The following is a 59,281-nucleotide window of genomic DNA, read 5'->3' on the forward strand; positions in this document are numbered from 1 at the left end:
CTTTTTTTTACCTTTTATACAAGGCTAGTAATGCATCAGAGGGAGTGGGGGGGGGGGGGGGTTTGTGTGTCTGTGTGAATGAGTGAGATACAAGGAAAAAGGAAGTGCTGAAGAATTAGAGAAACAGGAATAAAGAGAGACAAGCATAGCGAGAGATGAAAACAGAGGGAGAGAGACATTGCCAGAGTGTGAACATGCCTGTGAACCATGAGAGAGGGATATGTGGAGAGAGAGAGAGAGAGAGAGAGAGAGAGGAGGGGATTGTTGCAAACAGGGATTTGCAGCAGAGGGGAAAGAAAGAAAGGGGGCAGTGGCACTCAGTGACAGAGTGCTATACACACTCACATGCGCACACACACACACTCTCTGTTTCCTCTGTGTCTCTCTCCAAACGTGTCAGTCAACCAGTCAGTTGATTATTTTTGTGTGTGTGTGTGTGTGGTGGGGGGATGTTGAAAAGAGCTCCATACCATCCTTCATCTCTATGACCGACGGTAAGATCATTTCATTCACTTCGACTGTCACGTCTCTCATGTCGGGGGACGTGTGTTTCCCTGCTCTCGTTCGACTTTTTTCCCTCATGCTTGTGTGTGTGAGAGAGAGAGTGTGTGTGTGTGTGTGTGTGTGTGTGTGTGTTGCTCTTTTTTTGGGCTGGCTTTTTGCCGTGACTCTGGTCCACAGCCAGATTGAGGCCTCCATGGAGCCCTGTCACCGCTTGCTTTCTTTTACAATCCATTTCGACCCACGGGGGGTAAAACTAATGAGCTGTGCAGCAGAGGCACTCGTCAAAGGTGGTTTTTAATTAGATGTTCATTTTAACAGTAATAACTGTTACAAGTAAAGGCCTGTGATTACACTAGCTTTGCTCTTCTACAGCTTTCTTTGATGTACTTACAACTAAATATTGAACTTTTCATTGATAGCCTGAGGATGTACTTGGTCTTTTCATTTTGGTCACTTCTGTGAATGTTTGGAATAGTGAGATGAACTTATTTATCAGCTTGAAAACATAATTACCTGTAAGTTATTATACAGTATTTCCATGTGAAGTTTAAGTATATTTCCATATAAAACAAATGTTTTTGATGTTGAATCTTGAGCAGACTCTACAGAAAAAGAGTTCTTTCATTTTGAATGATAGTAATCAAAGGCAACATCAGCTTCAGTTGAAAATGAGACTTAAAAACTCTTTTTCACCCCTCTGGCTGTGTAAAAATGTATTTCGAATCATTTTAGAAAGTCTTGGGCTCTGGATTAAAGTCTGAACCTGTTCATAATTGGATTTGGTCTCTGAGACTTGTGGATCTTTCTGTCAAAAATGATTAAGCCCTCTGAATTCTTGCGCTTCAGTTGGTTATGTATTCAGTAGGCAGATCTTTCTAGAAATATTACATGTTATATGTATTGTGTGTGTGTGTGTGTGTGTGTGTGTGTGTGATTACAATAGCGCAATAACCTGCAATCATTTCTACATGGGGATGAATACAACACTTGGCAGACAGAAGATGGGGCATTTCTGAGATAAACAGACCCTTTTTCCAATGCATTAGCGTCACATACAGAATGCTCCCTTTCACAGATGAGATTTGGCTCAGCTGGCTAGAAAGAGGCAACGCGAGGATCATTGTTTGTCACTTTTTGTAAAACTAAAACGACAGAAATTGTTCAGCATGTTGTAAAAGTTTAGAGACGATCTGAGAAGAGATGTTGCGGTTTGTCTGTACACGTCACTAACTTTTGCGGGAACAAGTGAACATGCACGTGTATGTGACCGTGCATGCGTTCATATTTGTAAACGTGTGTATAAGAGGGGGGGATGTGCTGCAGATTAGAGTCTTAATATAACACACAAACAGGCCTGACACACAGGCTCACACAGTCTAACTTCACATTGAACAAGCAGGTTTTTGATTTAAAAGAAGATTTTCATACAGTGACATGAGCGTAAGATGGTATTAAACAGACATTCAGAGTGTAATGTAATTAATGGCTTTATTAATGGTTAATAAATCACTTACTTATGCTTTATAGATCAGTCATGGGCCAGTAATGAGAACTTTAGGATTGCCAGGTTGTCAAACTTTGTCATTTTAGTTAGCTTTAAAATTAAGGACAAAGTACCTTTAAATTGACTTGATATGTTAACTGTTTTTAATTAATGCTAATGGGAAGTTAATAAAAAGCTTTTGGTGGTCAAACAGCTCAGTTAAGTGGCTTTCAGATGAATTTAAGAGTTAGCTAAAAGGACAAAGCAATTATCAAACTGGAGGAGGATTTTTCCACAACCTGGCAACCGGAAAGTTGCTCTATTAATTGCTTATAGCCAATCTATAAAGCATTAGTGAGTTATTATAGAGGAGCTCCACTAATTGTACACATGAGTCTGTTTACAGGTGTGTAAGAGCACTACTGCATATGTAAAAAAATAAAATAAAATAAAATAGTGTCTCCAGAGGGACCTCTTCATGGTCCCGTTAATTACCTCAAGTCACTTGAGTCAGCGTCAGTTGAAGACTAAAAGTTAGAAAATGACAAAGATCAGGCACTGTGGAGTTAGAAAGACGTGAGTTTACCAGACCTCTGTAGCCCACTCCTCATCTCTGCTTGAGGCTAGCAACTCCAGGCTACATTAGCCGCTACTAGCGTAACACACACGAATCTCACACTGAACTGTAGGCAGTTGAGGGGGCAATTGTGGGTAATGTAGGTGCAGGCTTTCACAAGGAAGAAGAATGGGTGGATTTTTAAAAGAAAAAACATTTCTCATTCTGCTGCGTTGATTCTGATACTTTTTAAAATGTGCATTTAAGCTAAATTGGTGGAATACGGTGCATAGAGAGATTTATACCTGAAAAACTTGTGACACTTGTCCCTGTATCCCAAACCCTTTCATTCCATTACATCTTCCCTTCAGGACAAGAGAAACAGAGACAAGGACACGGGGACGTACAGTTTCTCTCAGAGGAAACTCACCAACCAGTTGACTTCCTGACATCACTGCTGCTGCTGTCTATGAGCTGCACCAAGGCAGAAGAGTGGACTTTCCAACAATCCTGACACACGGAAAAACCCCATTGAAACTCCATCAGCAGCAGCAGCAGCAGCAGCAGCAGCAGCAGACACCATGTCCTCTCCTTCCCTCCCCATGCCCTCTCTCCCTCCCAGCCCTCTGGCCATGGAGTACCTAAATGACTTTGACCTCCTCAAGTTTGAGGTGAAACCCGACACTCCTCCGCTCCCTCCTCCATGTTCATATCCCAAATCTGGCCTTCCCCACGACCCCTCCAGCTCTCCATACACCAGCCACCCTCCGCAGGACTCCAGTTTGAGCTCCAGCCCGTACAACTCCCTGCCACCCTCACCGACGCTCAGCGACGCCCACCCCCCACCTTCGGGATCATCCTCCCTCTCTTCGTCATCCTCCTCCATCTCCTTCCCCCTCTCCATCTCCAACAGCTTCACCTCCGGCATCAGCTCCGGCTCTCAGGGGAACGTGGAAGGCAGCCCGGCCCACGGCGGGCCTCAGGGTCCCACCCCAGCCTCCCTGGAGGACCTGATCTGGCTGGCGGCACTGCAGCAGCAGTTTGGAGGTGAGGTGACGGGGCCCGCCACTTTGCTGGGAGCTTTGGGAGGGGTGCCGGAGCGAGGGGACAGAGAGAGGGGGCCGGTCAACGGCTTTCTGGGCTGTGAGGATGCTGTGGAGGCTTTACTGAACTCAGCTGCTGCAGCTGTCAGCTCACAGGTAGAAATCTCTCATTTTTACATCATGATTCTTACAAGAGCTTTTATCTTCTCCTCCCCACTGCCTCTTCATCATCTTCTTCTTCATCATCAGTTTCCAGGTCTTTCTCAGAGCTCGAGCAGTAACCTGGGAGACTCCAGCAGCGACAGCGGAGGTGACATCTCCTGCGCCAAAGGGACAGACATGTGCCATCGCCCGCTCGTCTTCCTCTCATCAGCACCTCCCTCACTCCCCAACGCCGCCCCTGCTTCAGCTCCATACCCTCAGCCCCTCAGCCCCCAGGGCCGCCTTCATCATCAGCATCATCATCACCAGCACCACCCGCACCACCCCATGCATGGCAGCCATCACCATCATCACCACCCTCAGATGAATCAGGTACACGGGGCATCACTCACACAATCAAGATTGTCTAACATACATTCATAATCAGAGTGATACTTAACAAAGAAGTGTTCCTCCACAAAACATGGGAGAGTTTTGGAGGTGGGAGATTGATGTGAGTGACACTTGTAGCATTAGAGGGCTGAGTGCAAAGAGAGAGGGATCGTACTGTGAAGGATTAGGATTAGGACATTAGAACATGGTAATTAATGTGTGTGTGTATCTCAGGTGTCACTTTAAGGATCGCTCTCTACATGGCAACAACAGGTGAAGCTCAAGCTTCGTCTTTGAGGCTGCAAAGTCTTGATTTCCCATGAGAAAACAGGTTTTACCGCAACACTTTAGCCACATTTAGCTTTTATGAGCAGTACAAACATTTAATACATGGTTTATAACACACTATTTACACCAATGTGCATTTATCATAAAAATGCATGTGCATTTTTCAGTAATTCTAACTTATCCTATGAAGACACATCACAGCTGTGTTTTGCTGTACTGTCATTATCTGTTAATACCAGTTCCAGGCTCCACTTATGAATGCCAGTGAGTTGTTGACAAATACACTAATAAACACCTATATCTGCTTACAATTATGTTATAGGGTGTTATAAACCATGTCTTGCATGTTCATGCACTTAAATGCTATTTGTGTCAGTTTAAATGGCCAAATGTGCTTGGAGGAGAAATCCCTTGTGGCTTAATAGCACTCAGTCTTGGTTGCTGTTTTCTGAATGTGATTTTAATTGGTAAATAAACTGTGGTTATCTGTGTTCTGGTCAATCAAGATGTCTGGGTGGATCTCTATATGGAGCACAGTGTGAGCTTATGATAATATCTGCTATTATTGCTGTGCGTAATCCTGATAACTGTCACCCACACTTAGTCAGATTACATGACAGATTACAGACATGTGGTGCCGAAATGTGCCCCCTGACAAACAGACACCCAGTTTAACACATCACATGTCCTCCGCTCATATCACAGTTAGGCCTGTATATTAAAAGTGTGAATCTTGGATAAACCCACTTCACACCCATCTGACTGTAAACACATTTCCAGCATGTGTCCCGCTGCCAATTAACATTGAGCAACAGCATGTTCTCTCTGCGTGTTTTCTCCGTCTGCTCAGCAGTGCGGGGTGAATGAGCGCTTCTCTGATGAGCAGCTGGTGAGCCTGTCGGTGCGGGAGCTGAACAGACACCTGCGAGGAGTGAGTAAGGATGAGGTGGTGCGCCTAAAGCAGAAACGCCGCACGCTAAAGAACCGCGGCTATGCGCAATCCTGCCGCTACAAGCGCTTACAGCACCGCCACGCTCTGGAGTCAGAGAAACATGTGCTCACACAACAGGTACATACACACACACACACACACACACACACACACACACACAGACTTTGGAGACTTACCATAACCATAACCATAACCACCACTTGCCTAATCCTAACCCTTATCGTAACCTTAACCTAAACCAAACCTTATCCTAACCTTAACCCATGTCTCCACCCTAAAATTTTATGAGTTAAATTATGGGGACTTGCATTTTGTCCCCATAAGGAAGGCGAGTCCCCGGAATGTAGAAACAGATATATGTCCCCACAGGATGAGTAATACATACCCACATACACACACACATATACACAAACACAAACTATCGTTGTGAGGACCCTAATTGAAATCATGTATTCCCTTGCCCCTTACCTTAACCTTCCAACTAAATGCCTAACCTTAACCCTTACCCTAACCCTAATTTGAATTAATTCTGACCTAACCTTTAAAACCAAGCCCTAACCCTCAAACAGCTCTTTGAAGTTGTGAGGATGTCCTCAAAATATCCTTGCTTTCCAAAAATGTCCTCGCTCTGTTGGTTAGAGCTCTATGTAGCAAGCACACATGCACACATTTGTTTCCATCACTTGTGGAGACATTACATTGATTTCCTGTGTACTTAACCTTAACCTAAACACCTTAATCAAAGCCTTCACCCTAAAATCTAATGATTTACATTAGGGGGTCCAGCATTGTGGTCCTCACGAAGTTGTCGGCCCTCGCACTGAGTGGGCTTCTGGTGTTTGGACCCCACAAATATAGAAAAACAAACACACACACACACACAGACTTGCATTTCTGTCTGTCACTGTTAAGCTTGATATTTCCGTTCTCATTATATGAGCATCCAAGCTTTATCTGACCCCAAACTTCTATACTAAGTCTTATATGAGATTTAATGTGGAAATTCTGACCTTTTGACATTCCTGACAGTTTGTGGTTCGGATGATAACAAGTGATCTCTGCACTGTTGCTCATCAAAGGCACAAACAAATGTTAACTGTTTTCCTTCCCTCCTCAGTTGGAACAGCTACAGTGTGAGCTGACTCGAGTGCTGAGGGAGAGAGACGCCTACAAGGCTCGCTACGAGAAGCTCCTCAGCACGAACCACGGCATCGGCAGTGGCGATGCCCCACCGACCCGCACCAGCAACCCACCTTCCCCACCCCCTGACTACTTCCTCTGAGTTGAACCCACAGGGAGATGAGGAAGAGGAAGAAAATACAGGAATGAGTAACAAGACCAGCCAACATGGAGCAGTCAGTGATGAGTAATCAGACTTTGGGAAGAAAACAAGGATGTGTATGTGTGTGTGTGTGTGTGCATGTGTTTGCGCGCGTGTGTCCGTGTGTGAGAGAGAAAGTGAAAGAGAGACATTGACAGGCAGTATTGGGGGCTATACAACTGTGAAATCCACCTTTGAATGATTAAAGGGGAATTGACTGTTAATTCATTGTGTTAGACTCAGCTCTAGGCTGCTTCATGGACTTCATTTTAACTTCACTGTGAATGATAGCTGCACAAAAACCAGCCGAGAGCTCTCTGAGGTCTTTTGCTCGTAATATCAGTGCAACAGTGGACAAACAAGACTATGAAAACGGATGAAAAAAAGCTTTATCTTGCATTAAACCTTATCAATAGTCCCTTACACTGCTTAGCATATTATCTATGCAATATTATAGGTGCAATGTACTCTCCAAATGAGTGGTTGAGGCTCAAACTGTAGTTGTGTTTTTTTTATAATAAGCTGCTAAAGCTGCAGAGGTCTGAGTAGTGCAGTGGTGCTGGATGTGGAGTGGTATGGGCTTGGATAAAGTATCCACGGCATGCAGTTGTATTTGCCAGCTAATTTTTCACAGTTGCCTACCAAAGTGTTTAAGCTCACCAAGACTTGTTATTCTTTGTAAGATGAATAATCATAGATTAAAGAATGTACAAGGATACCTTTCATGGGAATCTTCCAGTGATTGTGCTAAATGAATAGTGGGGATATTGCTCTTGTGTTTTAGCAAAGAAATCTACCTTTTGCTAGTCGGAAATGGCGAATTTCAGCCATTACCAGCGACAGGAAAGACTTGCTGCTTGCTCTCAGAAATGGGTTTTTACATCCAGAGAAGTGGAGCTGGTGGTGTGCTTAACAAAAGCGACTGCATACGGTGAAAGAGAGAAAGCAACCCATCGCAGCAGGCGAAAAAGAGTGTGGCATGATTTGTGTGGTTGTTTCCAGTTCTCCAGACTAGAGAAGCTATTTTTGGGCAGATTGAACACCTCTGTAATGGGGACGATCACCAAATTTATGCAACATGCGGCACCACAGAGCTGGTCACTGTGGGCTCAGGCACTGTGGGCTACAGATGCAACAGAAAATTAACGGTGCAGGGATTTAAAAAAAAAAAATGCAAAAAATCTCTTCGTGGTGACACCTTCTTAACTGTCCCATGAAATCATTGCCAGGGTTCATGCATTAGAGCTATTTATTTTGTTTGGGTGTAGGTTAAATAAATTGTTCTTTTATTTATTCACTTATTTATTCAGTATTTATTGTTTATTTATGTACTGATTCTAATTATTTTACCTTACTGGTTTTATTCCATTAGCGTGTATTTTTACTTTCCTACAGTTAATTATTTTATCCAATTGTGATTAGAATTAACATTATTACAAAAATTAGGGCCATGATCATGGTTCCCTGCTCCTGTTGTAGTGTGGTTTCATATGCATATGAAATAAACAAAGTACTTTACCATCCCTGTCATGCTGTGGTTGTTTTTTTGTGCACCTTGCAGGTTTTAAACTCGTCTCTTTTCCATTCACCAATCTGAGCATCTCCCACGTTCAGTCTTCCACAGGCCTTTCCTCTGCAGCTCGCCCTGCAGCCCCCATGCCCTGCTCCATCCCTCGCTTTATCTCTGTCCCTCTATAGTGAGGCAGTGACCCTGGGTGTGCACTGTTTGGGATGACCTCATCTTCAGCTCTACCTCCCCCTCTGTGTCTCTCGCTCTCTCTCTGGCCTGTATAATAGGAGCAGGATTAGGGCTATAATAGCGCCCTGGCTGCTCACTGCCGGAGTCTATTGTGGCTTTGTGTGGGAGGGACGCACCACCGCTCATAGCCACACTCACATTTTGACAGAAAACATGTCCAAATACACTCCTTGGATCAGAGACTACAAATGACTTGATTTAATAAAATGCAAATGAGTCACACGTGTCTTCAACAAACACACAAGGGAAAGAGGAGAGACACTGGTAGACCTGTAAGCAGGCTGTCACGCCTCTTTCTACTATAGGAACACCCAAATGACACATTTGAAACATACAGTATATGCCCCAAGGACACACACACACACACACACACCAGCACTGACACAAACAAAGCCAATTAGTGTGGGGAAGACTTGTTTTATGCTGCCCCCTAGCGGCCTCTCTCCACATCGCCTGCATCTTCCAGAGGTCAACGGGAGCTTCGTGACACAGAACATCCCTCCACCGTCCCGACTTCCTGCATCACCGCTCCACTTTCATTGCTGCTCCGCATGCACCTGCAGCGAACACCTCCAGCGCGTGAGTCCCCCGGGGTGCCCACCTTCATCCCTCTCAGAAGGTCCGGATCTTTACGTGTCAAGTCAGTGAGCCACAGTCAGCTTTTGGGATCGGTGATGAATGACGGTGCTGACTGCAGAGCTGGACCTGGGCCCTAACCTGAGGAGACGGAGTGACAGGAGCGAGAGGAAGAGAGAGAAGGGGGAGGCATAAACTGAGAGAGAGAGAGAGAGAGAGAGAGAGAGAGAGAGACCGTGCTTACTTTGTAGTTGCCGTGAGCCGCGTGACAGGTGAGATACCGTGCTGCTGGGGCATGCAGTTCATAAAGTGGGTGGGGGCGAGGAGCGGGAAGGAGGGTGTTCTCTGTCTTGTGGAGTCCTTATTCCCGATCGCTTGATTTCAGTTTGCAGATGCCGACAGATGTGCCCGAAGACAGACTCAACAACGAGGAGAAAGCGACCAAGGTAGGATGCACGGGGCCGCGCGAGCTCGAGGGGCAAACACCTCCAGTATCCTGGTATTTAATTAGCCAATCAGGTTTGGGGCAAAGTAGTGGGACGCGATGATGTTCTGGAGGGGCTTTGCTGAGCCGCCTGTGTGTTTGTGTGTGTGTTTTAGGTGGGTGGTGGTGCAGCGAGGGGGTGTCCTGCATCGCAATCACTTTCTCATTTTAATCAGTGAATTGTTAGATCCAACTTTTGTGTAATATGGGGTTGTTTTTGCATCTTGAGCATCATTAAAACGGAGTTAGTCAGTGTTGTTGTAATAGCAACTGATCAAATGAGGAAGTGTAAGGTGTCCTCATATTCCACAGAGAATCCCCCTCCTGACTCTGCAGTTCCCTTCAGCTCAGTGTGGCTTCATTGCTCTTCTTCTTGTAGCTGTTCTTGTTTTTAGATCCTGCAACTGAGCTGCTTTGGTTCACTCTGCTCTCACTGCTTCGGTTTGTGCTGCAGCAGGCTGATGTTTTCAGCAAACAGCTCTAAAAATCCACTGTATGCTCGCTACTCAGCACTAAACAGCAGACAAAGTTGGTGTTTGGCACTAGCTGGTGCATCATTTAGCATTTAAAGAGCCACATATTTCCCTCAGGGGTTGATGGAGACCAAAACAAAGCTAAACGGACAGTGAGTGTGGGACTTTGCTCATTTGGAGGATACAAACACAACTACAAATGAATGCTAGTGTTGTTACATATCTGTGTAAATAGCACACTGTTCGCTAAGAAGTTCTTCAGCGAGCTCAAAGGGAAAAAAATATGTCAGTGTTATGTTTACAGCGTGTTTCCGCCGCCCCCAAGCAGCCAAAATATCAGTTTTAGTAGGTTTAAAGGGGCACTCCAGTGATAGTACACATAAATGTCAGTTTACTCATCGTGAGGAATACTACTCAGCCAGTGGGAAAGAAAGTTGTGTAATATCTTCTGTGTCTGTGGAGGAGTTCATTTAATTTGAAAATGACCCTGGTGATGTCATCAAGAGTTATTTTGGACTTGGCTTGAGACTTCAAAAATTTGACAGAAAATCTGTGTTTCAACCGAAACTGTTGGTGTGGAGTTTGAAGGATGGAGACATTTGAGAGGCAGGGAAAGGCTAATGAAAGAAGCTATTGTATTATAGGATGCAGTGTTTTTGAGGCTTCAGTCATACAAGGGACTGAAAGGCAGGATATTTTCTGCCTATTCGGTCTCTTGCAAGTCCCCTGACTTTCTGGAGGTGCAATAGCAATACTAAATATGGAGAATCGCGCCATCATGCAAATCAGGCTTTGGTTATGTAAGAAACGCCGTATGTGAATACAGACTAGCTTTAAATGTTATAAAATGAAGAGGGTGTCCCTCCATGTTCCTCTCTCCTGCAGTGTGACAGTATGACTCTGTCCAGCACCCCGACTGTTCGCAGAGGAAGCACTCCTCTGCCAATTAAGCACCAGCTCAGACGTGAAGAAGCTGTCCACGATGACGCTGACTGGACATCAGGTGCAGCCGGACCTTCTGCATCACCGATCAGCTTCAGCCCAGCCTTGGACGACACTCTGACCGTGTCCGTGGAGGGCAGGCCTGACGGGCCTTTAAGAATCGCCCTGCTGGGGCAGAATGGCGTGGGGAAGTCTTCTCTGGCCATCGCTCTGGCTGGGGACATGGACAGGACCGCGTCTGTGGACTCTGAAGGTACAAAGCGGCGTGTTTGACAGGGCTAATGCAGAGCAGGATAATGAAGTGGAGTGGCTGCCTGTAGTGATGTTGCTTTCGCAGTGAACAGCAGGTAAATACATCACAGCACCCATCTCCCATCTGAGACCTAACTGCTGCTCTCCCTGTCCTTAGGGGAGGGTTATGTGCGCACAGTCACCGTGGATGATGAGGAGAGCACCATCATTATCTATGACAACTGGAGACAGGTGAGCCGAACAACACTTCCCCGTTCCCTCACTCCCTGCTCCCTGCTCCCTCATTAGGCCACCCAGTCCTCTCTGCAGCTGTATACAGTGTGCTCTTTGGTATCTATATACATCCGGTCTTGTCAGAAGGTCTGAGAGCTGCTGAATTCTTGTAATGTTTTCAGCCTAATTCTGTTTTCTACTTTTTGTGCTGCATGTGATGTTAGTGTGCTTTACCAGGGGATAAACTAAATACTTTCTGGTAGCATCCATGCATCCATCAATGAATTGTACATACATACATTAATTGGAATTTGAGTGTATCCCAGCATGCACAGGGCAGAAAGGTGGGGTACAGGTTAGGAGTAGAACTAGCATATAGCATAAGAAATGAGATAAAAGGGAAAATGCCTTGTCTAATGAGCGCATTTATACATCAAAAAGGTGAACGAAAATAGAAAATGAAAAGAGCTACACAACACAAAGAGATGCTTGCTGCGTATGTAGCATATTTCAGACGTCTTCATATCGCATATCTGGAACGTGTTGCGTCGTTTATTGTACTTGACAGCACTGTAGCAAAAATTGCTGCCAAGCTCAGAAAAACACTGCGGCCAAAAGAGGACAATAAATCTGCAGCATCTGTTTGAGTGAGGAAAGCTCATTATCAGGTTGTTTTGCACACTTTTTCCTCTTTTCCCTCGAGTGCAGTTGGGAGGCATCTGTGAATGTGAGTGTGTGTGTGTGTGTGTGTGTTAGATAGAGAGAGAGCTGCCCACAGAGCAGATGTTCCGAATGACTACATTAAGGTATTTGATTTAGGTGGATGCGTTAAAAAAACAAAAAAACAAAACCGAACACAAAATCTTTTTTGATGTGGGGCTTTCTTATGTGTTACTCTTTGAATAATGAGCATTTGTTGTGAGAAAGACTGCAGTGGTCACCTTATATGGCATTTTCTTATATAATTATAGCATTACGCCTACATTTATCGTTTGAGTGCAAAAGCTGCCTTTGGCCTGTGCTCAATTCTAGACTTAATCAAAATTAAATGAAAAGTCAATGGACCCTGGCAGCTCCAACTAAAGACAGGCTGGGGTTTAGGCAGTTCTCTACAGTGTGAAGGATTCACTCAGGGATATTTTATTTTTAGGGATTTTAGTCTCTCTCTTGCTTCGAGAGGATGAGTGTGTGTCAGCAAGAATTTAAGGTGCACTGCATTTGGCGTTTTCTGCAGTAGTAATTTCACACTTAACCACCACAGGGGATTTTAGATAGAGCGCTCAATTGTGTTCTGCAGGCAGCACTGTTATTCTGCACATAAGGCTTTGACAACAATATTTATGAGAGTAATGGAAAGTCAAACATTGGTTCTCAGTCTCTGTCCTAACATTATGCTCACAGTATATTTGAATGCAGTATTGCAACATGCTGTCTGCCTCTGTTTGTCCCTCAGGACCTGTCGGCTCTGCTGTGTGAGGTGTGCGTCCTGGTTTTTTCAGTGACTGACAGGCGTAGTTTCCACCGCACCGCTCAACTCCGGCTTCTCCTGAGGGAGACTCAGCCCCAGACTCCCATCATCCTCGTCGGTAATAAGAGCGACCTCGTTCGCACGCGCGAGGTCACCTCTCAGGGTGAGCCGGACCTTCATTTTCCATCTTCACCATATTGGCTCGTCCTGTTTCCTTCTGTTGTGGCTCTTATCTTCACGGTTGGTGTTGACATTTTCAGCGCTTTATCTCTGTCGGTAAACACTAACGTAGGGTGAAATCTGTGAAAATGTAAATGTCAGCGTCTCAGCTTCATCGCAGTGTGGGAGTATGAAGAGAGTCACAGATACAGTTAAAGCAGGAGAGCATTCACTGTGAGTGCAGCCATGTACTACTGCACAGCCCGTATATGGTGCACTTTCCCACGTAAAGCCCCTGAGAACTGAGAAGTGTTTCTCTACAATATTAAATATTCACGACCAAATAAACAACAGTAGAATTTAAAGTGTTTATTAAAAGCATACAGTTGTGAAGAAGTTATTGTGGTTCTTTGATAAAAAGACAAAGGCACATTCCTGTATACATAAAAACTTTTTGAGGACAGGTTAAATACATCTACCAAGGTGGATTTCAGCAAGAAGCATGCAGACATCAGTTAAAATGATGTTACATGTGTTGTGGGAAAATAAGATTATGGTGTTAAGATACAAGAAAATGCATCTCAAATCAATTATTTTTTTATTTATGGATCTGTTTTGGATGAATTCAGCAACTGAGTGCCACATTTTTGATCACAAATTCATCGATGAAGCATTATGAATTTGCTACAGCTCTACCTGGGTTCTTGTCAAAAGAAACACTTTAAATGGGAGAACAACCACATCTGTCCTGATGTTGCTAAACTCTGATTTATGCATGGAAGTTTGTGCCATCACATTTTTCCATCTGAGCCCCGCCCACTTCAGTCCAGTGAAGAAGAGCAGTAGTTCACAGTTTGCTGCCTTTGCCTTATTAAAGTGAGCCTGCAGTAGAATATCTGCAGTTTGTGTTTCGGGAGATACGACTGATGGAGCATCGTCTCGACTAACTTTCCAGGATGCTCCTTTCATACCCAATCATGATACTATCACCTGTTGCCAATCAACCTGTTTACCTGTGGAATGATCCAAACAGGAGTTTTTGGAGCGTTCCACAACTTTCCCAGTCTTTAGTTGCTCCTGTCCCAACTCGTTTGAAACGTGTTGCTGCATTAAATTCAGAATGAGCAGATATTTACAAAAATCAATGAAGCCGATGAGCTCAAACATTAAATATATTGTCTTTGTGCAGTTTTCAATGGAGTATATGTCAAAACCGATTAGCAAGCTATCACATTCTGTTTTATTTATATTTTAACAGCCTCACATTCTTTTTTGGGAATCAGGGTTGTACGTTTGTGGTGTTGTTTTAGCTTCAGAATTAGATCCTGTGTCATGGTGGTGTCATGCATGCAAACTAACTGCACTGCTACGGTTAACCACAGTCGCCCAAAATGTAAACGTAAAGGGAGAATGAGTAGGATTTTCAGGTGTAAAGGATAAACAGAAACCCCTCTCAAGCATCACTTATGACCAACTGGAAGTGTGTGTGCGTGTGTGTGCAGAGGCCCTGCCTTCTGCCTGTTTTTTCTTATTTTACTGTGTTCCAGTCCATTCTGGGCGTCAGCCTCCAGACAGTAACAGTGTGCAGGGTGTGAGGTCAGGACTTTATGAAAACATGCCGACCAGGTGCCAGAGAGTAAGCAGCATCCAAGAGGAGCTGTTAAGCCGGGGCCAACTTTGAATGCTTTGTCTACAAACCACAACAAATCCTACTCATTCGGCCTTTTAAAGGCCATGACAGCGGCTTTTATTCATCTTGTGCCCTCTCCTCCCTCAGAGGCCATGTCCAGCGCCGCCCTCTACAACTGTCTGTATCTGGAGATCTCTGCCTCTCTGGACCACCGTACTCCAGAGCTGCTGGAGTGCGCCGTGCGGCTAGCCAGGGGCCAGTCCCCCTGGCCCCCGGGGACCAGCGCGGAGGACATGAGCGGCGGTCAACGGGAGAGCATCACCTCCCGTGCCAAGCGTTTCCTGTCCAGCCTGGTGCCCCGGTACCCGCGAGAGCGAGAGGTGGGCAAGTTCATGAGGCAGAAGTCCCGCTCGTGCCACGACCTGGGGGCGCTGTGATGGGACACTGTAAAGGGTGTAATGGTCAGATTGTTAACAGAGGCAGCTGGAAGTGATGTAGTATACCAACAGAGGGAGGAAGAGGGAGGGATGCAGCGAAAAGATGTGAGTAGCAGAGATGTGAAGGTGCCAGAGTGATGGCAGGACAATGTGAGTGGTCATCATGTGCATCCAGCAGAGGAAGACAACAATGTTAGTGATGTTTATCCATAGGACGATATAGATATTTTATACATAAGACTATAAGCGCAGAAGACGAGAAAATATGTTGTAGAACACCTGTAAATAAATCATACCGTATCGTAGTGATACATGACTGCCGCCCTCATGGCTTTGAGAGTTAAATAAAGTTTCTTTTTTGAGGTCTTGAGAAAATCACTGCACGTTTGCTTTGTTAACGAAGAGGAAAACAGCAATCACACTGAACGACTGTTCAAGCCCAGGAAGAAGCCATGACCACACATATTCAGAGCTCATTAGTGGGTCAGACTTTGCTGATGATTCATGTTGTGTTCCTTTACTCTCAGCTATTGTGGTAACCATGGGGATGGTAAGCAGTGAAAATAATAAAATGCCAGCAAGGAGAGAAGGGAATTAAAGAGATAAAATCTGGATTTAGAGAGCTCAGCATGGCAATAAGAGCAGGAGCAGAGAAGGAAAGCCAGATTATTGTATATAGAGTGATTGTTGCCATGTTACAGTTGTCAAGGAGACCTGAAATCACTGAGACATACACATTATGTCCATTTCAGCTCTGTGATTACACCTCTACTCTTTATGCTGCATCAAGAAGCAGAGAGGGGAAAACTGATTTCCATGCAGCAAATTGTATTTTTAAACAAAAAAAAATCAACTCTAAATTAAAATGCAGAGGATTTTGTCAGATATCAGCCTCTCTGCACTCATCTGTATCACTCGCTAGCCTCAGCACTTCCATCCTCCCACTCCCACCCACTCTGTGAACAAAGATTTAGCACATCATAGGTCGTTATACCCATCATTTGTTATCAAAGGGAGAGCTGTGCTATAATAGAATTAAAAAATAAAATGGTGGCATGATATTCTGACTCATTCCCTTGGCTGCAAACTGCTGGAACGGATTGAAAGGTTAAGATTTTGGATTGCCAACACGGGACACAGGCTCCCTCTTGTGGCTCAGTCGAGGTGCAACAACTGGGCAGAGGACACAAGAGTATGGCTTAAAAGGTAAGTGTAAGGTAAATATTTCTGCAGCTGTCCATCCTGGTCTATGCTGCTGTCACTTCTGCAGCGCACCCAGTTCACTCAGAGGAAGTGCACCTGTCTCACATTTGAAAAGGCAAAGATGTGACAAATTCATGCTGAAGTCCTTTGGGCTGACATAACAGAAATAGGAGCAGACAGATTTTGCGTGCAAACAAGCTGCAGCCAGAGGATGCTGGAGGGGCTTTAACACTGAAAGGAGCTCTGAATGTCATCTGAATTTCTTAGACAGTGCAGATGTGGGTAAAGTGTGCAATGAGAGGATGCATGCTTGAAATGCAAATGAAACAGGACACTATGAATGACATTCCAGCGATAAAAATGGGTGCACCAACCCAGAGACACCTGAGCCACGAGCTGTCTCTTCTGCTGATTTAGCAGACTTTCAACTTGATCTCATTTTTTGGGGGTAACTGTGACTGTGAAATTAACTTTATGTTCTCTGCTAAACCTGTCAATAGACTCTCTGAACTCAAATTAAGCTCACAATTGTAAAATCGCAGGCTGGTCAGCAGCACAAAAAACTCCCTTTGGCCCAAATTAATGCAAGGTAGGCAAGGTTACATCAAGACTGAGGTCCAATTCTCCACATTAATCCACCTCACACCAACTTTTTAACTTGCTAAAAACATGACATTTTCATTTATACAACAGCTCCCTTGTATTGCTCTGTAAGTTTTTCAGTATTTCAGTGACTTAAATGCCATTTAAAAGCCTTCCCCTCATTAAAAACAATATAATTCTGGTGGAGAAATACTAAAAATCATTTCTTTGGATCAAATAACATCTGAAGCCTTTTAAAAGTAATTTGTGCTCAATTTTAGATTGTAACCTGTGTCCTCATACGGTAGCTAAGGCTCAAATATCTGATTATTCTGTTGAGCAGATAATAGGAGTTAAATGAGTGCTCTGAATAAGTGAATATCCCAAAATACTGACATTTTGACTCATTATTGCAGGGAAAGCATGTGAAACAAATTCTGTTAATGTTGGCTCAGTTCCAAGTGTCCCACTAAGCACTAAGGACCGTGCAACTAGCTCACCTAAATGGAATGCAGCCGTTTTTAATGTCACATCTGTGCTTTACCTGCTTTGACGTGCCAAAATGTCTCCTGTGATGAAGGCCTGATGAAGGTGATTAAACAACCACAAGAGTTTTTAATTAAGAAGCTTTTAATGGTTCTTTTTTAATGGAATGATTTGTGTGTGAGAAAGAACACTGTTAGTAGAGGGTTTTCATGGTAAACAGACATTGATGTACAGTGGAGCCCTAAAACAGCACACACTGGGCTCATAAAGGGGGTCACTTCAGAGGCTGCAGGCCTGCAACTTCTTGTCAGCCAGCTTCAGGGACACCCAGGTGTTGAGCATGGAGGCCCTCAGTTTGCACCACACCAGGTGATTGGTCAACCCGAAGATCTGCGCCGCAAACTGAGCGGCGGCCTCGGGGGAGAGGATGGTGGAGCAGCCAAGACCTGCAGGGAGGGAAACAAAGGGCAGGCTCGGTTACTGCGATGAATAAACTCACATGTGGCTAACAATTTAAGACGCAAAACAGGAAGCGCGACGCTCACCGCTTGGCATACGGAGGGATGACCACACATCTTGTGCACCCCAGTCTGGAGTGAGAGGTGGGCAGTTGAGGACGGGATACGCCGTGTTTCCAGACATCACCGGGCCGAGGCCGTTACTCCTGCCGGCTACTGCCACAAACACAGTGGGCACGCCGTCACCTGAGAAGAAGCGTTTACATATATTATGACATGACCTCACTTCTTTAAAAAGGATAAAAATCCTTCAGCTTACGTTAAAAAAAGACTACACACCTTCATATTCGGCTTTGATGCGGAGTGTCTCATCTGGGCCTTTGTGTGCTGAGGTGACTCTCAGGAAGCAGGGAATCCCGTAGGAGGTGCAAGCCTTCTTGATTTTTTCACAGTGAGCCATGTCTGAGGTGGAGCCCATCAAAACCACCACCCTGCCGCTGGCCTGGGGCTCCAGCAGCAGCTGGATACACAACACGGCACTCGTTAGCTCAACCGCAAACTCAATTCAGATTTCTTCAAATCTGCAATTTCATTAAATCAAACACATCCTCCTATTCTTGACTCTGCTCTCCTTCAAAGCCTCAGATAAAGCAGCGATATCCTTTGAATAGGATTATTTATCTGGTTGCCAGAACACGTCCCCAGTTATTCTGCAAACTGCCAGGGAGAATGATTTGGATTGGACAGAACAGAACAGAAGAATGTACATACAGCATCAATCTGCATTCGACGAATACATACCAATGTACATTGTCTTCATCATCCCAAAGTAAAACTCTGGAAAAAATATCCTAATGTAGACTCTCTGACTGAAGCACAAATAGTAGAAAGCTCCCTGCTGCTCTGGCTCGGTCCTAAATGATCTATAGTATCCACACTAACTATCTTCCAAACCATCAGATATTTTTGAGCAAATGGTGGAATCTGATCCTTCGATCGCCATATTCAGCTGCCCCAGAGAGGAGCCAATTACACCAATGCATCATTTACGAGATGAGCATGCAGGCTGATTCTCCCACAACCTCCCAGTTACATCTTATGGTTAAAGGAAGTTATACAGCACCAACTAGGGAAACCCAGGTTTGTCCTTCATGGTTCTGCTGAGGATTTTGAGAAAATGTGCAGTCCCTTCCTGAACTACGCCGAATCTAAGCTTTAAATCTCCTCACATGTAGCTTGCAGACCTGCAGTCGGTGGCATTGTTGTTGAACACACCACATTAAGAGGACCCTCACTCCTTTGTGTGTGGGTTTTTGTTATTATTTATTCATTCATGTCTTTGTCCTTTTCATGCGTTTGAATGTAAAACACACTTTGCATTCTGTAACACTGAAAACACAATTAAAAAAACAAAAAAAAAAAAAACAAAGAAAAGACTGAAGCCCATTCTGATAAACAGTAGATGGGAAAAAGGTTCAGGGTACCTTCACCCTTTCGGAGACCCACTCAAAGTTCCTCTTCACCATCTGCATTGCCTCAGGGGTGACTTCTTTAAGGTCTCGGTACACCTGAGAAAGAAGGGAACACAAGTTATTTCAGCTTGTAGCTTAAATCTTAAAAAGCGGCAAACTGAAATGAAGTCCTGACCTGCTTATCTTTCTGCTGGCTTCGATCTCCGGCGGGCCACAGCCTCCATGAATCGTTGTCGATCACGTCAGCGAGGACGATCTCTTGAGTCTTCACATTTACACCAAACTCAATCTAGAAGCAAGGAGGATAAACTGAAGCAGCTTCAAGAGTCAGTGGTCACGCTAGGACACTGGCTCTGAGCCTGGTGGCCCAGACATCCACTAGGGGTCGCCAAAGTTGTCTTACACTTCCTGCAGTTATTGCCTTCACTGTTTGGGTTAATTGTACAGTTTGTCAGTTGAGCTGCATTGTTATGCATAAAATAAAATATGAAATATGTACTACAATTATACTATGTCGCTTATTTAGGGTCGTCAGTTTACTAAATGATAGAAAAGAGATCGCATAAGAAAAATGGTTGGGAGCCAGTGCACCAGGGTACCAGTTTAACCAGCAGAGGGCAGTGCTGCACTGCATACCTTCATATCCACCAGCGTGCAGTTCTGAGTGGCCCAGGCCTTCTCCAAAATCTCAAAGATGGCCACAGTGCTGCGGTTCATGATGTCCACCTCACACTGACCGATGCTGAGCCCAGCCGGAGAGAATTTGGCCTCCAGCAGCTGCTCCTCCGACCACTGGGGATCATTGTTGGCATCATCCTACATCAGAGAGCAACTGATTACAAAATGATTGATGGCCACTTTGAGTCAAGTACAGCACTTCAAAGAAAAAGCAAGACATTGGAGGAAGTTGAGGTGAGGCTTCAGACTCACTTTAAAGAACATCTCCATCTTCAGGGGGGTGAAGCGGTAGCCTTCCTTGACTCCTGGATTCCTCTTGAGGAACGATCCAGTCGCCACTCTCCGACATACCCACTCAATGGGAATCATCTCACAGTGGGCTGCGATGAACGCGGTGTCTGAGTGCTGCTTCACAAAGGCAGTTTTAATCCCTGGAAGAAGGGAGATGTTAAATCAGCCACCATCGGGGGTCCAAAACAAAAACATCTTTATTGTGTCAAGAGCTGTGAACAATGCAGAGCAACATCTGCAACACAGCAGAACTTCAGAAGATTCAGAAGAGACAGAAGATTTTCATACCCCTTAAATGAAAATTAAGTGAGGGGGATGTGGTCGGTCACGTTCTGTTTAATTATACGCTTCAAGTTTCAAGTCACAAGACTCACTCATGAGTGGCGTGTGGGTCACAGTTACCCAATCACTTTAAATTAAAGTAAGATGGAGAGTCATTTTGGAATTTTAGAAGCTTTTTCTGGACCTAATGAGAGACGTGCATGCACTGTTCCCCGACACATGTCCCCATTACTGCAGGGCTCCTTCAGGTCAGCACACACTGAAAAAACTGAAGCCGATTATGGCTACTCAAATTTTTAAATTGCTATTGAATTTTGTCCTGGAGCAGGAACAAGATCATGTGTTCTTGGTCTCGCTGTAAAGATTAGTTGATGGAAAACTGATTAGCAACCATTTCAATAATCAATCAAAGCCATTTCAAAATTGATCTGCTCGAACCCCACATTAAAAAAAAAAATATTTAAAAAAATACAGCTTCAAAACTGTGAGTAACTCCCGGCCATTTTTACCTTTGTGGAATTAAAAGAAATCAGGTTTTTGACATGGCTGAATTGTTAACTTTTACAAATGGCATTTTTAACTATCAATAATGCAAATAACTGAAACAATGGCTGCAGCTAATGTGTTTTAAAAATGCTGAAACTGATGGAGTTTCCCGACAGCTAACAGGAAAGGTAAATGGGGCAAAGGTTTTCTGTCTTTCTGAGCAGTCACCTCACTGACCTCTTATCTCACTCACTGAGGTCAAACTGGGGAAATCTAGTGGGATCCATTTAATCTGTGTGTGAGGGGTAGTCATAAAAACAAATACCTCAACTCCACAGAAATTATGTCCCTCTGGCTTTAAACCGCTCACAAGTCATGAATGTTTCGCAACATGTGGGAAAAGCCTCATGGTGAGTGTGACAGCTTCTACTCAGTGGATCAAACGACTATAATAACTTGATCGAGTCCTCACCAGATTCCTGGAGGAGCTTGAACACGCAGCTGGTCGTCTTGTTGGCGATGGCAGCCTTGCCCTCCATTTGGTCTTTCCTCACGGCATTCCCAGCGGTGATCTGGTCTTTGGACTGGACCAGGACCAGTCCCGGCTGGTCCACGAGCTCAAAAATCTGCTTCGTCTTTCCCTCATTTAGCTTCTGGCCGATCTTCAGCTCTAAAACACACGCACACACAAACATTAAAAAACTCCCAAATAAACGCTGCACATTACATATTTGCTGCCAAAGCACGCATGCATTGTTCATTCATTGTACTGTACCTGGTGTGGAGGCCATGGTGGTGTTCTTTAACGACCTGCAGTCCTGGAAGACAACACACAAAATGGACCAAACTTTTACTCAACTTCGAAAAGAGGATGAGGCAGCAGGAGGTGTGCGGGAAGCAGAAGAGGGAAGTGGAGTCTGTCTTACGCGCTCTGATAACCCAATCGCGTTCTTTAGCTCATGCAGACAGCCAATCACAGCAGCGCATTCGTCGTCACGTGAGGGGAAGATGCGCGAACGCCAAATAATTGCAAGACGAAGAACTTTTTGAGGTTTTCCATTAAACTACAGCCATTTTCTCTCTGACAAGACGATTGATTTATCGAAACTTCATCAGGAAGAGAGAAGTAGCCGTTTGACCGAGTCGATTGTTTTGATTCAGATGAGTTGTTGTCCTTCTCATCGCAAAATACCACGCGTGTTTCGTCAATTCAAGCTGTTCGATTTTCGATTCCTGATTGATATATGATAACTGTGATGCTGGCCCGTTTCTTCTGCAAAAGCTGAACTTTTTTTCGTTATATCACGGCCACTTCAACAATGTCAGCTGAGTTTATTTTGCTTTAACGAGCCACGTTGTGCCACACGGTCAACTGAAGCCACACGTGTTCGCTCGCGTTGAGGCACGCACGCGCTGATTGCTCGGGGCAACCAGGCACGAGACGGTCCACTTGGCTGAAGGAGGACAGGGACAGGCAAGCGGAGAGATGGAGTTTGAGGAGTCAGGTATCGGGGAGGAGTGCGGGGTTTTCGGGTGTGTGGCTGCCGGAGAGTGGCCCACACAGCTGGAGGTGGCTCAGGTCTTAACCCTGGGACTCGTGGCGTTACAGCACAGGTAAGTAACACAAAGGGGTGGGTAACGGATAAAGATAACAAGTTAGCTTAAAGTCGTTTTTTAGCTGTTTTAGTTCTTAAGACCAAAAAAGTGGGGCAAAAATAGCTTATCTTAACTACTGAGTCAAGTTTTTTTTTGCTTTACTTTACAAGTCACGCTTGGGTACAAGAGAAAACAAGTAAAAAGTATTGAATTTGTGAAAACAACAATGCCCATATTAATAGTATTATGTTTGCGTGACTGTGTGTTATTAACATGTGACTCAAGGCAACGTTGGCAATAAAAGAAACTATTAGCGATAATCAGTCAAACTATAAAGTTCCCCGAGATTCAGTACGATTAATGTCGCCATAAATGCAATAATGAGTAACAGATTCACTACAAGATGCCGAATTGATCAAATAATCGCATTGACTATACAATGTCAGAAAATAAAAAGTGCCTTTATAATTTGCCACAGCCCAAGAAGTTATATTCTGATTGTTTGTTTAATTTGATCGTTAAAAAACCCCAAAGATATTTAGTTTATTATCATATAAATAAGAAAAGCATACAATTCTCGCATTTGGGATAATTGGCATTTTTGCTTAAAAGCTGAGTAAAACAAAAAGTTACGAACATAATTGTCGATAATTGATTAATCTAACAGTCGCTGCAGCTCTAAAAGATGCCCACAGACTCTCCTAAGAGGCCTAAATAAACTGTATCGCAGCATCGTCTTTTCTGGACTCCTGCAACCTGTTGTAATTTCTTCAGTTAACCTTGGTTGTGTGACGCTTTGTAGTATTTGTCACATGGTAGATATTACCTCTCTTTGTGGAGATGGATGAGGGGATGCCATTGAACGGACTGAATTGATCTTTATTATTGGGATGTGATCCTGCTCTTCTTTACACCGGGCCTCCACCTTATCAGCAGGGACAGAGCCCAGTTTTTTCACTGGTGTCTGAAGTGTGGGGTCTGAAATGGGGAACAAAAGCAGTTTAAGATTCAGAATATTATTTCTACGTAACCTGACTGCTTTAAAAAGAGTAATGCTAATACATTTCAGATCTTCTCTTGGTCTGACAGCAGACTTCATCATGAGATGTGCCTTTTTGTTAGCAGTCACAATTGTACCCTTATCCATAACTTAATCATCAGGCTCCATGGCAAATCATGGGACTGAGTCAGAAATTTAAAAGGCTTCGGTCAGTTCATGTGACATGCCAAGTGATTACAGAGGAAGGCACATTTCGAACCTTGATCTGCAGCTTTCCTCTTCATTCCTCTGTTTGCTGAATAGGTGTCCTGTTTTTCTCCCCTAGTTTCAGACGAACCTGCAAACATAAAAGTTAACATAACAGGCCATTCTTAGTTGTAAGTAAAAAGGAAAAATATATTTAAAAAAATCATATTTAAATGAAGTTGGACAGACTTCTTTAAAGGAAACACACCTTTTTTAGAGCTTTAGAGTAATAATTTACAGACCCAGAGGCTGTGATATTATCCAGTTTTATTTTGGGATATGAATTGATTTTGTCTTTTTTATTATTTTATTAAACACTGAGAAATTTCATTTTACCTGTTTTTACACCATTACACTGAATGGAAATACATGTAAACTAATTACTTTCTAGCTTTTGGAAAAGGTTGTTTATTTCCCATTTGTTTGAATGATTTCTTCAATTATAAAAAATGTAAGGATTTAAAGTAAAAAGCTATGAATGAATATTATGAATTCTTTTACCAAAACACCCGCCCACTAGACATGAATAATGATATTAATCTCACTCATTAATCTGTGGTGTTGATCCAAGTGGAGTTCCTGGACGGCATGCAGCCTCGCTTCTTCGTTTGGTGTAACATCAAGGCTTATAGACGAGGCAGAACCAGAACTAGAAGATCTTTCCTCCGTCGCTCCCACCATTGTGGTCATTGTGTTCATCTTTGTCAAATAAGCATCTACACCATCGTTCTCCTCACCGGTGTCCTCCGACATCCCAAGTCTGCCTGAATCTGCTTGGTTGTCTGCAGCCTCAGTGTCATGTGGCGAGCCATTGGTTGTGCGGTTCATAATGGCGTCCACCTCATCATAGAACCTCATAAGGCGTCTTGGGTCAGCTTCGTCACTCCTTCCTCTCTGGAGGGAGCGGTAAAGGTACTTGAGGTTTTTGTACTTGGTGTGGCACTGCTTCCAGTCGCGTTCAATGCCTTGCTGCATTAACCTGTTGGAGATCTGGACAAAGATGTCTCTCTTTCTTGTCGAGCTCTCCAACTGCCTGCACACGCGCTCATCGGACCAGACTTGAACCAGCGCTCGCACCTCGTGGTCGCTCCAGTTTCGACCTGTGTCCGACACCGTGACCACGTGGAACTGTTCAGAGCTGGGTGGGTCTGTGAGTGCTAGATGGGCATCTGTGGTGAATAAAAATAGATTAAGGAAATAAAAGATTACATATACTGTAAACTGCACCAGTTATTGTTGTAGCATACCTGATCCTCTCCATTTTACTTCCATGGCTCCGTCCATATCGTAATCATCACTGTTGTCGTCTGAAAATAAAATAGTAGTAGTAGAAAAATGTATTCTTCTTTTAGCCTTGAATACAAAACTGTGCAGATCATACTGAATACATACCATCATCAATTTCAATGACAACTTCGCTTTCCGAGGCTGTTGTCTGTGCTGGTGTCTGTAGCCTCCCTGACCCCATTTCTCCATCATATAACTTCTTCTGCATCTCCATGGTCCCGTTTTCCAACCCCCGATCCAGCAGAATGGCTTCCACCTCATCAAAGAACTTCATGTACTTCCCCGGGCCGCCCATGCTACTGCCCCCAGCAGCATGAGCGCTTTTAGCAGTCTTGTAGTCATATTTCAAGTTCTTGTATTTTGTTCGACATTGTTTCCAGTTGCGTACCACCCCAAAGTTTCTTTGCATCTGGCGGGCCATCTCTTGGAAGATGGATTTGTTGCGTAGTGTGCACTTCAGTCGCTCCCGAATGCGCCGGTCAGCCCAGACGCACAACAGTGCTCGCACCTCGTCATCTGTCCAGTGGCGGCCCCCCTCTTCAGCCACACTTGGAGTGAAAGGAAGAGCCCGATGGATCCGACTCCTGAAATCTGTACACACATGCACACGCTGTGTTATCTTCTATCAGGTTTAATTTAAAAGACAACATGTACGAAAATGTTTTAATCGAATCAGATTTTAGACTTCATTTAAAATGTTTAGAGCAGGCAGAAGTCTTCCACTTCAGTTTAAGGCTAATACCAGTCTGACTGACATGCTTGTTTATCTTCTGATCTGTCAGTTGATTAAATCCTTAACTGTGTTGAATGTTGTCGTGATCATCAGTGCCACAATTGGGGATGAACCTACATTTACCTTCCTGCATTGGCATAGTGACTGAGGAAGGGTAGATTCCTCTTTGATTACCCACATCTTCCACCTCTTCCTCCCAGCCCTCCTCTGGCCTTCCATCCACTCCTGGGCTGTAGTTTGCTGAAGTGCCTGCTGCTGCGCCAGACTTCCTGCTCTGTAGTCCCAGGCTCCTGCACTTGGCCTGACACTCCCACCAGCTGCGCACAACACTGAGCCTCCTCAGACGCTCTGAGATCAACTCAAATGTGGTTCTATTCTCAGCTACGTGCTGAGCTCCCAGCTCGTCCCACACTGACATGAGAGCCAGCACCTCTCCCTCCACCCACTGCCTCTCCACCGAGCCTTTTTCCTCTACCACCTCCCTATCACCTCCTCTTTGTCTCTCTGCTCCTCTCTCCATGTTTGAGCTGACCTGGAAACGCTTTCTTTTCCCCAATCCGTCTGTCTCTGCTGCCTGGTTCCCTAGGCAACCAGGCGGTTAAGCCTGAAAGCAACGCCTCCATGCAGAAAAGCAGCCTCACCACTGGCTTAAGCTGTGTGCTGAGGGGGCGGGACCAACAGTAATCTGAGAAGCAGCTTGGTAAATAGGCTGAAACTGCAGCAAGACGACTTTCCGTATATGGCAGCTCCACAGCCGGGAAGCAGACGTTTCTGGGTTGTTTTTTCCCGCTCCTCATTCCTGTTTTACTATGCCTGAATCAAACCAGTTTATTTTGCCTCAAGGCTCATATTAAGCTTTTACAACTGAACAAGTTTAATCATGTTTAGTGTTGCAGAGAAGAGACGGAGAGATGGTTCATAACACTCACTTCACACTGATGTATTTACAGCATTACAGTTTCTATGTGATTGTTTTTCTACTCAGGGGTCAGGAAAGTGCTGGGATTGTCACATGTAATGGAGCCAGTCCTCCCACATACACGACCCACAAGGTAACACTGATCATGACTAGAAGCCCCTTGTATGATTAGACAGAAGTATAGCTCACACTACTAACACATGAAGCGTTTGAGATGCACTATAAATAAGAGCTTGTCATTTTTCCTGTCGCACACAAACATTCAATTTTTGTACAGAGTTACAGTGAATTGACTTTTATCAGACCTGGTTTGTGGCCTGGTTTCCCACTTTACAACATGATAGCTACATATCACTATTTATTTTATTTGTGCAGACTGTGTAACTAAAAACATCTCACTTATTCCTCTTGCTGTTTGTTCAGGGAATGGGATTAGTGAGCTCTGCTTTCCCACCCGAGGCTCTTCTGAAGCTGCGCTATGGTAACCTCGGTATTTGTCACACACGCTATTCAACTACTGGGATCTCAGAGCTGCAGAACTGCCAGCCCTTTGTGGTGGATACACTGCATGGCAAGATTGCTGTGGCGCACAATGGAGAGCTGGTTAATGCTCATGCTCTGCGAAAAAAGGTGAGGATGGCCCCGTGGCTCGTTCCCACTGAACCTGGTGCATATCAATGGCCCTCACTGGTTCTCTGTTGGATTAATCGCCACAAAAAAGCAGGCCTCTATTTACAATATGCAATATGCGTCTATTCAGTTGGTCAGTGTTATGCTTGTGTCTGTGTAATAATACTTTTCTATGTATGCTACAATGTGTTGTGCAGGTAATGCGCCATGGTGTGGGCCTCTCCACCAGCTCTGACAGCGAGCTCATCACCCAACTTCTTGCATTGACTCCACCGATGGAGGAGCTGGACACACCAGACTGGGTTGCCAGGTCTGTGTTAAGACTTCATGCTGCATAAATATAACATTTTTTTCTCTACGCTATTTAAACATCCATTTTTTGTTTTATTTTCTATTGTAGAATCAAAAATCTGATGACTGAGACCCCCACATCGTACTCGCTCCTGGTGATGTTCAAAGATGTTATCTATGCAGTGCGCGACCCGTATGGAAATCGTCCGCTCTGCATTGGACGGCTGGTTCCAATCTCTAAACTGCACAGTTCAGGTATTCTAAACATGTTTGTCCTTAAAAGAGCCTAAAGTCTACTACTGATAAAGAAAAGGTCTCACAAGAGGTTATCAGCGCTAAAGTCAAGGCATTTTTTAGTCACAGGTCAGCCTTTGATTTGGTCAGAGGTCAGATGTGTAAGCTGGTGGATGATTAATGTCAAGCTTTGTCCCTTTGCTCAGGTGCTGAAGAGGAGGACACTGAAGGGTGGGTTGTGTCATCAGAGTCCTGCAGCTTCCAGTCCATCGGTGCCAGGTTAGTTTTTGCTTTGTTTTTAAAAATGTGAAATCTTCTGAATTATAATGGAAGTGTTGTGGGTATTGTCCATTTTCATGCCCTTCCTGGTTCTCAGGTATTACAGAGAGGTCTTACCAGGAGAGATAGTCCAGATATCCAGACATGGGGTCAAGTCTCTGAGTGTCGTTCCCCGCCCTGAGGGAGACCCCCCTGCCTTCTGCATATTTGAATATGTTTACTTTGCCAGACCAGACACTATTTTTGAAGGTTTGAATATTTATTATACAACATCCCTTTACACTGCTCTTTTCTTAACTGTCTTTCTTTCCTGTAGAATAATTGCCATACTTTGTCTAAGTGAGAGTGTGTTGTATGTTCAGTATTATACATATACCACTGTACTGCAGGGCAGATGGTCTATACTGTCAGGCAGCGCTGTGGGCGGCAGTTAGCCATTGAGGCTCCGACAGAAGCAGACGTGGTGAGCACTGTGCCAGAGTCTGCAACCCCTGCTGCGCTGGGCTACGCTCAGCAGGTCTGTCTCCAAGCTGTCTGCTTTAACTCTGGAATGACTCTGTAACACAGCCACCTGCTGATGGAACTCTGTCCTCACAAGCTTTCCTCTCGTCCTCTCACAGTCTGGGCTGCCATATATCGAGGTTCTGTGTAAGAACCGCTATGTTGGGAGAACATTTATTCAACCAAATACCCGCTTGAGGCAGCTGGGAGTTGCTAAGAAGTTTGGGGCTTTGACGGACAACTTTGCTGGGAAACGAGTGGTGCTAATTGATGACTCCATCGTCAGAGGCAACACCATCTCCCCCATTATAAAACTGCTGAAGGAAGCTGGTGCAACTGAGGTTTGTTGACCAAGGATGTTTTCTTAATCTTGCATATGATGACGTGACATATATGTTTTAATGTTTTAATAAAAGGGTCACTAGATAATTATGAAAGGATAAAAAGAAAGTAGAAAGAAAACGTTCACATGACACTTGTCTATTATCTTGCTTGTCTTGTGAATAACTACATAATTTTACCTCCTCAGGTCTCTTCCTGCAGTGTTTTGTAGTAGAGATGCACCTCCTCACCTGCAATACAGAGCAACTACTACTACTACTGTCAGAAAATTATTAAGCCTTATATTTCATAAAGGTGCAATAAGAATCAGTGAAAATGAGCACTGCCACTACATTGCACAATAAGGGCAACTTATTTCATGAGTGAGCCAACTGTCAGCTTAGCAGATGATTGATCACATTTAACGTTCACTTCAGGGATGGGCTAGGCAAAGAAACCCATTGAACTTACTGCAATTTGGGAAAATTGCAGACAAACAGCCCAATCAGCCTCAATCCCACTGCACTCTCCGCAAAAATTAGGGGCATTAGTTAACTTGGTCATAACCCGTACACACAAGTAGACACTTTGACAAAAGTGCTGGGAACCACTGTTTTAATATATGGACAAAGACAAGCAAATCTAGGTTTTTAATATTTCCTGTGCTGTAAAAGACGAACTCTATCATTTTTGTAAACAAAGCAGTGACGGTCAGAATTACAATTTGACCTGCATTTTCACAGGTCCACATCAGGGTCGCCTCGCCACCGATCAAGTTCCCTTGCTACATGGGCATCAATATTCCAACCAAGGAGGAGCTCATCGCCAACAAGCCCGAGTTTCAGGACATTGCTGGATACATTGGTAGGTCCTGAAATGGTAGTACATCTGTTCAGGTATTGTGTCGTCTTCTCACTTGATCTTTCCTGCCTTACTGTGGCTTCAGCCAGTTTGGTGCACCTCGATTAACGCTCGACCTGTTGTGCAGGTGCTGACAGCGTCCAGTATCTGACTGTGGAGGGCCTGGTATCGGCTGTCCAGGAGGGAATTGCCTCCATTCAGAACGACAAGATGATCAGCTCCAGTAACGGGTCCAGCAGGAGAGTGGGTCACTGCACTGCCTGCCTGACTGGGAAATATCCAGTAGAGCTGGAGTGGTAACTGGTGCACCATCATGACCAACTATAGTTACAGCAGCAGTGCTGAGGATTTACTGCCCACTCCCACAGCTGATACATGTGAATCAAATGTTCTCTGTAGACTGGAAAAGAAGTGGTCAGACACCTTAATATGACTATTTGGGACACCAAGAGATGTATGAAATACAGAGCGACAGCATATGCGGTCTCTGCAGAGGGTCATTATTCTCCTCAGATCCTTTCACCAGAGTTGAAATGTTGCTTTTGACGACCCCCAGTGGTCACATTCTCGCCTTGCTGCAGCGTATGAGTCAACAATGTTTACTACATCCTGATGTCACGAAGGTGTGATTACAGGTGCACACATCTGACCACACAGCACTGGCGTTTACATGTTTTTCAACAGCTCCATGTAAATGTAGTTATCTCAGAAAAGTAGTTTCATGTTTTCACTTTCCAAATGTTAATACGGCAGCATTAGATTATTTTCCTTGTCAGAAAAGCGCACAAAGCTAGTGACCAAAAAGTGAAATTGTCTTTATTTTCCTTAAGTGTTCTTTTCTACCTTTAGCTGAAATTAACCGATTATGCTCTTTTGTTCTGAGTCTGACTGTCGTATATTTTTAACTTTAAATATTACAATGAATTTATTTGAAAAGTTATAATAAACACAATAACTGCAATAAGAACTTCATTTTTTATTCAAACTACATTTTAACATTAATACAATTTAAATAATGAACAGACACTACAAGACAAAGAAAAAGTTGTATTAACAGCACATTTAGCGAGAGACCATGAGAGTAAGAACACAAAACAAGAGAATAAAACATAACACAAATAGATGGTTTAACAGTACTCACAAAAAATAATATCCAAACAGGAACACCTTTCATTGACATTGGTTACCTGATATTTTACAGTGATCATTAGTTTAGGATTCTGGGGCAGGTCAGTGTAGTTCCTGTTCACCACCATTTTCTGCACATGTTGGGGGAGAAGAGAGGATGATTATGAGAGACAGAAATGCTGGGAGGCCAATACTGTTCGTAGGAATTCATGATAATCACCTCGGCGAGAAGCTGTTGGCCATTTTGCTCTCAAGTGAACCTCCTGCTGAATGAAACATAGTAAAGGAATGAGTAAGAAAAGGATTCGGCACTTACACAAACTGCTCAAGCAGACATAAATGAGGGCTTCTGGTGTGTAGTCCAGGCCGGAAAACTCACCTGCAGACATGTCGCGGCCCCGACTCACTGAGGTGTCCAGATGTGCATCTGCTGAGCACTGCTGGGTGCCAAATCTTTGAAACATGCTGTGTTTACTGGGGCTGTAGCAGAGGTCATCATGACACTGCTCATATTCAGACAGAGAGAGGCGGCGCCTCAGCATCTCATTCCCATGGCATTTGGACGGTGGGGAGGATATGCAATACTCATCCCTGGAGCGTTTGGACTGGGGGTGGTTGTTCCAGGTTAACTCCCTGTGGCGTTTCCTCAGTAGGGAGCGGTGGGGCGACAGGGCGAGGGCGGCCAGAGCTGAGGAAGAGTGGCCCTTACTGGCCTCAGACTTTCTACAACAGAAACGGCAGGGAGGCCCATTAAAGGAAGACAATTTGTTCTGGCAGACAAACTTGTGGTAGAGTTTTATGAATTCCTCATCAAGTTTCTTTGGCGAGCAGGAGACACGGTTCGACGGCAGGGAGGAGTCGAAGGAAAGGTGCCGCCGGAGTCTGGGACGACCTGCTGCTGCTGTGGCTGACTGAGGCGAAGACAGCTGTGGAAGCTGGAAGGAATGGCGGGAGTCTTGAGGGTAAAACACCCTCAGTGGCACAGCTGGCTTTTGTGGAGGGGAGTGGAAGGTGGACACGAATCTGGACCTCAGAGGCTCTCTAGAAAAGCTTTCCACAGAATGTGCTTTGGGGCTTCCGGAGAAGGCATGAGGTGATCTGCTGAGGCTGGTCATCCTTGCTTTTAAGGGACTCTGCCTGACTGGGGAGCCGTAGATGTCTGGTCTCTCTTTAACAGCAGTGGTGTACGATGAGTGTGCAGTGAGAGAAAGTCTTTTAGCCCTGAGAGACTGGTCCAAGGATGCTTTTGCAGTGGGATAGAAAGGCCGTGAAGGACTGACAGCGTTTGTGGAGAACTGTTTTCCCAGCTGGGACACATTGAAGGTCTTGTTCAGGGAGACCTCTTTTGGTTTAGAGGTGTCAGGGGAACCAGAGAGGTCCATGACGAAGACAGGCTGGTGCTGCTCTCTTGTCAGCGAGCCTCTAACCCTCCCAGGAGACTGCTGTTGCTGCTGTGCTTGCCAATCCTGCAGATTGGTCACCCTCTGCCTGGGAGACTGAGGGGTAGTATCAGTCCCCTTGAACTGAATTCTCACAGAGCTGTTCGAATTCTCCTTGAGCAGTGTCTTGTTGTTCATCTTTTTTGTGCTTTTTTGTCTCAGCGGGACGATGAAGGTGTTGTTGACATAGCTTCTGTTTGGTTGTTGTCGCCATCTGCGGTACCTCCTCAGTACTGAGTCAGCAGCCTCAGAGACTTGCTGCCGACGCCAGGCCCTCCCTAGTCGACTGATCATGCTGGGGTAGAGCTCCACCAAAGAGCTGCCGTGACTTCTCAGAGACATTTCCAGTTCCTCATCCTGGTCCTCAGGCTGGAGCTCTGCCTCAGAAAGGCTCCTCTGACTCTCATCCAACAAGCTTGTGGTCAATGTAGTCGTGTCACAACTCAAAATCCCTGTCGGATGCAAAAGGAGAAAAGAAAGGTCACCTAAAATGACACAACAATAGATTGTCTTGCTGTGTTGTGTTCCAAAAGTTTGCCTATTGCCTTCTTGGTCTTACCATCATCCTCCACAGACAATTGTGTCGAGGAAACAGTAGAAACACAGGTCTCATCAGCTTTACCAGCTTGATGCGTGAAGTCAAGCTGTTGAAAAGAAACCATAATGAATTTAGTTTATACTAGATATTCAAAACAGAACTGTTGAAATAAATGCAGTGCATTTACCTCAGAGTCTCTTGTGATATCCTGGGCTGCGGTGGAAGAAATATCACATTATTAAATATACAATTTTTAAACATCTGTAAATCTCTACTCTGGTTTTAAATTGTGTACAGTTACCTCTCAATGACTCATTGCTCAAATCTGTCAGGGTCTGAGAAGAGGAAAAGTGTTTGATTATAATAGCTGAACATATATTTCAAACCTGAATTCACAGAGGACTCCTGCTGTATTATGTGAGTACGTTCATAGCAACCCAAACCTTTGACTCCAGCTTGTTCAGCTCCGATTTTGACTGCCTCATGTAGCGTTCAATTGCTTCGTCATACAAGGGGTAAAGAAAGAAAAGACAGACAACAAGATCAGGCCACATGACAACTACTGGACTGCAGAGATGGAAACACATTACTGACTGGTTTGTTACATAAATGGGATCAATGCAATTTGATGAATGAATCAGTACAAAAAAAGTAAAAGTGAATTTAAGTTGACATTCAAAACTGTAAAACTTGATATATGATTTCAATGACTTGCCAATCATTGAGAAGTGCTGGTGATTATTATTCTGTTCATCAATTCATAGGAATAGATTTAAGGGGGGACGCAGGTGACACGTCCCCATTAATATTTAAAACACATGCATTTGTCCCCTCACGCCACTCCCCGAAATTAAAAACAGCCTAAGATTTCAGTCTGTATTAGATCTGATCAATGTTTTAAATCAGGTATGACCCAAATGTGTTGTATTCTTCATTTCGGTCAGATTGAGTGAAATCACTGAGATGTTCATGATTTCTAAAAATCTATTTAAGTTTATTTACTTTACTAATCCCAAGAGTTGGGAAATTGCTTCTCTGCATTTAACCCATCACTGTTGAAACACACACATGCAACATGCAGTGAAACACACACAGGAGCAGTGGGCTGCAAGTCAAGTGCCCAGGGAGCATGTGCCCTTGAGCAAGGTCAGTGCCTTGCTCAAGGGCACATCAGCCAGCTAATGGAGGGGGAGGGAATACTCCACCCACCCATATTTTTAAAGCACAGATATGAGGGATGTGTTTATGAGAGTGTGCAGAGTTTTGAACATGAGCAGAAATCTTGCTGAAATTGTTGTATATGTGCTATTAAAAGTCCTGGGGTCGATTAATTAATTAAAATTAATTCATTCAGTTTTATTGTTGATGTGAATAGGTGCTACATAATCGTGCCTATGTATGTTCTCACTCAGCCGACTCAAATGAACAGCTGATCTACAGGAGGATGTCTCAGAGCATTACTGCATTATATTCCTTACATTTTGAGCTGCCATCTGGCACATGCGATTTCCTTTACGTGAATACATTTCCATCATAAACTGACGCATAAAAACTGTCTGACGCTCAACATTTCCTGGGCGGTGGAGGCCTGAAGACCGCCTGCTTAAGTGTGGAAACGAATCCTACACCCTTGGATCGACTAATGATGTACTCCATAATTACTAAAAAGACTGCAGTTTAAACACCAAACGTGCCCACACATTGCTCGGTTCAACCGTTCATCGCATTCATTTTTAAAAGGCCAGTTTATTTCTGTCCTGTGGCGTTTTCTGGTAGCTAACGTTAATGCTACGTTACAGCGACAGTTCGTTGCATTAAACCATTGGTAGAAACAATAATGGCTTTGTAGTTCACTTACATCGGGTATTTATATTGGTGAGGTCCACCTCTATCGCCCCGTCTTGGTTTTGAAGCTTTGAATACTGTTGAAAGCAAATGCAGAGGTAAGCACGATCATCTTCTCAAAGCTTCATGGTGGATCGTCACGGTTATCTTAAGCTAGCGTTAGCTACTTTCACTTCATGCTAACTGTGCCGTTACCACCGCCCGATCGCTTCATTAACATACCTTGTCTATGATTCGATCCAGTGACCTTTTGTAGATAAGGCTATTGAAACGGAGTTGTTTCATCACATCCATATTGCAGATAAAATATGTTTTCTTAATATGATTGATGGTGAAAGTGGCACGCTAACTGATCTAAAACAAACGGCGCTTTAAGTTTAAAACTCTTTCTCCACAAAATAGAGACAGATGATTGGGCAGGCTGGACACGCTGCCTTCACGTATACTAGGAAATCATGTTTTCCCATACAGCGCCTGTGAATATTTCAAGTAAAAAGTCGAAAAGTTAAAAAAAAAAATTACCAAGGTTTGAATTTTTTATTTTTGATGGCAGAAGTATATAGTGTAAAGACTATGTCCCATATCAGCATGACATCGACAGCAACTAGTTGACAGATAAAACATCAAAAACATGCCCGAAACACACAACGTATTCTCGCCAATCTGTAATGCTATGTTTTTCATCTGTATATTTATAAAAAACAAAAAACCCGACCAGTTTCTCGGAAATGAACGGGGTCATACGACCCGGCTTTGGGATGTGCCAGTTTTACTGAGGCAAGTGAAATAGCCATTATATGGACGTCATAGTTGTCTGTAGCGTCATCTGCACGCGACAATGTGTCCAACGCGAGTCTCCCGCGTACGTCTATGGTCTGCCTGGATGTAAACAAACCCTCATTCCTCTTATTTGAACCGTATATGAATTACAATATGATTTGAACGTTGTTGTCCGGAGTCGGAACCCTCAGAGAATGAGCGTGTGGTCCGTGGCCGGCTCCTCAGTATGGCTGCTCGGACACTGCAGGAACTTGTAGCCGCCGCTGCCGCTCCGCACTTCGACAGAGCGGCTGTGACATATGACGGCGGCTCAGCGTCGGGGAGCCCTGTGTCCCTGCTGTACCGGGATCTGGTTCAACTGGCCGGTGAACTGTCTGCTCTTCTGCGGGAGAACTGCTGTCTTAATAACGGCGTGATTGGCCTGTATTGCTATGACGATGTGTTCATACCTGTCTGGATTCTGGGGTGAGTTCACTGTTGTCACTCAGTCACAAGTAAAAAACAAGAGTATCCGACCAGTTTGTATGTGAGTGTGTGTCTTAAACAAGTTAGAATATCAGTGCCATATCAAATGAGCAATGTCTTGGTGGGTGAGCGATAAAGGACAATAAATGGTCCCGTGCTGTTTACCAGGATCCTGCAGTCACCTGCTGCCTATGTTCCCCTGGACCCAGAAGCTCCAGGACTCCTCTCTGCCAGAGTCATGAACCAGTGTGGCCTCAAGTTCATTGCTGTGAAGACTGACATCCTGCAGGTTGAATAGTTTATATTTAACAGACATAAATAAAATGATGATGGCTAAATGAGCAGCATTTGATAATAATCTGTTAAAAATCAGGCTCAGGTTCAAGTTCAATCTTTCTAAAATACAGCAACATGAAATATTATTTCTCTCAGGAATATTAACAATATGAGCACAATATAAACTAAGATAATAAAAAAGATTTTGACACAATAAGGCGATTAATGAAATGACCAAAACTGACTGATTTGCAGAGGAACTGAGGGCCTTGGATAAACTATATAAACATCTAACATGTATGAGTGCATCAAAAGTCAGTGAGTGCAAGTGAAAGTGAATGCAGCAAGTAAAAAAAGTTGAAATACGTGTATCTTTTTATTTGCTATGTGTGTTTTATCTGTGTTTATGTTTCCACTAAAGCAGATCACCCTGATAGAAATATCCAATAAGTTATCCTTAATTTACCTTGCCTGAAAATTGCCGGTCATAAGGTTTCCTGTAAATCCCATTGAAAGCATTTAGATTACAGTTGATTTTGATTCATTACATCATTAACATGAGTGAGCGATCTGTTGAATATATGCTTTGCAGAAATATTTACTTTAGTTTTCTTTCCTTCTCTCATCAAGCGATTCCAGGCAGCTCTCGGCGAGCACATGTCTGTGGAGGTTTGTGTGGCGTTGCCCAAGTTCAAGCTAACCCTTGTTCAGATCAAGCTGCCACCGGTCGCTGAACACAAACAAGGTCCCAAACAAAGCGGCGCTCAGACAGCAGATGGTGCTGCTGTCTGTGATGCAGCTGCTGTGTTGAAGGAGGCTGGACACAGAGACTTGGCCTATGTGCTACACACATCTGGAACAACTGGCCTTCCAAAGATTGTGAGGGTGCCACACATGTGTATACTCCCCAATATCCTGCATCTGAGGTGAGGTTTGTACGTGTTCGTCTTTAATGGTCTCTGAAATGTTGCTATTTGGATGCAGATGTAAACGCGCATCATAACCTGCACCTCTCTTGGCTCAGATCTTTGTTTCAGATGAGCGCAGATGACGTGGTTTTCCTCGCCTCGCCCTTAACCTTTGACCCCTCTGTGGTGGATATATTCCTGGCCTTATCATCTGGGGCTCAGCTCCTCATTATCCCTTCTGTGATAAAGAAAATGCCCGGTCGACTGGCTCGACTGTTGTTCAAGCATCACAAGACGACTGTCCTGCAGGCAAGTGTCAAGAAACTGTGTTTTGCCTGGGAGACTTTCAGTCACTATAATGTGTTTTTTTTTTTTTTTCTTATTTGTGCAGGTCACGCCGACGCTGCTCGTCCGCTTCGGGCAGCATATCCTAAAACAGGAAGTGTTGTCGTCTGGCTCCTCACTGCGGGTGTTGGCTCTGGGTGGAGAGACCTGCCCCTCGCCGGCTCTGCTGAGGAGCTGGAGACACGAGAGCAACAAAACCCACATTTACAATCTCTACGGTATTACTGAAGTGTCCTGCTGGGCCTGCTCTTACAGCATACCAGAGTCTGTACTGCAGTGTAATGACACGTGAGTGTACACTGTTTAAAAAGTTTTATTCAGTCTGCATGTTAAATTTGCTCCAGTCAATGCACCTTTATTTGGCGTGAAATGCCTTTCAGCACGTTGTCCGCTGTGCCTCTTGGGACTCCTCTGATGGACACAATGGTGGAAGTAAGAGATGAGGATGGCAGCATTGTTACAGAGGGTGAAGGACAGGTGTTCATAGGTGAGAAGCATCTCATCAGCAGAAAAATACATGTAAATTTTATTTTAGTGAACAAAATCCACACAAATGCTTGTGATCTTTGGTGCAGGAGGAGAGGGCAGAGTGTGTCTCCTGGATGACGAGGAGGCTGTTATCCCCGGGACGATGAGAGCTACTGGAGACTGGGTGAGCGTTAAAGACGCACAGCTGTGCTACCTGGGACGGAAGGACCGGCTGATTAAACGCCACGGGAAACGGGTGAACTTGGACAGTTTGCAGCAGGTAAGATGTTTTTTATGTATATGCTACATTTTGCCAAATCTAAATGTTACCAACTGTCAACTAACTGTCATATATTCATATACAGTATATATATATATGTCTAAGAAGAAACATTATATATGCAACGCAACTTAATAGCATCAAAATACATATATCAAAGGCAACTAAAAGTATTATGTAAGGCAGTTACTGATGGTGCAGTTTTTCCATACCTTAGTGAATGCTTCATATTTAAAGGCATGTATTATTTTAGGGAATCCTCCACAGGGTTATTTTTACTAAGTAAATGAATGAACTGATTGTTGTATTATTATGATAATTATCTTTTTGTATTTCTATAGAAAATAGGTTGATTGTTCCTTTAACACTGGATAAGAGCTGTTTTTTGTGGGTTTAAGTTAGGAGGTTTTCAGTGACTGTAAACAAATTTTTGAGGAGAAGGCGGGGTATTAATGTTGTACCTCCTCTCCTCCAGCTCATACTGAGTCTGCCTCAGGTGGAGGCCTGTGCCGTCAGTCTGTACGAAGGCTCTCGACTGCTCGCCTTTGTCGTGGCGTTCACACCTGCGGAGCAAACGGCTGAGCATCGGGGGGATCCTCGCTCCGCTGCGAAGCACCACCAGGAGGAGACGGGCGGTGCAGATGGAGATCTTAGCAGGCTCATCCTGAGCCGGCTGTCTCAGGTGCTGCCCGCTCACAGCGTTCCTGACGTGCTGGTGCTGGTCCCGTCCTTATGCCTGACTCCTCATGGTGAGCATCAAACACAGGGTCGCGCCTGAGGAGATCCGCATTCATTCACGCTTTCAGCTGTTCTTATGTCTGTTTTACGGCAGGTAAAGTAGACATGGAGGCGCTTGTGAAAATATACCAACGACAGAGACAGAGTTTAGAGTCTTCACGGGGAGACGTCAGCAAACTAAAGCAAACTCTTCAGTCCCTGTGGCAGGTATTCCACTACAGCATGACTCCATATTTAAACACTTCCTGCTTCAGTTGGCTGCCTGAATATGTTCATGCTCAGCCACCCTTCAACAGGAAACTCTGGGTCTTCCTGAAGACGCGAGCGTTGACGAGGACTCCAGCTTCTTGTCGAGCGGAGGGGATTCTCTGAAGGCGCTGCACCTCTGTGAAGACATCCTCGCCGCTGTGGGAGTGACCTCACCTGAGCTTTTGGAGGCTATACTTGACGGGACCTTCTCTGACGTGCTGCGCCACGTCACCAGAGCAGCACTGAATACGCTGTTTGAGAACAGCCGGTCATCGCTGCCCAAGGCCAAGAAACGTCACACCGATGCTCCGTCTGTGGCGCCGGCGAAGAGAGAACGCCAAGCGTCGGCAGCAGCAGAGGAGACACGGGCTGTCAGAGTTCTAAGACGAGCAGGTGAGGTGATAGAGATGAAAATCAGAAATCCAGAAACACATGAAAACCTCCAGGGTAATGCACTCGGAGGAAGGGATTCTGGTGAGAAAGGTGGAGGCGATGCTCTGGGCCTCAGCCTGAGCTGGTCCTCAGACACAGGCAGATGTGTGGACGCCTCCCCGGTGATTCTGGTTCAAGACAGATCAGATCAGACAGCAGACGAGGGCCAAGCATCGGTGTTCATCGGCTCCCACTCTCACAGGATCCAGGCGTTAGACCTGACCGACGGGAGCCTTCTGTGGGAGCGAGTTCTTGGGGACAGGATCGAAGCGTCGGCTGCTGTGTCTCACTGCGGGACCCTCGTGGTTATAGGTCAGTGTCAGCTCTCCAGATACTGTGTGAAAATATTTGACTCTGTGTCATTGGCCTTTTGGATTTATTTTTGGATTTTCCCAGGCTGCTACGACGGCTGTGTGTATTTCTTGTGCGCTGCGTCCGGAAAGACCCGGTGGATGTTTGAGACGGGCGACGCTGTGAAGAGCTGTCCTGCTGTGGATCCCCTCACTGGTCTGGTGATAGTCGGCTCACATGACGGCCATGTTTACGCCCTGAACCCAAAGGTGAGCAGAGCTGCAACGATTAGGTGATCGAAAGAAAATTCATCGTTTCAGTCATGTCTCAAGCAAACAAGTCAAACATCAGCTGGTTCCAGCTTCATAAATGAGAGGTTTTGCTACTTTTTCATGACAGTACATGAGGAGTCTTTGGGTTTTGGACTGTTGGCTGGACAAAAGAAGCAACTTGAAGACGTCTGTTTGGGCAATGACATTTAATAGACTAAACGGTTAATTGATAATGAAAATAATGATTAGTTGCAGCCCTAAAGGTGAATGCATTTACCATGAAGAGATGCTGTGATTATTCAGAAAACTCACAGATTTGTGCTTTGTGGTGGTGTCTCGTTCTTCACTGCCAAAACAGACATGCTTTTATTTTTAGCTTTGATTTCAAAATAAAAGCTTTAAACAGTGGAGGCCTATGTCACCCTTTTCATAGTGTTTTCTCAGCCCTGCACCCAAAAGGCAACCCCACAGGCAGCACATCAAGCACCAAGTGTATCGAATGGTTCAGCAGGATACGTTTTTCTGAATTGAACCAGATGAAAGAAAACCAGAAAGCGCACTAACACATCGATCGATCAATTCTATCAAACGAGCTGTTTTTGAAATTGAAGTTATCTAAACTAGTAGAGATAAATCAAGGTGATGCATGTGTGTTCTGTGTTTCTAGGTGCAGCAGTGTGTTTGGAGGCGTCACTGTGGGGGTGGAGCTGTGTTTTCCTCCCCCTACCTCCACACTTCCCTCAGGCAGCTGTATGCAGCTTCACTGGGGGGTCACCTCCTCTGTCTCAACCCCGTGAGTAAAGAAAAGACCAAACTTCAGTCAGTTATTTTGCTGTTTTGTGGGACTTTTTTAACCCGCCGCACTCTGCTGGTTTTCCTGTCGCAGGACAGCGGAGAGGTCCTGTGGTCGCTCTGCAGAGACGTCCCGTTCTTCTCGTCACCAAACGGCTCCTCTGGTCACGTGGTGATCGGCTCGGTGGACGGAAACATCTGCTGCTTCAGTGACACTGGGAAGCTGGTGAGAAGCAGAAGGTCTATTTCTCCGCTGTGTCGAGTTAAATATGGAGCTGAATCACATGGTGGGGCGGGAGGTGCTTTATTTTATATGACTGTTTACGGTTATAATAACTCACCTGTACACAGACCTGTTGACACTGATTGATCCATTTTTATGTTTTAAACTTTACACTGTGCAGTAATGTCAGAGCCATTTTATGATTATGAGCCCTTTGTTTCTCTGTAACTGGAAAGGATAACATTTACGGTTATTTTGTAATTTAATTATGTAATGCCATTACATGTAAGTAGTTACTTTCCAACACAGACTGTTAGTAATGAAGATAGATATTACGTTCTGTTGTTACCTCTTGATATACTGCTTTTCAATGTTAGTGGCGAAGTCCGCCATTCCCGGGCTGGGTTCACCTTGCCTTCACACACACACAAGGGATTAACAGGAAATGATGCAGCCTGTAATCTAGCGTTCCTGTTTGTAATTTAATCCCACTGATATCAGCTTCTTACTTCTTAATCACTCTCTTACAGCTGTATGCAGTCACTGCTAACGCTAACTGAACATTTCCTGCTACTCACTTCTGGGACTTTTAAGCTGCACCTGCTGTTTGCTGCAGCGTTGCCAGGACTGAAATTTTATAACTTTTACAAATTGAAATTGGGCTAAAGCTCTTTAAAAATGCCATAATACCTCAGCGGCTGACTGTTGTGTTTTTCTGCAGGTTTGGCAGTTTTTAACAAAAGGACCCGTCTTCTCCTCCCCGTGTGTCACACCGGACCGGCAGAGGGTTCTTTGTGGATCACACGACGGCCACCTGTACTGTCTGAACTGTGCCGACGGCTCTTTAGTTTGGACCTTCCGGACCACAGGGAGGGTGTTCTCCAGCCCCTGTGTGTTTGATGGCTCTGTCGTGGGCAGGAGGGGGCTTCTGGTGGCCCTGGCCTCCACAGACGGCACAGTGTGGATCCTGGATGGACGAGATGGGCGAAAACTGGCCTCACTGGCTCTGCCCGGGGAGCTGTTTTCATCCCCAGTGGTGTGGGGACGCTCCCTGGTAGTCGGGTGCCGCAATGACTATGTGTATTGTTTGCAGCTGGCTGTCAAAGAGGAAACAGGTTAAAATGCATCTTTGCACTGATTTTCGAATAAACGCCGCTGGTTTTTGTATCTGTGTCAGAGCAGAGCTTTTGGGAAATAAACTTTGATTAAAGTTTAAAATAATGAGTCCATGGTCTTTCAGTTCAGACATCAGTATTTAATTTACATTATTCATAACATTTTGTATCTCTTTAAGAATTTTCTCATGAATATCTCTAAGTGGGACAAAAAAGTGCAAATAATACCAAACATTTTTCTTGTTACATATACATAACACTGCGTACACCACACTATTGTGCACGACCGACATTAGAAACAAAATGACAAAGTGACTCCTTCCGATCGAAGCTCTGGTAGCGCCTTTGACTTCGTACAGTACATACTTACATACATACAGATCATTAAGTGAGTGGCAGGATATGAGAACGCTTTTTTCCGAGGAAATGCTTACATTATTATGTAAGATCGTATCACATTTAGGAGGAAGTGATGGCGCAAGCCTACGAGTGTGTTACAGGAGGACAGCTACGAAAATCGTATGTTACAGCAAGCAGGTGTCGCGTCTGTCTCCATTAGCAAAGCAAAGAGTCCAAATTACGTCATCACACAGCTGTGGGGATAATGTGCAGTTCAATGTAAATGCCCAGTAACACTTGTGGTCTTCAGTGCTGTGTTTAGGTGCACCCACCGTGTGATCGTGACAGATTCTGTTTACTTTATAATGGCGAAATAGTACAATAGCCTCTTTGACAGCTATCACAGTCGTCACGGACACAGTGAGAATTGTTAAGAGTATGAGTAAAAAAAAGAATAAAAGGCTTCTTTTGTACATGACAAACAAGGCTCAGAGAGAAGATACAGTATCGTTTCAACATAGATGAATCCGCCGCTTTACATAAATAATACCAACGAGGGCAGAGAGGAGGCCTGTAACACTTCCATCAGCCGTCCAGAGGCAGACTCAGCAGGTGCTGTCATTGTTACGGGTAGCCCTTAAAACACGATTCAGACAGTTACCCTCTGTTGATTAAACACTGTCACATGTCAGAGCTCTAATACACAAGTGTTTCGCCTTTTAATGTGTCGAGCGAATGATTTATTTACAACCACGGTGACACAGTTGGCTACAAAATAAAATAAAATAAAAAAACTGGGGTTGGCTATTGCAGTGGCAGCCATGGTTGTGATTGGCTGCTGAGGACTCCCCGGACTGCGACGTGTTCGCTCTATCCGTGTCTTTTTGGGACATATAATTGTGTGTTTGTATACAGTATGTGCATGCGCGCAACAATAGTTTACATATATCTGTGCGACTGCATTGGAGTATTTGAATGTGAAGCGCACTTTAACATGATAATAGTACCAGCCAGTGTGTGGGGTTACGAGGTGATGGAGGGCTTTACTTGTTTCACAGTCAGGAGGGTTTTCGTGGTGAGTTTTGGGAGGGAGGGGACGGGTGATTGTGACTCTGGAAGTGCTTCAGAGTCTGTGGGCAGTGTGCAGTCTCGACGCGGGACGGGCCACGGGGTTATTTGATGATCTGAGGACAGTCGCTCCAGGCTTTGGCCTTTCGCTTGGCCAGGGCCAGCCACGCCGGCTCTGTGGACACCTGCGGAGAGTCACTGGAAGGGAAGCGCTTTGACACCTCCTTGACAGCAGGTGGCGACGGTGTAGAGTCTGCGATCTCAACTGAAACAATAAATCAAGGACAAGAGTCAGCCAGAAATGTATTTGTTCCAGCTTTTTAAGGCAAATTTTGCAAGAGAAGTTTAATGAAACCGATTTAACTGCAATTAACTATTATTTTCACTATCAATTAGTCTTCTTTATCAACACATATGGACTTCTTCAACTTCAGATAATAGTGAAAACACTTTCATTATTTTCTACAGCCCAAGGTGATGTAATCATATCTCATTTTGTCCAACTTACAGTCCCAAAACACAACATATTCAAATCACTATAATGTAAAACAAGAAAAAGAAGCAAATCCAACCATTAGAGAACCTGGAACCATCACATCTTTGGTGTTTCTGGTTGAAAAATTATCGACCAATCGGTGCAGCTTTATCATAGTATGACATTTCCTATCTATTATTGAAACATTTAAAAGTCTCAGTACTGTAAATATGGATTTCGGACTGCAACAATTAGTTTATGCAATATTCAGAATCTGAATCAGCTTTATTGGCCAAGTATGTCTGCACATACAAGCGAATTTAACTCTGGTTTCATCATTACACTCAATACTGATTGATTAATTAATATTTCTTTTGATTATTTAGTCTATAATGTCAGAAAGAAGTGACAAATGCCCATCATAATTTCCCAGAATCCAGATGGCGTCTTCAAATTCAAATTTTGTCTGACCAAGAGTCCAGACAGAGCAGTTTTCAGATTACAAGAGTACAAAGAAAAGCAGCTCATCCATTCATTTTTGCTTAACAAATGCAAATTATTAAAATCACTAAATGAAGGAATCATTTCAGCAATAATTGGCTTTATTATCTTCAGGCCTAAATCCTCGCTGTGCAGGTTCTTACCAGTGACAGAGCTGGGTAAAGTGTTGGCTTTCTTCAGGTGTTCGCGGCGCTCAAATCGTCCCAGGAGGCTGTCGGGTCTCTTGGGCTCCTCTGGGGTCTGAGGTTTAGAGGAAGGACTGGTGCTGCCACTTCCTTTGCTCTCTGTGGGGCTCACCAGTGTAACCTGAAAAAAAGAGATCTGTGACTGTAGGAGAGGAACTGCAGGACGATGTGAATGTCAGAAGAGATATTAGAACATCTGTAAAGAGGCAGTCTGGTGCACATACACTGTCTCTGGCTTGTTTTTCAGCCAGTTTGGCCTCTCTTTGGCTGCGACGCTCCTCTCGATTCTGCTGCTGCTCCCTGAAGCCCTTCTGCTTCTGCAGAGCCAGCGTGATCCACAAGGGCCCGGCCTCCTTCTCCTGGACCTTTGAACTGTCCAGCGAGTGCCTGCTCTGTAGCGAAGGCTTTTCTGCAGGGGAACACGTGCATATTGGCATATTACCAGGGCTAATAGATAATGACATTTTTTGATACCCTTTCCAATAAACTACCTGATTTTAGGGACCAATACTAAAATTAGAAATCCTTTTAAGTATACATATGCATGTTTTTCATTTAATAAAAGTTAGCATCATATTATAATTTTATTATTATTATAATATTAAATGTTGCCTAGATGTAGAACATTTACGCTCAAGGTCACATTACAGGAAAATTCAAATATTCTGGGAAATGTTTATTTGCATTCTTGTCATAAGTTACATGTGAAAATCAATATCGTTTTCAAGTCTGTGAGGTAAATATGAAGCTACAGCCAGGAGATGTTAGCTTAGCTTAGCACAATGACTGGAAACAGGAAGCCGGTGCTGACAGGCAGATTTTGTTACCTCTGGAGAGCCATGCTGGCTGTTTTCCATTTCCAGTCCTTATGCTAAGCTAACTGAAGTCTTACTATGAAAATGAATAAGAGCATTGCCAAAAATGTTCAACTGAGGTATTTTATGTTGGAGGACTTTGCTCCGACTGACCTCTCCTGATGAGCTCCGTCTTTCTGTCCACCTTCTCTCTCCAGGGGATGTTAATGGAGGGGAAGAAGGATCTCTTCTCCTTCGGCTCCTCTTCCACTTGGACCTGGCCTTGGCTGCTCCGGTGCAACTGGGCCACCGCTGAAGGGTCCTCGCTCCTGCTCGTTTGCTCCTGGCTGGATGCCTCTGCGGCCGCTGTCCTCTGCTTGGCGGCATCGCCGGGCGGACCATGGGCCACTTTAGGTAGCGGCGACGGGGGAGGCGTGGGGACTGCTCCAGCAGGTTTGGGCGACGTGGTTGGTCTGCGGTAGAGCGGTGGCTTAGAGAGCACTTTCTCACCTTCACTGTGTGCAGACTTACCTGGTTTAGCCCGAGGGACGGCGGGGGAGGCAGATGCGTGTAAATACTTGCCGACTGCGCCTTCTTTCTGAGGTGATGTGGGAGTCGATTTGTCAGAAAAGACAGAGGAAGCGTCAGAGTCTGGTTCAATGGGGGTGAGAGGTGAGGGGACACCATCAAAGCTGTCTCCAGCACTGTATCGCTTCTTCCTCTTCTCAGTGGACTGTTCGCTGTGAAAACGGAGGGAGTAGTTGGTCCTCCTTAGCTTTATGCCAAAAGGTGAAGGTTTGTCCTCGCCATCCGGGCCTCGGTCCTCTCCCTCCTCTCTACTTTCAGACACCTCTGCCTCACTCTGAGCCCTGCTCCTCAGCTCTGGCCCCTCAGGTTTGGCTCCTGGGCTGGGAACCAGGAAAGAGGGGAGGTCTTTGGCAAACATACATTCCTCTGACCCTCTTTCTACGATGCGGACAGTTTTACTCGTCCTGTTCTGAGGTTTACTGGTTGGAGCTGGGGAGGCTGCGGTGGGGCTTTCAGATGGAGTCAGTTCCTCTGCTGCATCCTTTTCATCCGCACCAAACACCTCAGAGTTCCTGTTTGAATCTCCAAATTTCTTCTTCGCAGGGGTGATGGAGAACTTGGCGCTGGCAGACATGGTCTTCCTGAGGTTCGTGTGGGAGAACGCAGGTGGGTCTTCACTGCTGGGCTGGGGCTGGGTCTTGCTCGGGTCTGGGTACTCATCATATTTTCCGTCTTCCACCCCTTTGAATATCTTTGATCTGATGCTAGCCCATTCTGCTAGGACGGCTGCACCAGATTGGTCTGCAGAGAATGAGGTCTCATTGAGTGATTTGGTTTTGCCAGACTTGCGGTCCGGTGAAGTCTTGCTCTTGGTCGGCGGTGTTCCCTGGGCCTTTCTATCCTCTCCCAAACCCAGCAGTGACTTGCAGGCGGTGTCTTTGATCTGGTCTAAATTGACAGCTGTCCCACAGAGCTGGGCGCCTGTCACTAAGATGGCTGTGTGGGGGACATATGGAGATGTTGGCAGGTTTGGGGAGTCTGGTCCTTCAGAAGAAGCGGCCAAAGCGCTCTCCTTTTGTTCAGCTACAGCACCGCCCTGGTGGCTGGAGGCCGGCGTAACAGGCGTCAGGTTAACCTTCTGGAATAAAATCTGTTTTTCTCCAGAGGAAACTTTGAAGGAGAAAGGCCTCTGTCTCTCCTCCATTTCCCTCCAGCGTAGCTCCTCAGCCCTCCTCTTCCTCTCCTGTGGATCTGAGCAGCCATCAGCCTCCTCTAATGACAGCCTCCTCTGCTCCTCCTCCTCCTTTCTCATCATCTCCTCTGCTTCCAGTTTTTTCTTTTCTTCTATCTCCTGCAGCCTCAGCTTCTCTGCTTCCTCCCTTTTCTTTCTTTCCTCTTCTTCCTCTCTCAGCTTCCTCTTCTTCTCGGCCTCAAGCTCCTGCTGCCTCCTCGCTTCTTCCTCCTCTTCCTCTCTCTTCCGTCTTTCCTCCTCCTTCCTCCTCTGCTCTTCCAGTCGTCTCCTCTCCTCCACCCGCTGTCGGCGTTCCTCCTCCTCTCGCATCCTCCTTTCCTCCTCCTCCCTCCGCATCCGTTCTTCCTCCTCTCGCTGCCTCCTTTCTTCTTCCTCTCTGATCCTTCTCTCCTCTTCCTCCCTCCTCCTCCTCTCTGCCTCCTCTCTGAGCATACGTTCTTCCTCCTCCCGCTGTTTACGACACCTTTCCTCCTCTAGTTCACGCAGCCTCAGCTCCTCTGCTACTCTCTTCCTCCTCTCCTCTTCCTCCTGTTTGAGCCTCTGTTCCTCCAGCTCCCTCCTCCTCCTCGTCTCCTGTCTTTCCTCCTCATGGAGTCTCTGTTTCTTGAAGCTTTCCAGGGATTCTTCAGCAGATGCTCTGCGCTGGTCGACTGTGGAGATGCCTGCACCCTCGAGGTCTTCATGCACCACACCAGGAATAGAAACCTCTTGGAGGTCCTGAGAATGAGGAAATCTGTTTAGTTCCTATGTTCTTACCCACACTATAGGGTGGGAAACGTCACAAAATAAATCAACAACAGTCTAAGATGCATTTGAGGTAACTCATAGCTTCACCTTCGCTCTGCTCACCTGTGTAAACCGCCGGTGCTTGCGGGAAATCCTCTGGTTTTTCGGTTTGACCGACAGTTTATGCTTGGCAGCAGTGTTGTCTAAGCGTGGAACAGACTGTGGAACAGCATCCAGATTGATGGACTCGATGGTACCGGTGGGTGGAAGAACTCGTTTGGACCTCGGGGACTTTACTGGAGTGCTGGATGCTTCAGCTTGCGGAGGCCCCTGGACCTGCTTTTGTCATAATAACAGAGCAATAGTTAAAAACTGAAGCACATCAGCTCTCAGTAATATCTTCAACAAGAACTGCACCGATTCAGCACTACACTCCAATTAAACTCCTGGACTCAGGTTGGACAGTTCCACACATTCTTCTTCCTTGTCAAACCCTGGCGCCTACATTACACATAATGCAAACAAACCTCTGACAGTTCAGTCAGAGATTTGCTGATATGCTAGTGGTGGCTAATATAGTCTTGAGCTTTTAGCCTCAAGCAGAGATGAGGCTCTGCTGAGCTGATTTCTTTCTAACTCTACGCTCCCAGATTGTTTTAATTTAGTAGTCTTCAGACTTCACACAGCTCCCTCTGGAGCCACAAAAGGCTCTACAGCTTTTTACATGTCTGCAGTAGTTCCACTACTTTAAAAAGTGGAACCAAAACATCATCAGAATAAGTGAATAAGTTGTTACCTTTGGCTCTGTGTTTGCTGGCTCAGATTCTACCTGGGCCAGAACCTTCAGAGGACTCCGGGGAACCTCCTCCTCATCTGAACTTCCCTCATCTCCTTCGCTTTTCCTCAGAGAAGGAGGCCTCTGGCCAAACTTTATACCTTGTGCTATCTGCTTCTGTTTGATCAACAAAGGGAGGTTACACATCATGTATGCAGACAGAAGATAACTGTTCAGTGCACATCACCACAAGGCCCACCTGCAGATTCCTAACTTTATCCGAGACGTTTTCCTGGGACATGCTGTGATCCAGACCGGGCTCGGTCACCGGCTCCTCCGGGATAAAGATGCTGTCGTGTGAGAGAGCTCGAGATCCGATGGGATTCAACTCCCTGCAGAAGAATGAGAGCGTCTTCAGTGTTGCAGCGTGCCATTACTGTCATTCATTCATTCATTTATCATGAGCGGGCTGCAGCGTCGCTCTGTAAATCATTTTACACAAACAAGCGAATGACCTCTTTACACTCCAGCAGTCCCAGCACATCAATTACAGGCTCAAATCATGTGGAGCCTTTTATAAGCTCTATTTGAGTGGAGCCTCACCCTTTTCTCTACGGATTGTGCAACCACAACTTGCAGCTTTTATGACTCTGTTCTAACACTTTCATTTTTCTGGGAGAAAAAAAACAGCTAAGAAGCCACATTGTTTTTTGGATGGTCTGTCTGGGTAAGGGTGGCAAGAATTCCTTTATAGGCAAAAATTATTGATAAGGCCTGTGGTATCAGCAATGACAAGAGGAAAAGCTCAGTTTCATTATGTGTAAAAGTTAAACTTTATCTGTGCAGTTACCTCAGATTTTGATTGGACTCCTCATCATCAGATACGACTCCATTACACACTTCCCCCGTAGAAAAGCTCGCCTTCAGCTCTGCTCCATCAAAGCCTCCTTTTGCCTCCCTCTTCTTCTTCTTCCCAAAGAGTCGTCTGAAGGGCTGGAATTTGCCCTGTCGCCTTCTCTCTGCCGGAGGAAGAAAATAGATGACCTCCGCAGCTACATGCAATCAGATCATCAATCTCTGTATCTCGCCCTCAGGCTGAATAACAAGCAGGACGGCGCCTATGGCCACGTGTTTGTATGTGTGTGTGTGTACATAATGAAATGCAATTGATTGAATTAAAAGAAAATAAATCAAAGTAGCAGATGGAATGAGGAGAAAACCTTGGCTCTTTGGTTGATACTTACTCGTATTTACAGGAAGCAGGAAAGACAAACAACACGCACAAAAAGGGAGCACCCATAGCTTTTGAAATATGGTGAACAAATCCCTGAATTACTGGCTGAAAACAGGCAAAAGCAAATCCATAATTGGTCCTGAGAGAAAGGGAGGCAGTGAAAACCCACAACCATGTTGTGGCCATATCACATTTGACCTGCAACATTGCAACAACCGTCCTAGATTTACATGTGTGCTATCTTAATGACACACATCACTGCTAATGACTCGGACAGAATCATGAATCCATCAACCGTGAGGCAATCCCTATGACCGCATCAAATTAGTGCAATAATAAAAACATGCCGACATCTGACCTACGTAATAAAATGGAGCAGCGGCAATAAACCCTGGTTAATGCCGCTTGGTAAACCTTGGTTCTTCTGGTCAGATCAGTGTTTGCTCATGAGAAAGTCACAGCTCGAAGTTGTGAAACTAACTTTGGACTTTTGGTTGATATCTTCATTTCCTCATCATCATTATAAACTCTAAACGTTCCCATGTGTGAAGCGAAAAACGTCGCTCTGCTCTCTCAGCAGCATCCCAAAGATGAGGCTCGTTGACCTGATGTCACTTGAAAATGTAAACAGAGATCTTTTCGTTCAACTTCAAAATGTCATAAACATGTCCGCCTGTGTGCTTTGTTTTTGTCTGTGCAGCTATTTGTGTGTGTGTTTACTTGTGGAGGTCCACTGGATGAACTAAGTGGGTGAGGTTACAGAGCTACAAAGCTACTCTACACCACTGTTCAGACAGGCGCTCTCTGGGCTCTGTGGGTATCCCTTTCAGAGCTATAAGTAGCAACTGGTGTGGGATTTCACTTCGCATGCTGCTCACTACACCAGGGGCATCATGGGAAATGATACAGTAAACTAATTTCCCCACTTACATCCTAGACTCTGAAGTGTTTGCCTTCATGTTTGTGTGGGACAGTTTAAGTAATATGTATGTATTTATACACTAGATATACAGACAAAGTATATATATATTTAGATACAAATATATAGATAGATATGGATATATAGATATATATATAGATGTAGACATGTATACTATTATATTATAATTCTGTATTTGCTTGACTGAGAACAGAATCTGTTGTGTATTATATGACTGAATATAAACAATAACTACACCATAATCTTACTGAAGGGGAACGTTTTTCTCCTCAAAGAGTGAATGCATGACTCATGACCTAAATCACATCAGACAATCAATAGAAATCAACTGTCGCTACCAAAGGCTACAGTATCAGTCTTAATCATACGGTATGTGTGACAGAACGTTTTCAGAATTTAAGGTCAAGGGTCAAATACACACCTCATCTTTCAATCGCATACATGTTTTCATCAATTTAAGAAAATCAACTTCGAGATGGCACTTTCATGCAATAGTTTGACATTTTGAGAAACACATTTACTCGTTTTGTTGCCAAAAGTTAGACGGGGAGATCGCTACAGATCATGTTTGTACAGTAAATATGAAGCTAGGGCCAGCAGCCAGTTAGCTTAGCTTAGCATAAAGACTGGAAACAGGTGGAAAAAACTAGCCTGGCTCTGTCCAGAGGTAACAAAATCCACCTACCAGCACCTCTAAAACTCACTAATTATCATGTTATATTTTGTTTCTAAATTTGAAATGCCTCCTGCCAAGCTAAACCAGCGGATTCCAGGAAGTCACAGCTCCTGGCCGAGAAATAGTCCAGCACTTATCCACCTAAAACCATGACTTGTTTTTACACCATGGTTTTATACAGATTAGAGGCTTATTGTCTCTATTTGCTCTAAAATAACATCAAGAAAAAAACGTTGATAGGTACCCAATGCAAGTTGCTTCTTCTGTCCGTCCTACAGTTCATGCTCCAAACATATTTAGCTCATATGGGACTGAAGGGAAATGAGTTTGAGGGGGCGGGAACGAGGGAATATCTGGCATTTGAGGAATGACTGAAACAACTGATGTTTAATCAGCTCAGCTCTCCTGACAAGTTCTACTTCTGAGATACACTACACGGACGTCACCCTGACCTCTGACCCCTGACCCAATTCATATTTAAGACCTTGATGTTTACATGTGGACAGAGATCTGATGAGGGGGTTAGCAGCGATGCTTTGTCTGAAAGTGTTTTGGGTGGGAAGGCTTTGAGATTGAGAAAAAAGATTTGTGGAATTGCTTTTCATGTATTCAACTCAGATTACATGAGGACTTGGTCCATGAATTTATTTATTTTCTTATTAGAGATGTGTGTGTTTTCAAAGAGCCTCATATGCTTAATACTCTGTCAGCCCCACTCCATCATTCTCTGTCTTTGTGCAGGGGGTGATATTATGGTGTGACGCCCTGCAGCTTGCTCTTCCAGCATCAGGGCCTGTCCAGTGTTTCTGCTCTGGTACAAAGCCCATAATGCGCCGCCGTGGGCACACTCACACACCCATGCGTGAAACGAGAGAGGACACTTTTTTCTGCAGCGTAGACGACTCAGCGGCGGCGGCTAACCTAACGCTGGGGTTAACGCTTGCTTCCTGTGTGCTTGCAGTGCAGTGCGTTTCGACCCTGGTCCTCTGGAATCAGACCCCTGCCGGTTTTCCATTTCAGCCATCTGATCAGGGAATATTTCCCATCTGGTGCAGGCAAATTAACTCGCTGGCAGCAGAAAAAAAAGCACAGCGGGAGGCTGAAGAAGAACTGCTTTTGAATTCTACTTATTCTGAAAACTAAGATAAAATGTGCACAATGCAGCAGCTCGCTATTCTAATAACGTCACAGCCGGCAGAGTTACATTGAGGGTGAGTAAAATAATCAATTTGTAATTAAAGAAATAGTTTGGGAAATTAAAGCATTTTGGGAAATGTGCTTATTCACTATCTGGTGGAGGGTTATGAGAAGATCGCTTTCATGTTTGTCCATTCAATATGAAGCTACAGCTAGCAGCCAGTTAGCTTAGCATAAACACTGAAAACAGGGGGAAAGAGCTAGCCTTGCTCTGTTCAGAGATAACAGTACTCACTACACTTCTCTTTCAGCTCTGTTTTTGGTCTCCGCCAACTCCTGAGGGAAATATCTGGTGTTTCAGCTAGCTTCTTTAGCTTAAGCTCACCAGCTAGATGCTAACTGTGTCCGTCTGCTGCGCGGAGCTGAGCAGATCATTGTCATTTGATGCATCAATATAATGAAAATATGGATTATAGTTGACACCCTACTTCCAAAAAATGTAAAATCTTGCTTTAAGCATGAATTTGGGGCTTTTTTTCTACTGTAGGTCACTGTACTGCAGTTCCTAGACACAAATGTGGGTTTGTTTGTTTTTTTGGCATTTTCACATTGAAGTGTTATTTTTCACATTTCACACAACCAAACTAATCTCTCCCGTGGGGGGGTTCTTGATATCCCCTAATCAGATTATATGTTGAAGCAGCTTGAAGGGATCAAACAAAAGCCAGTAAACAGATGATGAAGAAGTCAGAAACATGGACACAGCAAACCGATAAAGGCTCAAATTAAACCCATCACCACACCATGCAGTTCCTGAAGAGACAGTGGAAAAAAAAAACATTAAACTGAGGCAAACAGAGGCCATTTCATCTTCATGATGCGATTACCCAATCTGCTTTAACACACTGTCTCTTTAAGATGTTGCTGAAAGCACTCATTTTTTCCTATTTACCTGGGCCTTTGGATTCGGTTACCTCTAAAAGCATGTCATGCTTAGTTTCCGTGGCGTCTGTTGCCATGGTCACTGCACACCTTGGCTGTGGTGAGAGAAGAAGGAAGTGAGCGTGGGGATGCTGTTATCATCTTTGCTGCAGGGGGGGTAAAAGGAGTGAGTGTGAGCTTTTAATCAAGGGAAAAGTGAGGAGAGGCATATGAGAGATCAGGAAATGGCCACTCAATATATGTCTTGCTTTTTTGCCTCAAGCACTGTCATCAAAAAGCTCGGCTTTGTTAACTCTTGCAGAATGGCTCTCGGTGATTGGCTCGTCTGGGGCATGATAAAGCATCCGCTGTTTTAAAAGCAAAACGGGACCTCTGAGGCCACTCTGTTGTGGCCTGTTGGTGTAGAAATGGTGATAATACATCTGAAAGGCCAATACACAGCTAAGAATTTCTTTCTAAGAGTTGAACATGTTCACATTGAGCAGGACGGCCCTTTGCTTTGTCTAATAATTAGAAATCCACAGCAGAAATAATCACACAAACCACATGGACCGCCTCTCATTTGCATCTCATAAACCGACAGAGAACCACAGATTGCTTCCTGAACCCTGCATCCTCGAGCACCTGCCTGCAGCACGTCGGCCGAGCCAGAGGTTTTCTGATGTGCTGCAGAAATGTGTGTTGTGCAAAACCACAAGCGCTCGGGCCGGCGATATAAAACCAGAGAGTGCGAGACAGTACTGAGAGAGCCGAGGGGGCGGGGGAGAGGCAGCTGTCTCCAGTGGGATCAGCATGCCGTGGGCTTCCTTCCTGAGGGTGACAGAGCCGGACAGACTCTCTCAGAAATGTCTCGCCCTAAAAAGGCTCTTTGTCCCGGCTGATTCCAGCCAGCGCAGAACAAGGAGCGAACAAGCATGTTTGGTAGTAGGGGTGTGTGAACGCAGACAGAGAGTGTGTGTGTGGTGAGGAGGGAGACTGTATTTGATTGTGTCTGCTGGTGTAAAGAGAGATATTGTGGATTCTCCTCTTTTTTTTGTGTGTTTGTCTGTTTATTTACATGTGTTGACTGGGCTTGGCTGCAAGTCCTCACGTTGAGCAAGTGTCTGTGTGCTCAGAGGCGAGTGTGTGACATGTGTCTCTTTGTCTTTTTCGGTGTGCGTTTGCAGTCCTGTCGCTGCAGAGGACAGACTTGGGGAGCAGCTAGAGATGGGATGAGAGAAGCACGAGGAGCGGCCATGTGCTCTACAGAAGCAGAGAAATGCCTTTGACAAGGATGCAGCTGCATCATAGTATGGCGGCGGCACAACACGATGCTGCTTCTCAGCGCTCTCGAGCAGCTCGACATCATTTGATGGTGACACCGGCTCTGCACCAGAGCGGGCCAGACAACAACCAAAGTCCAATGGCATGGCTTAGCGTTGTAGCGGCCAAGTGCCATAACCTTACAGCACAAGTAGCTTGCTGACAAAGCAGACAGACGAACATGGTGGAGCCGTGTAACGGTTTACCTATTTCAGCTGCACAGCTCGAGATGGCTGCGCACCACTGCAGTAAAACCTTAGGGAACATCGATCTCCCCTTTTGCACAAAGCTTGTTTTACCCAGGTGAACGTCGCCGCTGCCTCCGCTGTGGCTTTGGGAGAGAACGGTGGAATAAGTACAGAGACAAAACAGCAGGTTTCGCTTTGTTAGGTCTGTTAGCATCAGGTGCACTCACAGTGGGGAAGCATGAGCATGGCGTGGGGGGGTCACATGGGAAGGGGTGGATGAGGAAGCACTTTTAGACGGAAGAAGGTGATTTATCAGGATGTGTGAGGTGACGGCGACAGACCGGATGAGCCTGTGTTGCAAAAACTTTGCGCGATCGCCGTTTGTCATCTTCAGGCCTGGACTTAACACAGCGTCTCATCAGCGCCAACTCTGTCCCAGTCTCATTCTCTGCCGTCCTGTGAAGTTTGAGCAGCCCGGTTTCCATGGCAATGTGTTAATAGCAGCCGGGGCCAGAGGAGACGGACGCAAAACACAGAATCGAGTCACACAACAAATCCTTATCACCACAAACACACTGAAACAGTTCACTTAGCGCGCACCTGCGTGTGCACAAACACTGCACGTCTTTCTCCTGATGTGCTTGTTGCCAGGACATATGGACAAGGACAACGAGGGTGTGTGCAAGGGCGCTTGTTGTTGAGCACACCCTGCATGCAAAAGGGGGTTGGGTAATTACAAATATGGAAAATAAATATCAGAGGTGCGTGGTGATTAATCATTATCCTTTCACACTGCTGCGGCCAAAGCTGCGAGTAAAGCAAGTCATGACACGGTGCCATAGGCTGATAATTCCCCACGGCGATCCAATCAAAAGAGCTGAGAGGATAACCATCATATTCAATTAAAGCTTTTTTGCTGTATCACACAGCACATTGCATTCACAAACTGATGCCAACAGCTGCTGCTGAGCTGTCATTTTTTTGCCAAGAATATAAAAAGAGCACCTTCAAGAGAGGCTGGTCCTGACGATGTTTACTGATGTTTCTTTTAATCATTTTCATTGTGACGTATGTGCGTCCAAGGCTTCGCCAGAATGTCCAATTCCAAAAACGAATCAGACAGAGAAATACGACTTTCGCCCAATTACACCAAAATCAAGACACAACATGAAGAAGTGTAGAGGAGGATGACATTTCACACGTCACAATAAACAACAATTCATTCAGTTAGGAAAGATGAAAGGCTAAATAACTGTCCTTCTAGCATGACATACTCAACTCATTCATAAATAGGAAATACATGCAGCAATACATGCTTCACTTGATTTCTCTTTGATTTGTTTTTATTTTTGCACTTAAATCTTCCATATTTGTCCTACAGGCTTTTTAATTGAGGGAAAACCTGCAGTCGATGGCTTTCATACAGTCTATAAACAGTTCAGACTCTTTTACTGGCAGTCTTGTTATAGTCACAATAAACATGTTGTTTGGATGTTAGCCAAATTTATCAGCTGGTATCTAATTAAAGTGTTTATTCACATTATTTAGCAGTATTGTGTTATGCATGTCACTTGCAGATGGAATCACCAAATTTTCAACTGAGTGACGTTAAAGCTGACGACAAACTCAGTCCACAGAGATTCATTTTAACACATTAATAAAGACCCAGTTTTCACACATATCTTAATGTTCTACCTCATTTTCATGCAACTCAGCTTCTGCCACCTCAACAGACTGCACAGTGCACGAAGACACCAAACAAATGAGCACAGCACCAACATGTGGTGACACTGTTCGTGCTAATGTTCAGCTGCTGTGAGATCAGAGCCTTCAGTTCAGCAGGTTAGAGCCAAACGTTCAGTGAGAGCTGAGGCAAAACACATCAACAAGGTTAAAGCTGCCTGCATGCTTCTTCAGAACCGCTTGTCAGAGGGCTGAACAGCTTCGGAGACGCCCTCCCGCCACACCTTTCTGACGTCAGGCGTGGGTGGGCTTTGTCCAACCATTTTTGGAACTTTCCAAAACCAGTCTGACATCCACACCCATGTCATGCTGTGATTGGCCAGCTGTGCGGAGGTGAGAAATCAAGCAGGGGGTTGAACTGCTCTCTGGTTCACTTTCATGTGAACAAGCAAGTGCAAAACCATGAATATGTCGCCCCTCTGCCTCTGTGACGGCTCGTCTTCCGAGCCCAGCAGTCCACAGCCATGACAGCTACTCTGTGAGCTGAATGCTAACATTAGCATGCTGCTATTATCACGGTGATAATGCTACCACGCCGATGCTAAGCAGGTGCAATATTCACCATGATCGCTATCTTAGTGTAACTTGCTAACAAGCTAACATTTGCTGATTAGCACTAAACACAAAATACCACCGGCAAAGTCAATGGTGCAACAGGAAAAGTTAGGGGGGGGTCACCAAAGTCAGTTGGATTTGCACCAAATTTCATCATCAGTCCAACAGTTGCGATATTTGAGTGTGGACCTGTCTAACCGAACCTGCCGTCCCTGCAGCCACACCCCATTGGATGGCTAAAAACCTGGTTAGAGGTACGACACAAACGCCAGTCATAGCTTTCAGTGCATTACTGGACAAAGTAGTGCAACAAGCCTGCAGTAAACACTTCCTTTCTGAATTATATAATGCTCAGTTTTAGTTCGAACATCATGCTGTGAGGTGTTCTTGGCATTTGTCTGCTCTCTCCGTGTCCACAGGGTGCATGTGGAAAAATAATGGCTTTCAGAGTGACAAGCAGCATGTATCACATGACCGTAGTTACATTTTCCACGTTAGCCGACGGTTAACTGACAACGGTGAAGCGTGCGAACACACGACAGCAGAGAGGCCTTCTTCTCCTGCCTGAGCATCTCAAGCACAAACGCCGTCACTTGTGATATTAACAGTTGACATACGCTAAAAATTCTGATGCACAGCAATATTTTTACACTTCACTAAATCACCTTGGGAGGCATGAGCTGCTCGTACCGGTTTTACACACAGACTGTCAACAAATACACACAAAGAATGAGTGGAAAGCATAAAGCCCACCTACAAACTATGTACTAGACCTTCACGGAACATTTCAACAGCTTTCTGTAGAAGAATGCCTTCTTACCGTCCTGCAGGCGCTCTGTGTGCGAGGGTATATATGAGTGTGGAGCCGTTCCACCTGCCTGCTGTCACTGTGGATCTAGGGCATTACCTGGAGTCAGGTGTCAGATGCAGTGAGGGCCTGGTTGTGTGTGTGTGTGTGTGTGTGCGTGTGTGTGTGGGCGTACAAGAGCAGCATCCCTTGATATTCTTGCACTGATGAAAATTTGATTGCTGCTCTGAGGCGCAGTGACGTCCTCGAGAATGAAAACTGCCGTGGGTTCAGCTGTGCAGATGTGTCGGGGGGGCAGCACATGTACAGTCTGCGGGGAGGAGGCGTGTCAGCGGGGCTCGGGGCAGCGCCAGCTCTGAGCGAGGAGAGATGGGCGTTCTCCTGTGTCTGTTAGTGCTGCTGTGCTGAGGAGGCACAAAGTGACACTTTGTTTCTCCGCCAGATCGCCAGTGCAGGAGAACAGAGTGGCATTCATCATTTCGACTGGCTGATGCACACAAAGGCTTTCATTGTGGGTTAACAGTAACCGTGCATGCACATGTGTGATTAGAATGGTCTTTAATGCGGCGAACCACAACTGCTTAATCACATTATGGCCACAGATGTGCGGTATAGCCTG

General features: G+C 44.9%; 7 protein-coding genes across 11 annotated transcripts; 4 read left to right on the top strand and 3 right to left on the bottom strand.

Moving 5' to 3' along the window:
* The first annotated feature begins 393 nt into the window (after window positions 1-393).
* nrl (neural retina leucine zipper) lies at window positions 394-8,195 on the top strand. The gene is made up of 5 exons (XM_041935866.1): window positions 394-494; window positions 2,915-3,742; window positions 3,836-4,120; window positions 5,262-5,477; window positions 6,478-8,195. Exons 2-5 carry the CDS (start codon window positions 3,125-3,127, stop codon window positions 6,640-6,642), a joined length of 1,284 nt encoding a protein of 427 aa, XP_041791800.1. The 5' UTR covers window positions 394-494; window positions 2,915-3,124; the 3' UTR covers window positions 6,643-8,195.
* A 1,039-nt stretch (window positions 8,196-9,234) lies between these two features.
* LOC121605960 (GTP-binding protein REM 2-like) lies at window positions 9,235-15,074 on the top strand. Its single transcript, XM_041936107.1, has 6 exons — window positions 9,235-9,288; window positions 9,402-9,462; window positions 10,859-11,168; window positions 11,325-11,398; window positions 12,834-13,011; window positions 14,785-15,074. Exons 2-6 carry the CDS (start codon window positions 9,409-9,411, stop codon window positions 15,072-15,074), a joined length of 906 nt encoding a protein of 301 aa, XP_041792041.1. The 5' UTR covers window positions 9,235-9,288; window positions 9,402-9,408.
* A 2,409-nt stretch (window positions 15,075-17,483) lies between these two features.
* On the bottom strand, window positions 17,484-26,427 carry paics (phosphoribosylaminoimidazole carboxylase, phosphoribosylaminoimidazole succinocarboxamide synthetase). Of its 2 annotated transcripts, none has more exons than XM_041934912.1 (15): window positions 25,998-26,427; window positions 25,247-25,732; window positions 25,102-25,161; window positions 24,400-25,023; window positions 23,868-23,945; window positions 23,435-23,586; window positions 21,788-21,830; window positions 21,485-21,682; window positions 20,206-20,384; window positions 19,912-20,091; window positions 19,451-19,564; window positions 19,288-19,371; window positions 18,143-18,323; window positions 17,891-18,049; window positions 17,484-17,791 (listed from the first exon to the last, which is right to left on the bottom strand). In XM_041934912.1, the coding sequence occupies exons 1-15, from the start codon at window positions 26,392-26,394 to the stop codon at window positions 17,625-17,627; spliced, it is 3,102 nt and encodes a 1,033-aa protein (XP_041790846.1). In that variant the 5' UTR covers window positions 26,395-26,427; the 3' UTR covers window positions 17,484-17,624. The 2 variants fall into 2 exon arrangements, with proteins under 2 accessions (XP_041790846.1, XP_041790845.1); XM_041934911.1 differs by having other exon boundaries at window positions 25,992-26,427.
* On the top strand, window positions 22,030-30,864 carry ppat (phosphoribosyl pyrophosphate amidotransferase). The gene is made up of 11 exons (XM_041934913.1): window positions 22,030-22,626; window positions 26,860-26,926; window positions 27,217-27,423; window positions 27,621-27,733; window positions 27,824-27,969; window positions 28,155-28,227; window positions 28,325-28,476; window positions 28,617-28,744; window positions 28,848-29,069; window positions 29,793-29,913; window positions 30,038-30,864. The coding sequence occupies exons 1-11, from the start codon at window positions 22,499-22,501 to the stop codon at window positions 30,208-30,210; spliced, it is 1,530 nt and encodes a 509-aa protein (XP_041790847.1). The 5' UTR covers window positions 22,030-22,498; the 3' UTR covers window positions 30,211-30,864.
* Window positions 30,865-30,873: 9 nt separating this feature from the next.
* On the bottom strand, window positions 30,874-35,219 carry si:dkeyp-117h8.4 (uncharacterized protein LOC572032 homolog). Of its 2 annotated transcripts, none has more exons than XM_041934915.1 (9): window positions 35,083-35,219; window positions 34,874-34,937; window positions 33,459-33,514; window positions 33,317-33,350; window positions 33,203-33,228; window positions 33,037-33,121; window positions 31,418-32,929; window positions 31,259-31,301; window positions 30,874-31,169 (listed from the first exon to the last, which is right to left on the bottom strand). In XM_041934915.1, the coding sequence occupies exons 1-9, from the start codon at window positions 35,152-35,154 to the stop codon at window positions 31,157-31,159; spliced, it is 1,905 nt and encodes a 634-aa protein (XP_041790849.1). In that variant the 5' UTR covers window positions 35,155-35,219; the 3' UTR covers window positions 30,874-31,156. The 2 variants fall into 2 exon arrangements, with proteins under 2 accessions (XP_041790849.1, XP_041790848.1); XM_041934914.1 differs by having other exon boundaries at window positions 31,259-31,304.
* A 495-nt stretch (window positions 35,220-35,714) lies between these two features.
* Window positions 35,715-42,564, top strand: aasdh (aminoadipate-semialdehyde dehydrogenase). Of its 3 annotated transcripts, none has more exons than XM_041935341.1 (14): window positions 35,715-36,105; window positions 36,274-36,394; window positions 37,012-37,307; window positions 37,406-37,598; window positions 37,681-37,922; window positions 38,015-38,121; window positions 38,210-38,382; window positions 38,858-39,131; window positions 39,215-39,327; window positions 39,417-40,113; window positions 40,198-40,361; window positions 41,032-41,157; window positions 41,251-41,382; window positions 42,101-42,564. In XM_041935341.1, the coding sequence occupies exons 1-14, from the start codon at window positions 35,867-35,869 to the stop codon at window positions 42,497-42,499; spliced, it is 3,276 nt and encodes a 1,091-aa protein (XP_041791275.1). In that variant the 5' UTR covers window positions 35,715-35,866; the 3' UTR covers window positions 42,500-42,564. The 3 variants fall into 3 exon arrangements, with proteins under 3 accessions (XP_041791275.1, XP_041791276.1, XP_041791277.1); XM_041935342.1 differs by having other exon boundaries at window positions 41,251-41,455; window positions 42,101-42,403; XM_041935343.1 differs by lacking the exons at window positions 35,715-36,105; window positions 36,274-36,394 and having other exon boundaries at window positions 37,230-37,312.
* Window positions 42,565-43,973: 1,409 nt separating this feature from the next.
* cracd (capping protein inhibiting regulator of actin dynamics) lies at window positions 43,974-50,064 on the bottom strand. The gene is made up of 8 exons (XM_041936055.1): window positions 49,988-50,064; window positions 49,397-49,529; window positions 49,124-49,314; window positions 48,486-48,666; window positions 46,031-48,353; window positions 45,287-45,471; window positions 45,021-45,183; window positions 43,974-44,166 (listed from the first exon to the last, which is right to left on the bottom strand). Exons 2-8 carry the CDS (start codon window positions 49,436-49,438, stop codon window positions 44,006-44,008), a joined length of 3,246 nt encoding a protein of 1,081 aa, XP_041791989.1. The 5' UTR covers window positions 49,439-49,529; window positions 49,988-50,064; the 3' UTR covers window positions 43,974-44,005.
* Between the last annotated feature and the right edge of the window lie 9,217 nt (window positions 50,065-59,281).

Source organism: Chelmon rostratus, chromosome 4 (assembly GCF_017976325.1).
Source record: "Chelmon rostratus isolate fCheRos1 chromosome 4, fCheRos1.pri, whole genome shotgun sequence".
Lineage (NCBI taxonomy): Eukaryota > Metazoa > Chordata > Actinopteri > Chaetodontiformes > Chaetodontidae > Chelmon > Chelmon rostratus.

Coding starts and splice junctions, on each gene's coding strand:
- nrl (XM_041935866.1), top strand. CDS start 3,125: ATGTCCTCTCCTTCCCTCCCCATGCCCTCTCTCCCTCCCAGCCCTCTG. Junction 3,743..3,835: donor CTGCAGCTGTCAGCTCACAG/GTAGAAATCTCT, acceptor CTTCATCATCAG/TTTCCAGGTCTTTCTCAGAG. Junction 4,121..5,261: donor ACCACCCTCAGATGAATCAG/GTACACGGGGCA, acceptor TCTGCTCAGCAG/TGCGGGGTGAATGAGCGCTT.
- LOC121605960 (XM_041936107.1), top strand. CDS start 9,409: ATGCCGACAGATGTGCCCGAAGACAGACTCAACAACGAGGAGAAAGCG. Junction 11,169..11,324: donor CGCGTCTGTGGACTCTGAAG/GTACAAAGCGGC, acceptor CCCTGTCCTTAG/GGGAGGGTTATGTGCGCACA. Junction 11,399..12,833: donor TCTATGACAACTGGAGACAG/GTGAGCCGAACA, acceptor TTTGTCCCTCAG/GACCTGTCGGCTCTGCTGTG.
- ppat (XM_041934913.1), top strand. CDS start 22,499: ATGGAGTTTGAGGAGTCAGGTATCGGGGAGGAGTGCGGGGTTTTCGGG. Junction 22,627..26,859: donor CTCGTGGCGTTACAGCACAG/GTAAGTAACACA, acceptor TTTTCTACTCAG/GGGTCAGGAAAGTGCTGGGA. Junction 28,477..28,616: donor ACCAGACACTATTTTTGAAG/GTTTGAATATTT, acceptor ACTGTACTGCAG/GGCAGATGGTCTATACTGTC.
- paics (XM_041934911.1), bottom strand. CDS start 26,394: ATGGAGAGAGGAGCAGAGAGACAAAGAGGAGGTGATAGGGAGGTGGTA. Junction 25,733..25,991: donor GCCAATGCAGGAAGGTAAAT/GTAGGTTCATCC, acceptor ATGTGTGTACAG/ATTTCAGGAGTCGGATCCAT. Junction 18,324..19,287: donor GGGTCTCCGAAAGGGTGAAG/GTACCCTGAACC, acceptor TTGTGTATCCAG/CTGCTGCTGGAGCCCCAGGC.
- si:dkeyp-117h8.4 (XM_041934914.1), bottom strand. CDS start 35,154: ATGGATGTGATGAAACAACTCCGTTTCAATAGCCTTATCTACAAAAGG. Junction 33,515..34,873: donor CACCAATATAAATACCCGAT/GTAAGTGAACTA, acceptor TGTATGACGAAG/CAATTGAACGCTACATGAGG. Junction 33,122..33,202: donor ATATCACAAGAGACTCTGAG/GTAAATGCACTG, acceptor TCTTTTCAACAG/CTTGACTTCACGCATCAAGC.
- aasdh (XM_041935341.1), top strand. CDS start 35,867: ATGGCTGCTCGGACACTGCAGGAACTTGTAGCCGCCGCTGCCGCTCCG. Junction 36,106..36,273: donor ATACCTGTCTGGATTCTGGG/GTGAGTTCACTG, acceptor GCTGTTTACCAG/GATCCTGCAGTCACCTGCTG. Junction 39,132..39,214: donor CTTATGCCTGACTCCTCATG/GTGAGCATCAAA, acceptor GTTTTACGGCAG/GTAAAGTAGACATGGAGGCG.
- cracd (XM_041936055.1), bottom strand. CDS start 49,438: ATGTCCCAGGAAAACGTCTCGGATAAAGTTAGGAATCTGCAG. Junction 45,472..46,030: donor GACGGAGCTCATCAGGAGAG/GTCAGTCGGAGC, acceptor GTTCCCCTGCAG/AAAAGCCTTCGCTACAGAGC. Junction 44,167..45,020: donor TTTACCCAGCTCTGTCACTG/GTAAGAACCTGC, acceptor TTATTGTTTCAG/TTGAGATCGCAGACTCTACA.